Source organism: Typopeltis vanoorti, chromosome 3 (assembly GCF_054136105.1).
Source record: "Typopeltis vanoorti isolate ZY-2024b chromosome 3, IOZ_Tvanoo_1.0, whole genome shotgun sequence".
Classification (NCBI taxonomy): Eukaryota; Metazoa; Arthropoda; class Arachnida; order Uropygi; family Thelyphonidae; genus Typopeltis; species Typopeltis vanoorti.
The window spans coordinates 26,192,358-26,264,446 of record NC_143551.1 but is presented as its reverse complement, the minus strand read 5'-3'; the positions used below and the strand labels follow the sequence as shown (position 1 = coordinate 26,264,446).

The following is a 72,089-nucleotide window of genomic DNA, read 5'->3' as shown; positions in this document are numbered from 1 at the left end:
TAGAAGGAATGAAGGAAGAGGGAGTTGTATGAGTAGGCAGTTGGAGTGTGAAAGGGTGTTGCCTGAAAACCGCATGTGTTTCAATGAATTTGGGGGAGAGAGAGAGAGAGAGAGAGAGAGAGAGAGTAGTGGAGTTACTGGTGTTGGTTCTGATGAACATTTACAATGTAACTATTTATAGAAGATTTGTGCAATAAATCTAAAATCCCCCTGAAAGAGAAAGTGGAGTGAATTTATAAAATACTTTATATCATTTATCAGTCTTATTTTGCTATCTATGTACTGCATGAAGCAGTTTAGAGAGCGCTTGGGGGGGGGGGGGCTCCCCAGATATGTTGAGCGGTACTCCAACAAGAATGAATTTGTGATTTGTACAGGGTTAATAACTGTTCAGAAGTTAAGTAATGCATTGAGCGTAAAGACCTCCTAATGTTTTGGAGGCTCTGGAAGAAACTGTAGTAATGTGTTTGTTTCTGGAGAGTTTTGGAGCCAAGATAATCTCAAGGAAGGAAATCTCATCTTGCCTAGAGACTTCGGTGTTGTCAAGGGTAAGGCTGGGAGAATATGGATCTGTTTTTCGTGGGAAATAAGGCAGAACTGTGTTTTGTTAGCATCTAAATCAACAAGTAAACGAGCTCCGTAGCAGAATGATTTGGAGATCAGAATTTTGGTTTGCATTGGTTGTTATTCTGTGAATTGCGATGGTTTGTATGGTGCAAGGTTTGTATAGTGAGAAGGAGGAATGCAATGTGATGTCTTCAGCGAATCAGCGTACTGGATTGATAGTCAAATTGAACAGAACATTGATATATAGAAGAAATAATGTGGATAAAAGTATGGAACCTTGTAGGATCTCAAAATAAGTTGCAGAGTCACAAGACAGTGAAATGTCTATTATCATATGCAGTGTTTGTCCAGTGACCAAACTGGCAACCCAGTTGTAGAATTAACAGGACAGACTCAATGAGCAAGCATACTTAATAGGTCCCTACGCCAGATGTTGTCAGGAAATTGATTTGATCTGGAAACATTTATAGAGAGACAACGAATGCAGCCGCTTTGGATTTGCCAAATGTTGTCAGGGTAGTTATCCAGAGCTCGATGATATAGTTGAGCAGATTTTCCTATTGATCGGAATCGACGGAATAAAGTAGTGTGAATGAATTCAAGGACAAATGTGACTGCTGGCCCTTGTACTATGTGGCTTCCCTCGATGACTCCCTGACACTTTAAAGATTTCTTGAATAATAATAATAATAATAATAATAATAATAATAATAATAATAATAATAATAATAATAATAATAATAATTTTTTTAATGCTTTAACATTTTTTTTTATTTCTCAGATACATTACATACATTATATGAACACATTTATGCATAACAAATACTTTCTCGTACATAAAGTTTTTTTTAAAATAATAATAATAACAATAACTGTTTAGAACGTATATTATTATAATATTCATAAAGATGATTATTACAGAATATGCCTTTGCAATTTTACACTCTATATATACAATATCAATGGATATAATCACTCTATATTGCATACTTTTGGTACAGTTATTACATACATTACATACATTTGATGACATATGATACATTACTTACATTTGTTTACATATGATACTTACAACATACATTTGTTTACATATAATACATACATTACATATATTGGTTACCATGTGATACGTACATTACATGCATTTGGTTACATCTAGGATGAGAACTAATTTCTATACTTTCATCCTCGAAGCTTATATGTAGGCTTTTCCGAGGATGACACCAGTTGGTTACTATTTATTGTTTTTTTTTTGCTGTTTTGGAAGCTACGATACCTATAATTGAGAAATTCGCGCGTACGCACACACACACACACACACACACACACACACACACACACACACACACACACACACACACACACACACACACACACACACACACACACACACACACACACACACACACAATAACTTTGAATGTATTAATGCGTCGCTGAACTCGAAGCCTGAACGAATGTATTGTGTTTCGTTATGTTTGTATGGTATTTTGGGTGTTTCTTGTTCATAGTACTGTATGTCTTTAGAGCTATTTTCAGACAATTGTAGTTTGTAAGGTTTCTGTATTCAAAAGATAATTTGTTTATCATGTCTGGGGTGTAGAAGTTTCGCGTGGCCTTTCCGTAGTGATTATTGTATTTATATGTGATATAATTAGTTGTCTGAGGTCTTGTTATACGGTATGTATTTCTGACTGTCCTGTAGTTGGCATCGAAATAATGTCTTAGCAAGATGTATAGTGACATAAATGTTTTGCTGTGAGTATTTTTTGTTCTGACATTGCAATGTATATAAGGTCGTTATTTTCTCTTTGTTCCCAAAAGATCAGTTTTATGATTTTGTACTGTAATGACATTAATCTATTTAATTTGTAGGGCGCACAGAAAGCATGCGTTGTTATAGCGTATCATAGTATGGCATAGTGCTTTGTATATTAGTGTTTTTAGGCGTATTGGAACTATGTCTTTTAACCTCTAGAGTTTGCCACTTATTGTTCGGATTTTGTTGTGTAGATGGTTTATGTGGCTACTCCAGTTCATATCTGCATCGAAGTAAATTCCGAGGTATCGTATTGTTTCAACCTGAGTGATTGTAGTGATTTTGCTGTTCTGTGTGTTTTTTATGTTGGAAAGTGGATGTTGCATGGTTATATATTTGTTATCAACTGGACGAGTCAGTAGATTTCTGAATATCATTAATTTTGTCTTTTCTAAGTTTAGCGTGTCTAGGTATTGTACAGTGTTGTTCTGGTTTTCGTTTGCAATATTTATGTTTATGTTGCCAATTATCATTAGGTATTCGGTTGAGCATATTTCTTGGCTTGAAAGCCAGCAATTGAGTTCGTGCAAGAATTTTATCATGTTTAGGTTTGGTGGCCTGTAAATAGCATTTAGTATTATGGGATGCTGTTTATTAGTGGTATTAGTGATTTCGAGGCAAAGGGTTTCAGCATGCTCAAACTAATAGGCTGTCTCTTTTGCTATTAATTTTTGTTTCATAAATATTAATATTCCACCTCCTCTTTATGTTTGGCAGCATGATCCATGTTGTTGGAAGCCTGGAATTTGCAAAGCAAATTCCAGGCGTGATTAGGAATGGATACTTCTGTTAGAATCATTCAATCAATAATATCAATGTAATTCCTTAGATAAGCCTGTAACAATAACCAATGCCTTCGGACGCTTCTGATATTAATATGCAAGATTGAGAGACCTCTTGCTTGTACTGTGTGTTGTTTCCATGCATCAAACGATTCGAAAGTACAATTACTGATGTTACATCTATCTGGTGGTTCGCATGTATTTTGGTTGTGTTGAGATCTTTTTATTGAACTAAGTTGGAGTCTTTTGTTTCACTCTGGCAACCTATCCATATCTTCCAAGCTTTTTATTTGTATAGGCTTTGAAGTCTGTGACTCAAGAATATTTTGCCAGCTTTGATCCATAAAAATTGCTACTTTTTTCTGTTTTTTCGTTTCTTTCTTGGTTCAAAAGATTCTGATTGAAAGGTGTTAACTAATCAGATAGAAAGATTGGCGTATTGTCATGCGATGCATTTAAATCCTTGACTACTAGTTTTTTCAGTCTGCTAGCTTTTATGAGATTGTCTCTTGTAGCCTTGCTTCTCAGACGGATTATTACGAGGCTTAGCAAGCCTTGTTTTTTGTTCTTGCTGGGAATTCCGATTTATGGTCTGAATATCATTATGCTTTAGGGGGATATCAATTGCATGGCCTAACTTTAAAACTACGTCTCTGAGATTTTCCGTATATTCTGTTTCTGGAAGACCGTTTATGACAAGGTCTTCTTTATGTTGTTGTTGGTTTAAAACTTCGTATTGTAGTTTCAGGGAATTAAATTCTTGACAGAGTTCCGATGTGTCTTTTATCAATTTGTGCTGCCTGTCAGTTAATTGGTTAATGCTGGTTTTAATTTATTTTACCGTTTGTAAGATTTTTCGACTTTTGAATTATTAAATTTAACAAACTCTTCATATTCGCTAATTTTTTATGTTATTTGTTTATTCTGTTTTTTTCAAATAGTTCTTGGACAAGATCTACCAAGCTGGCTTTTATATTTTCTAAACCTTTTTCTTGTAATGAATTAACGGAACTCAAATTATAAAACTCACCGGTGTTTTGTTGTCTGTTCAGTTCATTGTCCGATTCTGCTTCCAGCGTAATCAGTTGCATCGTGGATGGCGGCGTTTCTTTGTTCTCTCTGCAGTATAGGCATTTCCATTCCTCTCGCTTGGCAGTGGATTTGCGTTGCGATGTTGTTTTTGAGAATGCGGATCATGTAAAGTGAAGACTTCAGTCGGACGATAAGTCCTTCAGGCATTTGTTGCACTTCTTGGCTCACCTTTCTTTTGGACAATTGGAAAGATGGCGAAAGTATTTTACCTTGGGTATAATAAATGTTAAAGATACTAAGCTATTTTAAACTTGGTTTTACTCCATTTCACAAGTAAGCAAACAGAAAAATAAGTCAAGTTTCCGTCTACAGGTAATGCATGTCTAGCTGACCCTGCAGGTAGTCCAGACCAAGGTAACTCATGGTAAAAGTAGAATAAACTCTGATCACTAATCTTAATATTTACCCATAATGCAAAGCACATCGCCTGGAGGAGATGTATGATGCTTTCTATTAAAGGCAAGGGGCCACTACCCAGACCGGTTTCGACCTTTATTGAGGTGGGTGAGAGTAAAGAATAAACCCATCATCGGCCTATTGAAAAATAAAGGGGTCAGAGTGTCCCCTGAAGAGGAGTAAAAGAGGGGTAAGGAAGTGACAGAGAGGTCAAGGTGGGATGCTGGGGGGAAGAGAAGAGGAAGCGGAATAGGATGGGAAGGGCGGGTGGGGAGGTAAGGGTAGGGAAACAGAAGGAAAATAGGCCTCAACTCATTATTCGCATCTTGCTAGCTTAAAGCTATCAAATGGTATCTCTTCACCCTCCTCGAAGATCTGCCTCAAGAAATCAAAAGGACCACGAAGGTAGCCAGTGCCCAGGTGACCCGCCCCTTCAGGGTAGGCCGCCTCGATTAGGCCTGCGCTGCCTGGGTTTTTCCTCCGAACTACCTCCGTGGGAGACCAGGAAACAAAACAGACCTCAGGGGGGACGCAGAGACCAAGAAAATGACTCGGAGTGGAGCTGCTGCTGCTGATGGAGATCTTAAAGCAGCAGTAGGCAGAACTTGAATGGTGTTGTTTCTGACATTACACAGGATTGGAGGTGAACACCACTTTTTGTTAAATCTGGTGTCACCCATAGCCTCTCTCTCGAGATGTAATAACCTCCTTAAGGAACCATAGAACATATAGAGGACGATCCGAGAGAGAGATCCAACAGAATGGGAGGATTAGCATAGTTGGAAAAAATTTTTCTAACCTTCCAGATGTGATATTTAAATTCATTGATGATAAATATTAGTAACTTCTGCCTGTTGTTGGCTGGTGGAGCGAACTGCAGAAAGATCACTTGCTCCTGCAGTAGGAGGAGGATGCGGAGCACGTCGCTTAGCTTCCTCCACATGAAGATGGAAATGGGAAACGAAACACGCAGAAAGCGTGCTCTACGGTGTCCGGGCTCCGGCAGAAGCTACATAATGGGTTCCAGTTGTCGTTGAACCACCACTTATTCACATTGACTGGAAGGTGTCCATAAGCTATTCTCCAGGCCAGGTCCTTTCTCGACGGTAACCTCGATGTTTAGAGAGGTGGCCGAAGAGGATGTCGTTGTTGTTAATTCCTAGATCCGGAACGCCAGTACGAAGGATGTTAATGAGATGATCGTACCACATCTTGCTGTTTCGGATCTCCGCAGTGTTGACACCCGACGAGCGGAGTTGTTGTACTAACTGGCATTGTCTGTTGTAATCCTCTGTGGTGGGGGGGGGGGGGGGTGGGGGGGGGGGGGGGTGGGGGGGGGGGGGGGTGGGGGGGGGGGGGGGTGGGGGGGGGGGGGGGTGGGGGGGGGGGGGGGTGGGGGGGGGGGGGGGTGGGGGGGGGGGGGGGTGGGGGGGGGGGGGGGTGGGGGGGGGGGGGGGTGGGGGGGGGGGGGGGTGGGGGGGGGGGGGGGTGGGGGGGGGGGGGGGTGGGGGGGGGGGGGGGTGGGGGGGGGGGGGGGTGGGGGGGGGGGGGGGTGGGGGGGGGGGGGGGTGGGGGGGGGGGGGGGTGGGGGGGGGGGGGGGTGGGGGGGGGGGGGGGTGGGGGGGGGGGGGGGTGGGGGGGGGGGGGGGTGGGGGGGGGGGGGGGTGGGGGGGGGGGGGGGTGGGGGGGGGGGGGGGTGGGGGGGGGGGGGGGTGGGGGGGGGGGGGGGTGGGGGGGGGGGGGGGTGGGGGGGGGGGGGGGTGGGGGGGGGGGGGGGTGGGGGGGGGGGGGGGTATTGAAAAGACGAACTATATGGATTTTGATTAGAGCAACTAGTCAGTCTACATGATCGAATGCCGGACAATTTAATTATTTCTTGCAGTCAGGCTCATTGGAAAGCTGAATGATATGATTACTTCCCCACTTTTCTCTTCATGAAAGATAAAGATAAGGTCCAGACCCAAGTAACTATTGTCCAATAACATGCCTACCAACTATGCCTAAGTGTTCACTGCAATCATAACAAATTCCATATACCAATACTGATAATCAGATTTATCCGATTGAAAAAAAGGAATTTTTCAAAAATCTGGAAGAATAAAAGACCAGATCCTTATTAATAAAACGATTCGTAGAAATTCAAAATCAAAGGCGAAAAACTAACTTAAATATGGCATGGATAGACCAAAGGAAAGGATTCGGTTCTCTCCCACACTCCATTGTCCTACAATCACTACAAATATTTGGAACTAACAAAATCATAAGTTCTTCTATGAATTCGCTGAAACAACTTTAATAGTCTATTCATTGTTTAGGTTATATTTGCTCATTCAAACATTTTTTTTTATTAATCTTTGTACTGGTTATGGGCAGTTCTACCCTTACATGATATCCAGACATCTCGTCCAGACTTGATATAGGCCTAATGATATAGGCCTTTACAAGTGTTTTAACCTAAGCCTGTTCTACGTATCATTGTAATCATTCTCTGGTGGCAACGCCATGCCACCTGTGTGCCCTGTAGCTCCCTCAAGGAAAGAACTTTTATATCCTTCTGCCTAAGCCCAAGCTATTTTAAGTCCTTATAACTATCTGCGCTCCATACTCCATGTAAAGAGATCGTGCCGCTGGTAAACCTCGGAGTAATCCCATGCTCCTCCCGTATCTTACTAACTAGAACTTGGTTATTATAATAGTTTACTTTATTATTATGGCTATAGGCTAGTGGGAGCCCTGTTCCCACCACCTGGGGCATCAACTATCCAAACGTCACTATCTCTTTGAATCAGTAATTCAAAGTAATTCTTTGAATCAGTATAAAACTACATTATAGAACTTGCGCAAACCCGCGCAGGTTCTATAATGTAGTTCCACCGCAGTCTCCAAAACTTTGTTCTTAAAGCGGTTGTTCGGAATTGAGACCACGGCCTCATGCCTCCGCACGCGGACCACATGGGTACAGGAAGCAACACTGGGCTATATGATACAATGTCTAACTGTAGTGGCTGCCAGCCCTACAGTTTGAGTCGTCACTACCCTATTGAGCTGTGCGGACTAGTGGGCATGACATTGACCCTCGTCCTGATAAGCTCAATATACTCGAACCCAGGGAGAGGTCTGGTGCCATCCCTTACCCAATCATGCTGTGGGCAGCTCCAGATATGACTTTTTAAAAGTAGCACCATCTACATAACGGTGCAGCAGAGATGTCCACCTCTTGTGTTGTGCGGGTGCTGACCCAATCAAGATACCTTGATAATTTGACCAACCTTTAGCCCACCTAAAGTATTCTTGTAGTAATGGGCTATAGAAAGCCTCTCTGCATATAGGGGAAGAAGATAGTTCTAACTTCGCGATTCTGGACAGTCACAGGCGTGGGACCAGCCATCTAAGTGATGGAACCCCGAGTCCACTGTTCACCCTCACTTGGAAATATGCAGTAGTGGTGTCAAGCGGCATTCGAGCCATGATCTCACTGCTTAACTGATAGCCCTGTCAATTTGGGACAATACCGAGATATATGTCCTACCAAACACCAACTTGTGGTAAAAGCGAGGTAGAAGATATTGCGAAAGGAGAAACAGTCTTTGCTGGGGCTTGCGAGGAGCTTTCTTTAAACAATCGATCCCAGCTTGTAGGATAGAAGAGCTTCCCTTTGGGGTGAACATGATACCGAGGTATCTCCACTCTCCCAGGATGGCCAAAGCATGCAACGGCCTCCCTTGCAGAGAAATCTCTATAGTCTTGACATTAAGCTTCTTTTCACGACCAGGGGGAACAAGAGCTAAAGAACAGGACTTTTCTACATTAATGAAAGTCCTCAAATATATAGAAAAAGCAATTGCCCGTCAAGGAGTTCCTGAAATCCTATCTTACTAGGGGCAACGAAAATCAGATTCGAAAAGGCCATAGTATTAAAGGAAGAATCGCCTATAGAGTAGCTAGTAAGAGAGTGAAGAAACTCATCTATGACGCAGTTAAAGAAAAGAGGAGGTAGAGGATCACCCTGGCGAACACTCAGGACTGCAGGAATAGAAGAAACAGAACGCGTAACATTACACGCTCCCTGCGTGTAATGTTACGGCTTCTGTTTAATGTTTACTTTATACGATAGTGTTACTCCATTTTCTCTGTACTAGCCACATTGAGTTTTTTCTATTACCCTTATAAGCACAGAAGGATTTGGACAGTCCCGTCGGCGAAACTTGTTCATAAATCATTGTCAATTAAAAATGAATATATTACAATTTAATTATAACTTTAATAGTCAATAATGAACGATTCCGGGATATTAGCATTAAAAGTGCAATTTCCAAGGGGATTCCTTTTCATCATTGCTCTTCAATATTTCTTTGATACCTTTGTCTATGACTTTGAGAAAAACGAAATTTGGATATGAAATTCCAAAATATAATTTTGGAATTATATGGAGTTGAAGTTATATGGAAAATCGGCCCAGCAAATAGACTCTTTACTGAACGCAGTTAATATTTTCATTCAGGAAATCAAAGTGGAATTTAGCTTAGATAAATGCTCGTTATTTATTAAACGAGGAAAATTTAATGACACTATCAATTTTAAATTTTAATTTTGATCATGAGAAATATATAAAAGAAGGTTCAGCTGAATAATACTATAAATACTTAGGAAATTTAGAAGCCAGTGATATTATCCACTTTGAAGTTAAACAACAAGATGCAGCAGAATACACCAAAAGAGTTAGAAATATTCTGAAAAGGAAACTTAATCGAATTTTGACAATTAGAGCGAAGAATTCTTGGGTGATACCATGATCCAATACGCAGCTGACATAATAAATTGGACCCGAAAACTAGAAAGCTAATAACTATGCATCATGCATGACATCCATGACGTGATGTTCACAGATTGTACTTAATAAGGAGAATAGGTGGATGGCGACTGCTGCAAGTGAGACAGAGTGCGGAAAAGAATAAATTAGCATAAAAAGTTACATCGACAATAGCTCTGGACAAATGCTTCAAGAAATTACACAAGAAGGCCTTCTAAAAGCAAGGAAACAAATCCAATTGCAAAAAGGTACAACAAAATAACTGATATGTGCGCATGGAAAATAAACCCTTGCATGGCCTATTTCTTCGAAATACTGAGGACAAAATTGACGAGAGTAAGACGTGGCAATGGGTAAAATGGATATATTTAAAAAAACAGAAGGATTTATTCTAGCAGCTGAATAATAGGCATTACACATTAATGCAATCAAAGCAAACATTTTGAACATTTCCAAGCTCTGATGACTGGTGGTAGCATAAAAGGGATACAGTACTGGAAAACAAAACAGCAAAAATTCTCTTGGACTTTAGAATACAAATTTATCCGCATTTGGAACACAATATATCAGCCAGCACAATTATCGAACATCGACTCGTTTAGATTATTGATATCGCAATACACAGTGACAGTAATATTAGCAACAAAGAAATGAAAAAAATGATTAAATATCAATATCTGGAAATCAACGTTTGCCGCCTGTGGCTTAAACACACCAAAGTGATCACAATAGTTATCTGTGTGCTTGGTACAACTTCAAAGAAGTTATCCAACTATTTACAGTAATTGTACATCAAATAAGTGACCCCATACGACATACAAAATATAGCACTACTCAGAACAGTCCACATTTTGACTTCTGCAAATGGATTGCCAGATATCTGACAGTACTTGAGAATGTGGTTAATTTTCCTTATTTTCTTACTATTCAACCAATGTTGGCTTTTCACAAGATCCTTTTCTCTCACATTCCTTCTGGAAATTAACTATCTACTAATGTTGTTCTCCAACCCTATGCATACATTATTTGACATAAGTGCACTTCACTCCTTTTCTTGCTTAACTTCATATTACAGAAACCATTAAAACTTACCGAACATCGACCTTGAATAGCTTTAATTTTGAAAAACTTGTCGATTCAGAAAATATTATGAATTTCAATAATAAATATCCCTAACTCGGTCTTATTTCTCACCAAATGAGAGCTACTGTTTTCCACCATTACCTTCGGCCACTTCAAATCTCATGAAAATATGATATTACTTGGAGTATATTGGAATTACCATTCCACCAAGCTACTCTTGCTTTTCAGCATCCAAGGAAGTCGCATTCTTCTTTTTCTCAAGGAGTTTCTTTATCTCCGAATAGCTATTATTTCTATAAAAATCACAAATCCGACTAACTTTTGAATAACTGTTGAATATGTCCCTGATATTTGAGGAATTTCCAATAACATCCCCCTTAAAATGCTTGACTCAGTACCGAAGAGAGCAATTAGGTTCATTAATAGCCAATCTTTCTTGCCTCTCACAGTTTCAATCCACCCACGTTTATACAGGCGTTTGGTTTCTGTTGCACATATTGATAAATATTTCCATGGTAATTGGTCATATGAAATACCATTAATAATTTTATCATTCGCTTGTACAAAATCCAAGTTCTGTAAAGCTAAACGTGTGTGATTCTATTCTATATTTTCAATTCTATTTATTGTTATTATTATTATTACGTAACACCTCCCGGAAGTACAAAGACTCATCGAGGTAGAGAACCTATTCTACAACTCTTTACCAACTACAACTAACCGCAACTACATTAACGCCATCTACCGCTTACTACCACCACTGTTATTTCCACAATCACAAACATCCATGCTCATGGGGGGGATTCGAACCAGCAGCCTTTTGGGTGGAGAGCAGATACGCTAACAACTCGGCCAACCAGGCCGGCATTTCATTCAAAAATGGTTCAAGCGACCCACTGAATTGATTTCGCGACCTGCATTTAGTTCAAAAAAAATCCGACTCGAGAACAGTTTTATCCTCTGAAGTGTTTCCCAACGAACAAAACACACAAATCAAACTAAACTCTCGTTTCCCAATTATTTTTAATGATCAACATTAAAATTAAAAAAAAAAAACATGGACATTATATAAATGCCCTGACTAAATTCCAAAGCAGCACAATCCCATTCACTGTTAACTTCAAATAACAGGCAATAAATGTTGCGCAAATATGAATTTATATAAAATACGCATTAAAAACTCTTTATCACCTTCTTCGTCGTCATCGTCAATTTCCTTATATACACCATCAAGAGGGTGCCCATTCTATAGAACCAGGTGATTAAGTTTACTTTATTGTTCATCACCTATCAACAGATTGCTTCCAAATTAAATTGTTACTTGTCAATATTCCAATATTGTCATATGTAAAATTTTGGTCAATTTTAGGCACTTAAATTAAACTGACTGAATTAATTCGCATAAAATGGATTTCTCTCTGGGTCTATGCAATCTTAGTAACAAACACCTGTGTGGCTAACTTTCTGCACCCATTCTGTTTATCTGACTATATCAACTTAGATTATCCTTGCTTGCACATTGTTAAATGCTAATAATGTCAAATTCCTTTCTAATGTCTACACTTTTAATGTGATTCTGCCACCTGTTCAGGTCTCTAATTCTTTTTCAGAACTCTCATATCGTAATCTCTAATCTTTGATCAGTTGTTTTATTTTTAACCCAGCTCTCAGATCGTAACTTAAAACTGGTTTGACTACTGTACTGCAACTTCAGTGTTTGGCTCATTTCTATCTGTTCCCATAAATTTATTCAACTGGCTCCCTACTATTCCTGTGTTGCTTATTCTTTACAGGCTGTTTTTGTATTCCGAAGGTTTCTCAACTATTTATCGTAAGGTGAAAATCTGATCCTGACGACATCTATTTGGCTTGAATGCAGCTTGTCCTTTTCCACGTTTCTCTTCCACACTTTTTTTTGCTCAGCCGCTTTTAACGAATGCTTGCATAAACCTTCGTTCGGGTACTTAGTTAAGAAACTGTTCTGTAATTCTTGCATTCAGCTTTATTTCCTTTTTTATAGATGGGAAATATGGGGGCTCTGCTCCAATCACCTGGAATTCGACCTTCTAACAAGGCCTTCTGCGGTATGCAGTATAGCTACAAAACTTTCATACCGCCATATTTATGAATTCAAGGTCGAATATCATCTACTATAGCTGCCTTTCCATATTTCCAACAGCTTATCTATCTCAAGTATAATGTACTCCTGTTGGCGTTCCTCTTGAAAATGTTGTACTATTCTACTGTTATTTTTTTACTATTCATGAAGGCATTCATCCTAAACTTTCAAGCATGCCCTATCGTCCTCTTTCCAACCTCTTGCTATTTTGTATGGCCTTCCCTGTATATTTTCTGTATAGTCTACAAATTCTCAATATGTTTTGTGTAATAGTTTTTTCTTAATAGTTAATACATATTAAATTCAAATTCAAGGTTCATATAGGAATAGAATTACATATATAATTACATGGATATTTGCAATGCTGAAACGAACCTTAACATTTAAAGAATTGGAAATCATTATCCTTCTTTACAAGGCGTTGATAACAACGCTTGGAGAGCTGTGAGAATGTCTGGTGTCCGTGTTTCCTTTGAGATTCTGATAAAGTGGAGAGAGAGATTTAGAGATAGAGAGAGTATTCAATTTATAATGCATTAATACAAAGTTGTGTACCAAAATGGTTTGGGATGCTGTTGCAGAATACAGAAGAATTAGTGGAAGGAATGAAGGAAGAGGGAGTTGTATGAGTAGGCAGTTGGAGTGTGAAAGGGTGTTGCCTGAAAACCGCATGTGTTTCAATGAATTTGGGGAGAGAGAGAGAGAGAGAGAGAAGGGGAGTTATTGATGTTGGTTCTGATGAACATTTACAATGTAACTATTTATAGACGATTTGTGCAATAAATCTAAAATCCCTCTGAGAGAGAAAGTGGAGCGAATTTATAAAATACTTTACATCATTTATCAGTCTATTTTGCTATCTATGTACTGCATGAAGCATTTTAGAGAGCGTTTGTGTGTGGGGGGGGAGAGACTCCCCAGATATGTGAGCGGTACTCCATCAAGAATGAATTTGTGATTTGTACAGGGTTAATAACTGTTCAGAAGTTAAGTAATGCATTGAGCGTAAAGACCTCCTAATGTTTTGGAGGCTCTGGAATAAACTGTAGTAATGTGTTTATTTCTGGAGAGTTTTGGAGCCAAGATAATCTCAAGGAAGGAAATCTCATCTTGCCTAGAGACTTCGGTGTTGTCAAGGGTAAGGCTGGGAGAATATGGATCTGTTTTTCGTGGGAAATAAGGCAGAACTGTGTTTTGTTAGCATCTAAATCAACAAGTAAACGAGCCCCGTAGCAGAATGATTTGGAGATCAGAAGTTTGGTTTGAATTGGTTGTTATTCTGTGAATTGCGGTGGTTTGTATGGTGCAAGGTTTGTATAGTGAGAAGGAGGAATGCAATGTGATGTCTTCAGCGAATCAGCGTACTGGATTGATAGTCAAATTGAACAGAACATTGATATATAGAAGAAATAACGCGGGTAAAAGTATGGAACCTTGTAGGATCTCAAAATAAGTTGCAGAGTCACAAGGCAGTGAAATGTCTATTATCATATGCAATGTTCGTCCAGTGACCAAACTGGCAACCCAGTTGTAGAATTAACAGGACAGACCCAATGAGCAAGCTTACTTAATAGGTCCCTATGCCAGATGTTGTCAGGAAATTGACGTTGATCTGGAAACATTTATAGAGAGACAACGAATGCAGCCGCTTTGGATTTGCCAAATGTTGCCAGGGTAGTTATCCAGAGCTCGATGATATAGTTGAGCAGATTTTCCTATTGATCGGAATGGACGGAATAAAGTAGTGTGAATGAATTCAAGGACAAATGTGACTGCTGGCACTTGTACTATGTGGCTTCCCTCGATGACTCCCTGACGCGTTTAAGATTTCTTGAATAATAATAATAATAATAATAATAATTTTTTTAATGTTTAAACATTTTTATTATTTCTCAGATAAATTATATACATTATATGAACACATTTATGCATAACAAATACTTTCTCGTACATAAAGTTTTTTTTTAAATAATAATAATAACAATAACTGTTTACAACGTATATTATTATAATATTCATAAAGATGATTATTACAGAATGTGCCTTTGCAATTTTACACTCTATATATACAATATCAATGGATATAATCACTCTATATTGCATACTTTTGTTACAGTTATTACATACATTACATACATTTGATGACATATGATACTTACAACATACATTTGTTTACATATAATACGTACATTACATATATTGGTTACCATGTGATACGTACATTACATGCATTTGGTTACATCTAGGATGAGAACTAATTTCTATACTTTCATCCTCGAAGCTTATATATAAGCTTTTCCGAGGATGACACCAGTTGGTTATTATTTATTCTTTTGTTTTTGCTGTTTTGGAAGCTACGATACCTATGATTGAGATATTCGCGCGTACACACACAAACACGCACGTACGCACACACACGCACGCACGCACGCACGCACGCACGCACACACACACACACACACACACACACACACACACACACACACACACACACACACACACACACACACACACACACACACACACACCATAACTTGGAATGTATTAATGCGTCGCTGAACTCGAAGCCTGAACGAATGTATTGTTTCGTTATGTTTGTATGGTATTTTGAGTGCGTGTTTCTTGTTCATAGTATGTCCTTAGAGCTATTTTCAGACTATTGTAGTTTGTAAGGTTTCTGTATTCAAAAGATAATTTGTTTATCATGTCTGGGGTGTAGAAGTTTCGCGTGGCCTTTCCGTAGTGATTATTGTATTTATATGTGATATAATTAGTTGTCTGAGGTCTTGTTATACGGTATGTATTTCTGATTGTCTTGTAGTTGGAATCGAAATAATGTTTTAGCAAGATGTATAGTGACATAAATGTTTTGCTGTGAGTATTTTTTGTTCTGACATTGCAATGTATATAAGGTCGTTATTTTCTCTTTGTTCCCAAAAGATCAGTTTTATGATTTTGTACTGTAATGACATTAATCTATTTAATTTGTAGGGCGCACAGACTGCATACGTTGTTATAGCGTATCATAGTATATTTTGGCATAGTGCTTTGTATATTAGTGTTTTTAGGCGTAGGGGAACTATGTCTTTTAACCGCTAGAGTTCGCCACTTATTTTTCGCATTTTGTTGTGTAGATGGTTTATGTGGCTACTCCAGTTCATATCTGCATCGAAGTAAATTCCAAGGTATCGTATTGTTTCAACCTGAGTGATTGTAGTGGTTTTGCAGGTTCTGTGTGTTTTTTATTTTGGAAAGTGGATGTTGCATGGTTATATATTTGTTATCAACTGGACGAGTCAGTATATTTCTGAATATCATTAAATTTGTCTTTTCTGAGTTTAGCGTGTCTAGTTATTGTTCAGTGTTGTTCTGGTTTTCGTTTGCAATGTTTATGTTGCCAATTATCATTAGGTATTCGGTTGAGCATATTTCTTGGCTTGAAATCCAGCAATTGAGTTCGTGCAAGAATTTTATCATGTTTAGGTTTGGTGGCCTGTAAATAGCATTTAGTATTATGGGATGCTGTGTATTGGTGGCATAAGTGATTTCGAGGCAAAGGGTTTCAGCATGCTCAAACTAAGAGGTCGTCACTTTTGCTATTAATTTTTGTTTGATAAATATTAATATTCCACCTCCTCTTTATGTTTGTCAGCATGATCCATGTTGTTGGAAGCCTGGAATTTGCAAAGCAGTCGCTTCGTGATTAGGTATGAATACTTCTGTTAGAATCAATCAATCAATAATATCAATGTAATTCCTCAGATAAGCCTGTAACAATAACCAATGTTTTCGGACGCTTCTGATATTAATATGCAAGATTGAGAGACCTCTCGCTTGTGCTGTGTGTTGTTTCCATGCATCAAACGATTCGAAAGTACAATTACTGGTGTATTGTGGTTTAATTACATCTATCTGGTGGTTCGCATTCATTTTGGTTGTTTTGAGATCTTTTTATTGAACTAAGTTGGAGTCTTTTGTGTCACTCTGGCAACCTATCCATATCTTCCAAGCTTTTTATTTTATAGACTTTGAAGTCTGTGACTCAAGAATATTTTGCCAGCTTTGATCCATAAAAATTGCTAGTTTTTTCTGTTTTTTCTTTTCTTTCTTGGTTCAAAAGATTCTGATTAAAAGGTGTTAAATAATCAGATAGAAAGATTGGCGTATTGTCTTGCGATGCATTTAAATCCTTGACTACTGGTTTTTTCAGTCTGCTAGCTTTTATGAGATTGTCTCTTGTAGCCTTGCTTCTCAGACGGATTATTAGGAGGCTTAGCAAGCCTTGTTTTTTGTTCTTGCTTGGAATTCCGATTTATGGTCTGAATATCATTATGCTTTAGGGGGATGCCAATTGCATGGCCTAACTTCAAAACTACATCTCTGAGATTTTCTGTGGATTCTGTTTCAGGAAGATCGTTTATGACAAGGTCTTCTTTATGTTGTTGTTGGTTTAAAACTTCGTATTGTAGTTTCAGGGAATTAAATTCTTGTCAGAGTTCCGATGTGTCTTTTATCAATTTGTGCTGCCTATCAGATAGTTGGGTAATGCTGGTTTTAATTTCTTTTACCATTTGTAAGATTATTCGACTTTTGAATTATTAAATTTAACAAACTCTTCATATTCGCTAATTTTTTATGTTATTTGTTTATTCTGTTTTTTCAAATAGTTCTTGGACAAGATCTACCAAGCTGGCTTTTATATTTTCTAAACCTTTTTCTTGTAATGAATTAACTGAACTCAAAGTATAAGACTCACCGGTGTTTTGTTGTCTGTTCAGTTCATCGTCCGATTCTGCCTCCGGCGTAATCAGTTGCATCATGGATGGCGACGTTTCTTAGTTCTCTCTGCAGTATAGGCATTTGCATTCCTCTCGCTTGGCAGTGGATTTGCGTTGCCATGTTGTTTTTGAGATTGCGGAACATGTAAAGTGAAGATTCCTAAGGCATTTCCTGCATGTTTTATGACTTCCGTCGGACGATAATTCCTTCAGGCATTTGTTGCACTTCTTGACTCACCTTTCTTCAGTTGGACAATTGTAAAGATGGCGAAAGTATTTTACCTTGGGTATAATAAATGTTAAAGATACCAAGCTATTTTAAACTTGGTTTTACTCCATTTCCCAAGTAAGCAAACAGACAAATAAGTCAAGTTTGCGCCTACAGGTAATGCATGTCTAGCTGACCCTGCAGATAGTGCAAGACCAAGGTAACTCATGGTAAAAGTAGAATAAACTCTGATCACTAATCTTAATATTTACCCATAATGCAAAGCACATCACCTTGAGGAGATGTATAATTCTTTCTATTAAAGGCAAGGGGCCACTACTCAGACCGGTTTCGACCTTTATTGAGGTGGGTGAGAGTAAAGAATAAACCCATCATCGGCCTATTGAAAAATAAAGGGGTCAGAGTGTCCCATGAAGAGGACTAAAAGAGGGGTAAGGAAGTGACAGAGAGGTCAAGCTGGGATGCTGCGGGGGAAGAGAAGAGGAAGCGGAATAGGATGGGAAGGGCGGGTGGGGAGGTAGGGGTAGGGAAACAGAAGGAAAATAGGCCTCAGCTCATTATTCGCATTAAAGCTATAAAATGATATCTCTTCACCCTCCTCGAAGATCTGCCTCAAGAAATCAAAAGGACCACGGAGGTAGCCAGTGCCCAGGTGACCCGCCCCTTCAGTGCAGCCCGCCTCGAGTGGGCCTGCGCTGCCTGGGTTTTTCCTCCAAACTACCTCCGTGGGAGACCAGGAAACAAAACAGACCTCAGGGGGGACGCAGAGGCCAAGGAAATGACTCGGAGTGGAGCTGCTGCTGCTGATGGAGATCTTAAAGCAGCAGCAGGCAGAACTTGAATGGTGTTGTTTCTGACATTACACAGGATTGGAGGTTAACACCACTTGTTGTTAAATCTGATGTCACCCATAGCCTCTCTCTCGAGATGTAAAAACCTCCTTAAGGAACCATAGAACATGTAGAGGACGATCCGAGAGATAGATCCAACAGACTGGGAGGATTAGCATAGTTGGAAAATTTTTTTCTAACCTTCCAGATGTGATATTTAAATTCATTGATGATGAATATTAGTAACTTCTGCCTGTTGTTGGCTGGTGGAGCGAACCGCAGAAAGATCACTTGCTCCTGCAGTAGGAGGGGGATGCGGAGCACGTCGCTTAGCCTCCTCCACATGAAGATGGAAATGGCACACGCGCAGAAAGCGTGCTCTACGGTGTCCGGGCTCCGGCAGAAGCTACATAATGGGTTCCAGTTGTTGTTGAACCACCATTATTCACATTGACTGGAAGGTGTCCATAGGCTATTCTCCAGGCCAGGTCCTTTCTCGACGGTAACCTCGATGTTTAGAGAGGTAGCCGAAGAGGATGTCCTTGTCGTTGATTCCTAGATCCGGAACGCCAGTACGAAGGATGTTAAGGAGATGATCGTACCACATCTTGCTGTTCCGGATCCCGGCAGTGTTGACACCTGACGAGCGGAGTTGCTGTACTAGCTGGCATTATCTGTTGTAATACTCTGGAACAATATCCGCCTTGGGACCGTGGTGGGCTGCGATTCCAAAAAGGGGGAAGCTTAAAGCCTAAGAAAAACCCAGAGGATAGCTGCAGGGATGGTTGGTCTTTAGTATCCTGCTAAGATGGAAGGCGGAATTGCTTAGGTATTTGATGTTAAGGACGGGGAAGCCAAAGCCCCCACCTTCTTCAGAAGTTGAAGGATCTTCATGTCAACTTCCTGGCGTAGACTGCCCCAGAAGAACTTCAAGGGTTAAATGTAAAGCCGGAGTTCTTGATCCTCGCTGATGTTTGTTATATTCACGACGTGCTGGTACATAGAGTACAATATGGTCTTGACGACAGTAGCCCAGGAAGAGAGCGACAGCTGTCCGTTTGCCCAGTCCTTGAGACGCTCGACTGTGGTGTTGATAAGTTGTTGAACGTCGAGCACGGGCTCTGCTGCAAATGGGACCCCCAGGATGGTGAGGGGGGGTCTCCTGTAGGGAGGAGACCATTGGAGATGTTGTTTAGGTCCCAGACTTCATACGTCTTGATCTTAATTTTGTCGGTGTCGGGTGTTAACCCCGACACTTTGCACCTCTCTAAGATGTTGAAGAAGTTCTGTATGGAGTCGTTGTCCCTGAGGGTGCCACCACGTCGTCCGCATATGCAATTACTTTGGAGTCATCCGTGGTGAGCGGTAGTGGAATCCCTCTCACAGCACGTGAGCTGTTGACTGCCCGTAGAAATGACTCAAGGGCTATTGCAAAGAGCAGCGGACTGAGAAGACCCCCTTGTTTGACCCCTTTCTGGATGTTAATGGGGTTCGAAAGGTGTCCGTTGACGAGGAGGCAGGAGGAGCTGTTCATGTAGCTTCCTCTGATGATGGAAAGCAGTCCACTGCTGACCCCGACTTTCTGCAGGATGTTAAACAGAAAGGAATGCCCGACGCTGTCGAACGCTCGGTTGAGATCGATGGTCAACAGTGCCATTGAGTACATCTTAAGGTTGACCAGACTTAGCAGTTCTCGGATGAGGATGAGATTAAACTCCATCGATCGGCAGGAACACCATACACTTGTGTGCTGTTGATGATATACTTCATCCCCAGCTTCAGCCTGTCATTGAGAACATGGGCGAGGATCTTGTAGTCCGTGTTCGACAGACTGATGGGCCTCCAGTTTTTGATGTTGGCTGGATCCCTGTTGGTTTTGGGGATGAATACTGTATGGCATTCCACGAATTCTCGAAGCACGTTCCCTGTGTTGAGAAAGTTGTTGAATAGTGCCACGAGAATAGGGAGGATGTAGTCCCAGGCTTCTCGATAGAGTTCTGTGCTTAGTCCGTCTGGCCCAGGCGCTTTCTTCGTATGGCACTGCTTGAAGGCTGATGTTATTTCGGCCGCTGTTATAAGTCGATCCAACCCTGCTTGGATGTGCACAGGGAAGGGGTCAATATTCCAACAGGAGTAATCCTGGGGGGGGGTACTGTTGACCTGGTAGAGGTGGTTGTAGTATGCCCAGAAGTCTTTCAGGATGTCGGGTGTTTTGGTGTAGGTACACCCGCCTTCAGCGATGGTGGTGATGGTTTGTTTCTGTCGAAAATTGACGTAGCGCCTGTTGTAGAACAGCAGCCGATTGCCTGTCTTCCGAGCGGAGGTGGAGTCGGATCTTGGTGTTCTTTTCTTCCACTTGCTTCTGTCTCTCCGCTTCAATGTCGAGATTAATGTCACATATAGCGTTGTGACATGGAAAGCTTTGGCGTTGGGTGGCCACGAACCAGCTTCTTTCCCTGTATAGATCACGAAGCCGAGATCTTCTTAGGAAGGCACGTTCTAGGCCCCATTTTATCATGTTTTCTTTGATGTTAGATTTTAGTTGTTCCCACGCCTCCCAGCCCCAGCCAGCGGTGCGCCAAGTGGAGCACAGTTGGTTAAGCTTAGCCGAGAACAAAGACGGGAAGTCTGGTGGTAACTTCCAGGGGCCCAGACCAACTTGTACTGCTTCTAGTGGATGATACGTGAGCACTACCTTTTTGTGGTCCGAGATGGTATAATCCCGACAGGCCAAGGGATCGGCACATGGCTCGACCGGATCTAGAGACAAGGGAGTGTGACAAGTAGAACCGGTCGAGCCGTGTGCCGATACCTTGGCCTGTCCACGTATAATCCCGACAGTAGGGGTTGTGAGCCCTCCAGATATTCGTCAGCTGGAGATTCCTGAGGTGAATTCCCAATTGCCTGTAGCCAGCAGTACCTGTGTTGGGATTGCCGACCTGCCGATGGTAACGATGTTGGGCACTGGCTGTCGCATGTCCATGGTAAAGGTGACTTCGCCGAAGTACAAGGCGGTGTCCTCCTTAGAGGCGCTCTTCTTTATATTGCTCACTTTCCCCCATTTACTGAAAGCTTGTACGAGCACGTCTTCTCCGGCTTCTAAATATTCCATAGGGAACCGGTCGATCTTGATTTGACGTACATGCGACCGCAACATGGTAGGGGTCACCTGCTTCGCTTGGACGGGGAAACCCTTGAGAAATTGATCTCTCGAAGCTAAGTTCTTTACCACAATAAGAAATCGTCCTCCTCCATACGGGGTGAAGGAGTAGATGTTAAAAACTCCTATTAGCTCCTTAAGAGCTGTAGTTAAGGCTCTAGGATCCTTCATTTCTGGAATCTCCACTCCTAATATCCGGATCCTGGGGGGGACCGGGATTACTCTGCTCATGATTGGTCTCTGCGTTCTAAAAAAAAGAGAAAAATTAAGAGTCCTAAGACTCTGAAAGAAAATCCCGTAGTGCGTATAAACGCACTACCAGCAAGTTAGTAGAGTTAGTACTAAAAATGCAAAAGGTTAGTACAACAAACTAAACAACAAATATAAATAACAAAATATTAGTAACAAATCAAACAAGGAATAAATACTATCCTGATACACTGCAAACAGGGGTGAAAGTAAAGGGGAAACTCATCATTGGCCTACGAAAATTGTGGGGTCAGAGTGCCCCAGTAGGAAAGAGAAAGAAGGGAAGGGAAGTGACAGTGAGGAAATGAGGGGAGGGATGGGAGAGAGGAAAAGGAGAGGAGAGGGAATAGGATGGGAAGGGCGGGTTGGGAGGTGAGGAGTAGGATAAGGAAATGTAGGCCTCAGCTCATATTACACATCTTGCTAGCTCCACGCTATCAGATGACAACTTTTCACCCCCTCTGACTTCCTGGCTCACAAGATCGAAAAGACCACGGAGGTAGCCGGTGCCTATGTGATCTGCTCCATCGGGGCAGCCCGCCTCGAGAAGGCCTGCGCTGACTGGGTTTTTCGACCGAAATACCCCCGTGGGAGACCAGGGAACAACACAGACCTCAGAGGGGACGCTGAGACCAAGGAAATGACTCGGAGTGGAGCTGCTGCTGCAGATGGAGATCTTAAAGCAGCAGCAGGCAGAACTTGATGGTGTTGTGTCTGACATTACACAGGATTGGAGGTAAACACACCACTTCATCTTAAATCTGGTGTCACCCAGAGCCTCCCTTTCGAGATGAAAACCTCCTTAAGGAACCGTGGAACATGAAAAGTACGAGCCCAGAGAGATCTAACATATTGGGAGGATTAGTCGGATTAGAAAATTTCTTTCTTACCTTCCAGATGTGGTATTTGAACTCATTAATTATAAATACCACTAACTTCTGCTTGTTGTTGGCTGGGGGGAGCGAACTGCAGGAAGATGACTTGCTCCTGCAGTAGGAGGGGGATGCGGAGATCGACGCATCCCCCTCCTCCGATTAGATCAGAAAAAGCAAAGGATATCCTGGGGTGAAAGTAAAGGCGAACTCATCATTGGCCTAAGAAAAAGGCGGGGTCAGAGTGCCCCAGTAGAAAAGAGAAAGAAGGGATGGGAAATGACAATAAGGTTGAGGTGGGGAAATAAGGGGGATGGGAAAGAGGAAAAGGAGAGGAGAGGGAATAGGATGGGAAGGGCGGGTGGGGGGGTAAGAAAAGGAAGTGTAGGCCTCAGCTCATATCTCACATCTTGCTAGCTCCGCGCTATCAGATGGTAACTTTTCACCCCAGTTCTCCTGGCTCACAAGATCGAAAAGACCACGGAGGTAGCAAGTGCCCAGGTGACCCGCCCCATCAGGGCAGCCCGCCTCGAGTAGGCCTGCGCTGCCTGGGTTTTTCCTCCGAACTACCCCTGTGGGAAACCAGGGAACTAAACAGACCTCAGGGGGACGCAGAGACCAAGGAAATGACTCAGAGTGGAGCTGCTGCTGCAGATGGAGGCCTTAAAGCAGCAGCAGGCAGAACTTGATGGTGTTGTGTCTGACATTACACAGGATTGGAGGTGAACACCACTTGATCGTGAATGTGGTGTCACCCAGAGCCTCTCTTTCGAGATGTAAAAATCTCCTTAAGGAACCATCCTTAAATCTGTCCTCAATCTGTTGGATCTCTCTGGAATCATCCTTTAAGGACGATTCTAGAGAGATCCAACAGATAGGTAGGATTAATACGGTTAGAAAATTTCTTTCTTACCTTCGAGATATGTTATTTGAGCTCAATAATTATAAATACCACTAACTTCTGCTTGTTGTTGGCTGGGGGAGCGAACTGCAGAAGCAGGAATCATCCGTAGTGAGAGGAAGGGGAATTCCTTTAACCGTATGAGAGTTATTTACAGCCCGTAGGAACGGTTCAAGGGCTAGAGCAAAGTCAAACAAAGGAACACCCTTGTTTGACCCCTTTCTGGATGGTAATGGGGTCAGATAGACCCCATTACCATCCAGAAAGGGGAGAGTTATTTACAGCCCGTAGAAACGGTTCAAGGGCTAGAGCAAAGTCAAACAAGGGAACACCCTTGTTTGACCCCTTTCTGGATGGTAATGGGGTCAAATAGGTGTACGTTGATGAGGAGGAGGGTTGAGCTGTTGTTGTAGCCTCCGCTGATGATGTTGAGGAGTCCACTGCTGACCCAGACTTCCTCTAGGATGTTGAAGAGAAAGGAATGCCGGACGCTGTCGAACGCTCGGCTGAGATCAGTAGTCAACAATGCCATAGAGTAGTTCTTGATGTTAACCAGACGTAGCACTTCTCTGATGAGGATGAGATTGAACTCCATCGATCGACCAGGAACACCATACACTTGTGTACTTTGGATGATGTACCTCATCCCGAGTTTCAGTCTGTTGTTGAGAACACGGGCGAGGATCTTGTAATCCGTGTTCGACAGACTGATGGGACACCAGTTTTTGATGATGGAAGGGTCCCTGTTGGTCTTCGGGATGAAGACGGTATGGCATTTCAGAAATTCCCGTGGCATGTTTCCGGTGGTAAGGAAGATGTTGAAGATTGCCACGATAATGGCAGGATGTGGTCCCAGGCCTCTCGGTAGGGTTCCGTGCTTAAGCCGTCTGGCCCAGGCTCTTTCTTGGTACGGCACTGTTTGAAGGCTGATGTTATTTCGTCCGCTGTAAAAGGTGCTTCCAACCCTGCTTGGATGTGCGCAGGAAAGGAGTCAATGTTCCAACAGGAGAAATCCTGGGGGGGGGGCCGTGTTGTCTTGATAGAGTTGACTGTAGTACCCCCAGAAGGCGTTCATAATGTTAGGTGTTGTGATGTGATCACACCCGCCTTCTTTGATGGTAGTAATGGTTAGCTCCTGCCGGAGGTTGACGTAACGCCTGTTGTAAAAAGCGGCCGATTGCCTGTCTTCCGAGCGGAGGTGGAGACGGATCTTAATGTTCTTTTCTTCCACCTGCTTCTGTCTCTCCGATTCAATGTCGATATTAATGTCAAGAATGGCGTTGTGACATGGAAAGTCTTGGCGTTGGCTGACCACGAACCAGCTCCTCTCCTTGTAAAGGTCACGGAGCCGAGCTCTCCGAGGAAGGCACGGTCCTTGCCTCATTTTATCATGTTGTCTTTGATGTTAAGTTTTAGTCGTGCCCAGGCGTCCCAGTCCCAGCCAGCGGTGCACCAGGTGGAACACAGTTGGTTAAGCTTGGCTGAGAACAGGGTCGGGAAGTCTGGTGGTAACTTCCAGGGGGACGTACCAACATCCACAGCTTCTAATGGATGATAACTGAGCACGACTAATTTGTGGTTCGAGATGGTGGAATTAATTAGAACGTGCCTTATATCTTCGGCTCTGGAGACAAGGGATGGTGACAAGTAGAAGCGATCGATCCGTGTGCCGATGCCTTGGCCTGTCCAAGTATAATCCAGACAGTAGGGGTTGTGAGCCCTCCAGATATCTGTCAACTGGAGATTCCTAAGGTGAATTTCCAAATCCTGGTAGCCAGCAGTACCTGTATTGGGATTTCCCCCTACTTTATCGTAGGCCGGATTCGCCACACAATTAAAGTCCCCCATCAAGATGACATGATTGGCGCCTTACAAGTATGTGTGAAGCGACTGGAAGAATGCTGGTCTTAATGTTGTATGTGCCCTGGGCGTAGATGGGAAGTACCGGGGCTGTATCTGGTGATACAGCCACGGTACTTCCAGTCGACGGCAAGGATCTCCCTTCCGTATCCCTCTGGATGTTATGGAAGGCTCCGAGGAGGGGGGGCTAGCATAAGTACCCCAACCCCGGCGGTGGTATTTGTGCCGAAACTCCAGAATGAATGGACGGGGTACTTATGGCTCAGTTCCTGCATATCTCTGAAATGAAAGAAATCGGTTTCTTGCAGGAACAAGAGCCGGATGTTGGGTGCTAGTATGATGTGCCACACCTCTTGCTGTTTAGGTGATGAACGGAGCTTTCTGGTGTTGAGGGAGGCAACAGAGAAGGGGGGGGTGGCATTATGATGTTTTTATGGCCGGCCTAGATCTTTGATACGAAGCTGTTTTACATATTTGTCTAAGTTATCAATCTGTAGGGGGGGGGGGAGGTAGAATATCCAGCTCCCTGCAGACCGGCTTCTAGTTTAACACACGAGCTCGAGAATACCTCAAACTCGTGGCGAATGTTCTTAATCTTGAAACTTACGATCTTATTGTCCTTAATTTCGTAATCATATAGATTGAACTGGGAAATGGTAAATTTTTTGATTTTGGAATTGACACTTTCTTTATGTCTGGAAGGGGTTTTACACCTCCTTTCGGACTCAGATGTTGTTGAGTCCGTATTTCTATTGGAGTGGCTTCGGTGGTGTTTCTTTTCTGCTTTTGGGGAAGCCACCTCCTTCCTTTTTTTGGGAGGTTCTTTAGGAGGTGGAAGGTCTTGTATCCCCCTCCTGTGACTTTTGTTCTGCAGGAAGAGGAATGCTGGCTTCTGTAGGGGAGGTCTGGGAAGCGTGAACAGAAGAAGCTTCCGCTGATGTTGTTGAGGGGGGGGGGGATATAGCTGTTGTTGCACTATTCATGGCTTCCTCTGCGCTCCCCTCGGCTGTATGTTGTTCTTGTTCCGATGGTGGTGGTGGAACGATGGAAGTTTCCGAGGGGAGGGGGACTGCTTCCTCAGCGGATGTTGTTGCTGGGGGGGAAACAGTCTCTTCTGCTGGTGTTGTAGCAGGACGCTTCTTAATCTTCCCCAAAACAGTTTGTGTAAAGGTCGTCTCCCCGATGGTGTTTGTGAGTACCGGAAATTCACCGGCGTGTTTTGCAGGCTGCGGTTTAATAGGTTCAATTGGCGCCCCTGTCCGCTCTGCAAATGTTCTTAGAGGACATGATGTTATTTTATTCTCACTGCTAGAGCATTTACGGCAGGGGTGTGGGCACTGATGTGAGATGTGCCCGACGCCAACGCAGTTGAAAAACTTGGCTCGGGGGCAGTCACTCCCCAGATGTTCCACCGAGCCACATCGCAGACACTGCCTCTGTACCCCGGGAGAGTTTACCATCACGCGCGACGTGCCGATGTTGACTAAATTTGGGACGGGCTGCCGCATGTCCATCGTGAAGGTAACTTCTCCCGAGTATCAAGCGGGGTCTTCCTTGGAGACGCTCTTCTTGATGTTGCTCACTTTCCCCCAATTGCTGAATGTCTGGGTGAGCATGTCGTCTCCGGACTCTAGGTATTCCATAGGGAAGCGGTCGATTCTGATCTGACGAACCTGTGATCCCACCATGGTTGGGGTCACGTGCTTCCCTTGGACGGGGGAACGCTCTAGAAGTTTATCTCTCGTGGACGCATTTTTCACGATGAACAAGAATCGTCCTCCTCCATAGGTGGTGAAGGAGAATATGTTATTGACTCCTACAAGCTCCTTAAGTACAATTGTGAGTATTCTAGGATCCTCCAAAACTGGAATCTCCACTCCTAATGTCCGAGTGCTGGGGGGGGGACGGAGATTGCTCTGCTCATATTGATCTCTGCGTCTGAAACAAAAAGGAAAAAAAAAATTAAGAGTCTTGCGACTCGAAATAATCCCGTAGTGTGGAGACCGCACTACCAGCAAGTTAGTACAGTTAGTATAAAAAAGCAACAAGTTAGTATAACAATATTAATACAAAACAACAACAAAAGAAACACTAATAAAACAAGCAAAGGATATCCTGGACACGTGCGACTTTCCGAAAAACAACGTCTTGTCAGTGGGAGCTAGGCGATTAATATCAAGATTTTAGTAATACAGAGCTTATAAGTATTTTACCAGAACAAGTTACCATAAGGTGTTTTAAACTTATTAAATAAAAATCTCAGGTGGATATATAAATGAAGAAAGTATTTTTCCTTGGGTGTAATAAATGTTAAAGATACCAAGCTATTTTAAACCTGGTTTTACTCCATTTCCCAAGTAGGCAAACAGTCAAATAAGTCAAGTTCGCCTGCACGTAATGCAAGTTTAGCTGACCCTGCAGGTAGTGCAAAATCAAGGTAACTCATGGTAAAACTAGAATAAGCTCTGAAAGCTAATCTTAATATTTACCCATAATGCAAAGCACATCTCCTGGAGGAGATGTATGATGCTTTGTATTAAAGGCAAGGGGCCACTACCCAGACCGGTTTCGACCTTTATTGAGGTCTCATCAGTGGGAGCCAGGCTAGAAATATCAAGATTTTAGTAATACAGAGCTTATAAGTATTTTATCAGAACAAGTTACCATACGACATCGTGTGTTTGTATCTTGGTGTTCTTGTAGTGATGGGGTTGTCATAGTGTGTGTGTGGGCGCGCGCTCGTGCGTGCGCTCATGTGGGGGAACAGGAATTGCTCTAATTTTCATTCTCTGTATAGCGCCTGTTTTAGCTCTCTGTATGTTCCTAAGTTTCTGTTGTAGAATGGCAGTTTGTTTATCATCTCACGTATGTAGAAGTTTCGGGTGGCTTTGCCGTGATGATTGTTGTACTTATACGTTATGATTTGTTATTTGATCTGTGGCTTGTTATTTGATATGTTGTTCTGGTTACACTATAGGTTGGTCTGTAGTAATGTTTTAGCATGACTGTGTAGTGGCATAAGAGTTTCATCTTAAATATTTTGTGTTTTGTCCGTGCTTCCTGCATAAGAGTGGGTTGTTCCCAGAATATCAGTTTTATCATTTTATCTTGCAACCATTGTAGCCTGTTAAGTCTGTAGTCTGCGGAGAATAAGATATGCAATCACATATGATTTGATTGCATATCTTAAAATGTTTTCACATAATGCTTTATAGATTAGTATTTTTATGTGGGTTTGGGCAATGTCTTTTAATCTGTATAGTTTGCTTGCTATTATCCTAAGCTTGTCATGTATGTAGTTTTAATGGCTACTCCAACTTGATCAGAATCGAAGTGAAGTCCGAGATAGCGTGTTGTTTTCACCTGTGTTATGGTTGAGATTTTAGGTTCTGCACTTTGTGTATAGGAGGATGAATGTTGGATAGTGAGATATTTAGTTTCTATGGGCAGGGTTTGGGGTTTTTTGAATACAATTAGCTTTGTTTTTCCAGGGTTCATATATATGCCGTTTTCGGTTAACCAGTTAGTGATTTGATTGGTGTCATGTTACATATTTTTGTAAGCGATATTTGCATTGTTGTGAATGGATACTATGGCCGTGGTATCTGCATACTGGAAGATTTTACTATTTAGGGGAAGGTGGCTTATGTCGTGTATGTATATGTTAAATAGAATGGGAGATAGGACAACTCCTTGCGGTACTCCACAGGTTACATGTACTTCTTTGCTGTATGCTGATCCTATACATGTGGTGGGGTGTGCTTTCTGTTTTTCATGTATGCTTTAAACAACTGGAGTAGGCGACCTCCATTTCCGATATGTGTTAGTTTCATTAACAAGGTTTTGTGTGTTAGTGTGTCAAATGCTTTTGTTAGGTCAATGAATACCACTAATATTATTCTGTTTTTATCCAAAGCAGCGTTTATTAGATCTGTGAAATCTTCTAGGAGTGTTGCTGTTCGTTTATTTTTTTTTAAAGCCACATTGTGTTTTGGGTATTATTTGAAAATTTTCAACGTACGTAGAGATCTTCTGATGCACGATGGCTCCATGATTTCGTTGATTACAGAGAACTTGGCGATGGGACTGTAATTACTTAGTAAGAGTAATAATAATAATAATTTTTTTTTTTATGTTTAAGATTTTTTTAATTTTTTTTCATTGTTCTTTCAAATATTTACATATTTACAATGATCATCTATTCAGTATATTATTTTACAAGGTTCAGCACTTTGTGTTACATATAATGAGATTTAAATAGTAATGATGATAACAGTTTTTTTTTATATAACAATCATTATAATAATTTAAAATTATATTGTTCAGATTACATAAGTTGTATAATATTACATGTTGCGGTTTACTATTTTTTTTTTATTTCAAGTTTGAAAAGGTGTGATTATACAATCTGAATATTATGTGTCCTTATAATAATTTTTTTTTTTTTTACATTGCATACATTTGTTACAGTTATTATATACATTACATACATTTGTTACAATTATTATATACATTACATTCATTTGTTTACATATGATACATTACTTACATTTGTTTACATGTGATATTTACATTACGTACATTGGTTTACATATAATATATACATTTGTTTTCTTGTGATACGTACATTACATGCATTTCGTTACATATGATACATCTTGGATGAGAACTAATTTTTTTTTCCTTTCATCCTCGAAGCTTAAATGTAAGCTTATCTGAGGATTAATAATAATAATAATAATAATAATAATAATAATAATAATAATAATAATAATAGTAATAATAATAATAATAATAGTAATGCTATCTTTTCAAGGAAAGGTAAAAGCATGCATTCGAAATAAAACGTGCTCAAAAAGAAGTAACAATTATATCATGGTTACTTCATTTATTTTTCTTCAAAATAAGTTAATTTGGTAAATTATGGTTTTATATATTTTTTTTATTTTTAACACAAGATGAGCTCTACTTAGAGAGGACTGTTACAACTGTTAACTTTTTTTTTACTTCAAGAAACATACAGATTGTTCTAGTTCATTACTTTCATTACAAAAATCGGATCGTAATTCATCATCGTGTTTCTACTTCCATTTAATACAGTCATTTTCTTTCCCTTCATTATTTCTAACGACTTTTTCTCTAAGCCTGCCACACTTTGAGAAACACTGGCATAGAAAATAACATTAACTACCGGAGCCACAGTCATTACGATGTTTTATCCTGAACAGGAATATTAAGAAAATTGCTATAAAAGCTGTTTTCTCACCTGTTCACTTATTTCCACAAGAAAACTAAATAAGCATTTTTGTTTATTTATAGATATAAACTGTTGAATCCTCCGGATAAAAACTGGGGAGGAATCAAAAATGAGAGTTTCGTTGGTTTTAGCAGAATGTTCTTCTCTCAGGTATGTATTCATTTAAATTAAATACCAAAATTATATATAAATAATATATACGATAATCATTAGTATTCTGTCATTCTTTATTTAAGCTCTTGTTTTATATTAAATGAAAAATGGAAGATTAGGAAATATGACATTTTATTTATTTTATTTTATTTTTCAGGAAGCAGATATAAATGGTATTAGCTATGAATTTACCTACGACAGAACTTATGCAGCCGACATGCTTTTTCCTTTATACATTACGTCTCTTTCCTTTATGACGAGAAGTCCAAGAGAAATATTATCGTCATATGCAATTATTCAACCGTTTTCGTTTACGGTAGGTAGTTTTAGGATACCGATTTCTGATATGATTTAAAATTATATCATAAATATGATATGATTCTTATCTGATAGAATTTTTCTTTCTCTCTCTCTCTCGCCCACACACACAAATATTGTACAAGCTTTAATACTTATATTTAAATATGGTTTTCAAATGTTATGAAAATGCTGATTATTCATTATATCTATTGAAGTAACTTATAATTACATGTAATTTGACATCGTTTAAATATCTTCACGTCTATCGATTAATGGGAACTTAATACACCTACTAAATGGTTATATAAAGGTTCTGAACATTAACATGAAATGTGAGCATTTGGGGGATATTGCTATACCTTTTACAACACAACTGTAAGTCTATTAAACTTAGAAAGATTCGATGTTCAACCTCAGTTTAATTTTTGCTCTTCTCTATAGTAATGTTATCAGATTACCAATTTTATCAGTATGGTCATATATGTTCATCTATTTAAATGACTTAATTTGTCTCCTTGGTCGTTTTTTTCAGGTATGGATTTTCCTAATTGCATCACTTTTAGTAGGCAGTTTGTCAACGTATTTCTTTCTAAGTAGTTCATCTCATATTACTAATTGTGGAAAAGTTAACTTCACTGACGTTTTTTGGGTACTGTTTGGAACACTTACTACTAAAGGTAAGTAATATTTCTAAACAAAGTCCATACGTCAATAACCAAAATATACGCTCTATCATTTACAGGTACTTTAAAGACTCGTGTCCTACATATTTTATATAATATGATTTTCATTAAAGGATTTATGAAAAAAGGGTAAGACACCTAAAATGATTTACTAAATATAAGGAATAAGATATAAATAGTTAATGGAACCTTTATAACACAAATTTAAATATTTTCAATTTTGCTTTGTAGACTTTGTTTCATTAAATATACTTTATATTGGATATCTTGCTTTCTTGTAGTTGATAGACTTACAACCTTTCGAACTAGTTTAAATGACCGGTTAAAACGACTTCTTCCATGGAGTGATGTTTTATGTTTAAACAGGCAATATTGAATTCAATAAGGAATTTCAATGGATGCTTTGGATCAATAAGTTCTGACATGAATGGTAATAATTTCACATTCTCCTAGTAAAATTTTCATGTTACGTTTTATATCATTTCATGTTTCAATACATCTGAGAATGCGTTCATCTGTAATCTCTTTCCTCTTTCTTTTCTAATGCTATGAATTTCATTCTTTGTCTCTCTCACTCATATAATGAGGTTAACAGTTCTAAATTTTCGATTTTCTTTCTCCAAAGGTTGATTTTCCTAAGATACAATTTTCTTAACAGCTGAGGCATGTTCTTCTGATATTTTAATGTTCACAGTCTCTCAAACCGGTTTCACTGATCATGCCACCAGCAATACCGAAGTCGTTGAAATCACCAACCTCACATTAATTTTTCGCGTCTACTAAAATAACACTTAACCCCGATAAGACTATAAGTATTGATTTTTGTCATCAGTAAATCTTATAAATAAAATCCTAGAAATTTTCTTTCTTTGGAAATTTCAAATATCAATCAAGAATTGACTCCATTGAATGCAATTGCCTCACTCGAACTTAAACCCGAGTGTCACCTTGCACTATAAGAGTTTTATTTGTCAATCTACATTCTCCAAAAATATTTTACGGGTTGTAGAGAAGAATCGTTCATATCTCAGATATTTATAATATGAAATAACGATAAACGTTATTTCAATCTTCCATTTTTCTCTATACCAAAGTTAAAAACGTTATAAGGAGATTATAAAAACATCCAGAAAAGTCCTGTGTAACTCAGTGGAAGGGGGTTTGCACGCCTATCTACATTAAACCACCCGAAGATAGACCTAAGTTAAAGTCTACTCTCCGACTAGAAGCCATTTTTCAAAAACATTTTCAACGGGTTCCAGAGTTAGACGATCTCCGTTAAATCCGTTGCCTAAACTATAGCAATATTTATTGGATAAAGTTCTTTACAACCATTTTTAATGATATCATTAAGCAAAATTTTAAATAAAAGTGTTTCAAAGTTCAATAATACCTGCTTCTCACATCAAAAACATTCTCCTAAAAATAGCATCTGGCAAGACCAAATCATGTATACTGCTAGCAGCAAAATTAGTGAAACGATTTTAATGAACCATAGTGAGTTCATCACCTCATGAACATTCTCACTGAGATTTTATAATCAGAAAAAAAGGCTTTAAAACTGGTATCGTATTTTATATAAGATAGATCACTTCGCATAAACTTCGTTGTAGGTAAGAATAGAGCATGTAATAATCTAGAGAAAATATTAGGTGTTAGTCCTAGCAAAGCGAAATATTTTTTGAATTAATAATTTATTTCTTTTTCTTTATTTTTTTCAGGTTTCAGCTCTTTCTATCCTTCAAGAGCATTCCACATTTTTGCGTCCTTCTGGTTAATTTTTGCTTTTGTAATAGCTGCATCTTATAGCAGTTGTCTGCTGTCTTATTTGACAATCTTGGAAAAGGAAAAACTTATAGAAACAACCACAGATCTATCACGAGCACTGGAAAACAACGAAATAAGGTGCGGAACAATTAAAGCAACATCTATAATGTCTACAATAACGGTAAGTCACTTTCATGCGCACACGCGCATCACACACACACATACACACTCAATATACTATACTGGATGTGTGTGACACCCTTAATGGAGTAAAAGATAAAGTATTGACCCTTAAAAATATAAAACTAGTTGGAGGAAGCGATTCTTTTTAAGGGAAACATTGTTTTTAGTTTAATATAGAGTACCACTTTTGTTTAACAAATTTCAAATAAAAACTTTGTGCAGTAATTAATGTATGACAAAAACAGTTAAAATGTTCACTCGTCATGTCTTTGAATACCAAAGTTATGACCAAGTACAATTCTGAAATGTTCGAATGCAGTTAAATTAGTTCAAGTTTCTTTTCAGTATTTACTTCCATATTCAGATTTGCTATAGTTCTAGTGATTCATTTTGATACCAATCCATCAAGTAGGATTCTATCGATTGTACATTTATTTATCTACGGATTCGATTGTATCTTTACGTCAGTGCTAATGCGTATGCAAATATGGGAGGGGGTATTTTGGAAAGCAGCTCGAGTTTATCGTCCACAGAAATATTAACGAAACGAAACGACACATCAAAGCTCGCTAAACGATCGCGATGCTACAATCGAAGGTTCTGTATACTGATTTATATTCAGATTTTTATTATTTCTATTTAACTTTTTTAATGTAAGGCGATGTCTTGCCGATATGCTTCTTAAATTCAAATGGCAAATGCTTATAGTAGAGTAATTTAGGGCATTAACGATGTGGAGTAGAGGTGCCCTTGCTTTACGGCCATTAAATAGCCAATGTATTTGGTGTGTGAGGTTCATTTTTTTATTTGAACAAAATTTCCGTTGGCAAGTTTATAACATTCTCTGACAAACTTTTATTTTTATTATTATTATTATTTTATTTATTTTTTTTACGATGTTCACCTATCCAATAAAAATTCTTGTATTTAGTCATTGATTCACTTGTATTAAGCGTCAGGAATCGTTTCCTTTGTCTTTTCAATACCACTATGTTATTATCACGTTTTAGATTTCTCGAGGTTGCCTTTTCTCCCATGGATGCGATGCTTTTAAAGAAAGGAAGGGAGAGAGAGAGAGAGAGAGAGAGAGAGAGAGAGAGAGAGAGAGAGAGAGAGAGAGGGAAAGAGAGAGAGTTTTCTTTTGACAAGTTTGAAATTTCTAGCAGAAATAACGTCGGCTTCGTCTGGCAGTAGTATTTTATGAAATATTTTATGTTTGAAATCCGAATTAATATGTACAGCAATTTTGTTATTACGCAATTGAAGCGTATGCTTATATGTTTTGTCTCATTATTCTAAAGTGCATAATCTGACAAAAATACGAATTACTATGTCTGTTGGAAATTGCTTGAGAGTGGAAATAAAAGAAGTTTAAGAGGCTTCTTGTAGAACTATAAGTAAAATAATTCACCTTCCAATACTGTGTGTATGTGTGTGTATGTGTGTGCGTGCGTGCGTGCGTGCGCGCGCACGTGCGCCCCCGCACACATATTACATACATACTGTATGTTTGGGGGACGATAAGAAGCACTTTTTTACCTAGAGGAATCGAATTCCGAAGGTAGGTGATACTGTGCTATTCATCGATTCCCATGTTTTCGATGAAATTCAAACATGTCATGCCTCGTGGCATATGTGGGAATCCTCGATTTACGTACTGAAACTTTATCGGCGTCAGTAATAGTTAGTGAGCAAGCGTATGCGGTTTTGAACGGACGAGTCGATTATTAAGTCTTTTAAAAAATGCTGCGTAGTTATGGTAATAATAAATGAATATATATTTATATAATAATATATTTATTTTTTTAAATTGTCTCATAAATTCGGGGTGCGTCTTATAGTCCGGGGAATCTTGTCGTCCGAAAAATACGGTATATATATATATATATATATATATATATATATATATATATATACCGTATTTTTCGGACGACAAGGTATATATATATAAAGGACGGCAAAATGCTCTCTTCCGTAAGGAATCAGAATTTTGATCTCACGATTAAAAAATCAAAAAAGTCTTTCCGTTTAACCGTTTAAAATGCACCAGGTTTTTTCTTAAGGATTAATACATCCATCCATTTATCATGCATTCTGTAGTGGCTTAAGGAAATTTATTGCAGAAAATTGCCATTCCTCTGACGCATCTCTCTAAGAGCGTATAGTATTTTATCTATAGATCTGTGAGTTCGAAGGAACGGTTTGCCTCGTTGAAGGATGAAAAATCCGAGTTTCGGAAGAAAAAAGCACATAAATATCTACCAAAGCATATATATTCATTATATTCAGAAATATACAAGTGATTAAATAATTTAGGCCATAAAATAGGGTAGGATGTTTGTGATTGTCGTCGATAGATGGCGTTGCTTAATTTATGGATTGAGTGGTAGAGACAACGCTGTAGAGCAGAGCAGAGGGGCCCTCCCTCGATCAGTCTTTGGACTCCCTGGAGATGTCAAATAATAATAATAATAATAATAATAATAATAATAATAATAATAATAATCTCACTGTATCTTTTCTTTTGATTCCCCATGCAGAAAACCAGTTTCTCACCCCTAGATCGCACTCTCCCTATAGCTTCCTCAGATAATTCCCCCTACCTTCCCCCCTTTCTATGTAAAACTTCTTCATCCACTTTAATTTGGCAACAACCCTAAGGGGGATATTATCAATTTATGTTTCATTGAATGCTAACCGTCTCTAAATTGCATTTCTCAGTCTCATCTTCCTACTCAACATTCCAGATACGAGAAAACACCTTAGTCAACCCTCTCTGAATCCTTTACAATATCCCTCCATTCTTTTCTAAACCATATAACCAAATTTGCTTACAGTAATCCATATGTAGCCTGGACTATGTAATGGAATCAATACATTCCTACTTCCACATGTGAGTTTCCTCTAGTTTACTTATCACACCCTGAATGTTTAGGTCCCTGTCCACAAGAGCTAACAGAGATCTCTTATTATCTTCTTCCTCCAAATTTGTTTCCACCACTTGGACCCTCTACATACCATTTCTGCTTCCCAAATCTTAAAACCTTACACTTCATAACATTACACTGGTAGTTATAGAATCATCATTTATAATAAATTAAGACAACAAAATAGAGAATGTTCAGTCGAATAGTTACAGTAAGAATTAAGTAACGTATTTATTTAATCTTTTCAGGAGCTCTTTAATCTGTGATGTGGTATCTGTAATGCGTTTCATAATATAAACTGTTTATTTAGTCAAGTTCCAGATGAATGAAATAAATCTAGATTTCCGCTTTAAATTATTATTAGATCTGTCATCGGTGATAATAACACTGAATAACGGTTTTGGATGTGTTTGTGGTACTTCTGTGAACGTGATTGAGAGTGATGTGTATCCAGGACAGATGGCAAACCCGCCAATGGAATAATATATGAGAAAACTACTAAATCCACATTCAGTACAAACGAAAGGCGTAAGTTTTCTTTAAAGTCACAATATCCCAGCGCCCTACATTCATAATTCTCTCCAAATTTACATCATCTGAAAACGACATTACCTTTCAGATCTCTCTCGATATCATTAATATACATACTAAACATGCAAATTAAATGCAATTATCAGGCGTTGATGTGTCGTCATTGTGCTTATTTCGCAACTCTACTCTTTCACTAACAGCAACGTCCTCTGCAGTTGCTCTTATGGTTCTTTGTTTCATCATAATTCATACGGTAGCGAGCAGCTTTCAGTGAATTTGCCTATTCATGGAAAGTCCTCTTCATTACTTTCACATTTAGAATCTTTAGCATCATTTAGCTTTACCTCTGAAACCATTCTTAAAGGAATGCAAAATATCATATGTTAAATATCGCTTAAGAGAGAATAAAATAATATAAAGAATTCAATTAAAAGTATAGTTAAATTTCATAGTTTAGCGTTGAAAAGTGAATTAAAAGACATAATTAGAGAATGTAGCATTTGTTCTTCACTGTTGCTAACAAATCAAATATAATAATGAATATTAGGTAAATTGTTAAATTTACTATATCGCTCTTTAAAAATAAAAATAAACAAATAAATAACCTCTCCTATTTTACTGAATAAACACTAGGATTCTCTCTGGGGGGGTGGGATCCGTTATCCGTCACCAAGGGAACGCGCTCTCTAGGGAGAGCGCGTTCCCTTGGTGGCGTATAACGGAGCCCGCTATCTGTGTGTGTGTGTCGTGGGGTGGGGTGGGGTGAGGTGGCCTGAATATACTGAATAAGGACTCGTGGACCAACAGGGCCATAAGGGGCAATATTAGTATGGGTGGCGGTTCTGACCAGATCAAGATCAAGATAAGATAAGGAATTGTGACATGATTGTTTGATGACGTCATTGTGTGTAACGTCATGAGTTTGGAATGTTTGGAATTTCCCTGTGGGCATATGTATCACTGGCTTCTGTTGTTGTGTTTTGGTTCGCGTATGGGATTATGGGTGATGGTAGGTAGAGATAAGGATTCGTGTTGTGAGTGGTGGCGCACTAGTGAAAAGATGAAGATCAAGATAAGGAATCGTGACGTGGATGTGTGTTGTTTTCAGATGTAGATAAGTGACGTCATTTGTTATTTGTAAACAAATGTCGTCATTTGTAATTTGTAAATAAGTGACGTTGTTGTTTTGAATGGAAAGGATGACATTAGTGGATAAGAAATTGTGTGGTGATTGGTGGGACACTTTAAACAAGATCAAGATCAAGATAAGATAAGGAATCGTGACGAGAATGTTTGTTGTTAGTTGTAAATAAGTGACGTTGTTGTTTGGAATGGGAAGGATGATTTTAGTGGTTAAGTAATCGTGTCGTGATTGGTGGGACACTTCTGACAAGATCAAGATCAAGATCAGATAAGGAATCGTGACGCGAATGTTTGTTGTTAGTTGTAAATAAGTGACATTATTGTTTTGAATAAGAAGGATGATTTTAGTGGTTAAGTAATCGTGTCCTGATTGGTGGAACACTTCTGACAAGATCAAGATCAAGATAACATTAGGATTCGTGATGTGAATGTTTGTTGTTATTGAGTTTGGAATGATAATTTAATTTAACTATATTCTATGTCACACAAACATACAGTTTTTTTTTCTTCTATAGATGGTTGTACTAATTTTCCAATACATTTTGGGTATTTCTTTCCTGTTAAAGTATGGGAATTCTTAGAGAAGGTAGTGATGGCTCTCGTGTTTCGAGCTTTTCTGAATAATTAATTATATACTTAAAGTACCTGTCCTTAAACACACACACATACACATTAGACATAAAAAATCGCTAATGTGTCCATGTTGATACTCTAATATATACCCTATGATTATTCTCATGGAAAAAAAAAAACTATTCAGTATTAGAATTACGCTTACCAAACAAGATGCGATCAGTTATGTTTAAGTTAAAAAAGTACTTACAGCTTTCCAGATGACTCTTCTAAATACGAATATTCCAAAATAGTTAAATTTTATATCCACAACACAACACAAACACAAACACCACAAAGAATGAAATTTCTGTAAATACTGTAACCTGAACTAGTTACTTTATCCTTTAGATTACGGACCGTAGATGGTGAGGTTTCGTCATTGCAATATCCCCCAGCAAGCGCTTTTCTTCAAAGGGGATGACATGAGTCACATCCGTAAATTGCGGTATTGTTCAAAAGGAAGCATTTCCTCAAGTTTCGATATTTCTCAAATACTTACATGTGACTAAGAGATTAGTATCCACATGTTTGAATGAAAATTATTCATTCTTCGTTACCGTCGGCATTCATTGGTGTAGTAAATTAAAGCTTACATTTAATGTTAATTTAGATTGCTATTAGAGTATGGAATTCAGACAAGTGAAATTATTATTTTTTTTTTTCAAATTGATTGGTTATTTTCTGTATTTTACTTTTAAAAGTCATATTCTAACAGAATAACTGAGTAGAATTAATAAATATATAAAGTATATGTGAATTTATTTTCCAACACTGAATATTTCTCATTAAGTCTTTTCTTAAAGTTGCCCAAGCTTGTTGGGAAAGTCTATGCGCCGTTTTGTTTAGGGTAAGTGTTATTTCCGGTTTCGAATTCCAATTGCTGTTAGAGTATGGAATTCTGACAAGGGAAATTATTTTTTTTTTTTTCAAATTGATTTGCTATTTTCTGTATTTTACTTTTACAGGTCATATTCTAACAGAATAACTGAGCAGAATTAATAAATATATAAAGTATATGTGAATTTATTTTCCAAAACTGTATATTTCTCAGTAAGTCTTATCTGGTCATCTTTTGTTGTACGTAGGTGAGAAATCGTGTGTTTTGTTTCGAACTCTTGGTTTCCGTTGGGAAAATAATGAATTGCTGTTAGAGTATGGAATTCTGACAAGTGAAATTATTTTTTTTTTTTCAAATTGATTCGTTATTTTCTGTATTTTACTTTTACAGGTCATAGGTGAGAAATCGTATGTTTTGTTTCGATCTCTTGGTTTCCGTTGGGAAAATAAGGAATTGCTGTTAGAGTATATAAAGTAACTATAGTTGGGAAATTACCAATATAACTATTAATTTTACCATCGATTCCTTGTACTCTTAACCTATTTCTGCAAGTAGAATTTATTTGTGAATTATTTTCACACATTGTTAATTTTCAGTAACCTTGTTTGTAAATAACAAACAAATAAGACTTTTAATTCAATGAATCAAAAAAAAAATTCTCTGGTTACTTTGTGGCATGAAATTTCACAAGGGAAAAAAAAAATATCTTCCTTCTTAAATTTGTATAACACATCTATGATACCCAACTTGTTCATTTAATTTACACATTTTATTGAACGAAATATTATTTACAAATTGTATTTACTGAATCTAACAATACAGAAAATAGATAAATTGAAAAATACATCAAAGGTTCTTCCATGGTTGTGGAATTGCCATCGTATGGTTTTGACAATGTAGTATGGGTGACGCTAGTGACAAGATCAAGATCAAGATAAGATAAGGAATCGTGACGTGTTTGGTTGATGACGTCATTGTGTGCATGGCTTCATGGGTGTCGGATGTTAGGAATTTCCCTGTGGGCATATGTGTCACTAGCTTCCGTTGTTGTGTTTTGGTTCGCGTATGGGATTATGGGTGATGGTAGAGATAAGGATTCGTGTTGTGATTGGTGGTGCACTAGTGACCAGATGAAGATCAAGATAAGATAAGGAATCGTGTCATGGGTGTGTGTTGTTTTCAGAAGTAGATAAGTGACGTCATTTGTTATTTGTAAATAAATGTCATCATTTGTTATTTGTAAATAAGTGGCATTGTTGTTTTGAATGGAAAATGGAGATATATTAGAGATATGGAATCGTGTCGTGATTGGTGGGACACTAGTGACAAGATGAAGATCAAGATAAGATAAGGAATCGTGACGTGGATGTTTGTTATTATAGAGTTTGGAATGTTTGGAATTTCGCTGGGGCCCTCGTCTGTCAGGGACATCACGTGGTTTGTTTGTTAGTTGTAAATAAGTGACATTATTGTTTTGAATGGAAAGGATGATATTAGTGGATAAGAAATCGTGTCGTGATTGGTGGGACACTTCTGACAAGATCAAGATCAAGATAAGATAAGGAATCGTGACGCAAATGTTTGTTGTTAGTTGTAAATAAGTGACGTTATTGTTTTGAATGGGAAGGATGATTTTAGTGGTTAAGTAATCGTGTCCTGATTGGTGGGACACTTCTGACAAGATCAAGATCAAGATAACATTAGGATTCGTGATGTGAATGTTTGTTGTTATTGAGTTTGGAATGATAATTTAATTTAACTATATTCTATGTCACACAAACATACAGTTTTTTTTTTTCTTCTATAGATGGTTGTACTAATTTTCCAATACATTTTGGGTATTTCTTTCTTGTTAAAGGGTGGGAATTCTTAGAGAAAGTAGTGATGGCTCTCGTGTTTCGAGCTTTTCTGAATAATTAATTATATACTTAAAGTACCTGTCCTTAAACACACACACATACACATTAGACATAAAAAATCGCTAATGTGTCCATCTTGATACTCTAATATATACCCTATGATTATTCTTATGGAAAAAAAAACTATTCAGTATTAGAATTACGCTTACCAAACAACATGCAATCAGTTATGTTTAAGTTAAAAAAGTACTTACAGCTTTCCAGATGACTCTTCTAAATACGAATATTCCAAAATAGTTCAATTTTATATCCACAACACAACACAAACACAAAAACCACAAAGAATGAAATTTCTGTAAATACTGAAACCTGAACTAGTTACTTCGTCCTTTAGATTACGGACCGTAGATGGTGAGGTTTCGTCATTGCAATATCCCCCAGTGAGTGCTTTTCTTCAAAGGGGATGACATGAGTCACATCCGTAAATTGGGGTATTGTTCAAAAGGTAGCATTTCCTCAAGTTTGGATATTTCTCAAATACTTACATATGACAAAGGGATTAGTATCCACATGTTTGTATGAAAATTATTCATTCTTCGTTACTGTCAGCATTCATTGGTGTAGTAAATTAATGCTTACATTTAATGTTAATTTAGATTGCTGTAAGAGTATATAATTCAGACAAGTGAAATTATTATTATTTTTTTTCAAATTCATTGGTTATTTTCTGTATTTTACTTTAAAAAGTCATATTCTAACAGAATAACTGAGTAGAATTAATAAATATATAAAGTATATGTGAATTTATTTTCCAACACTGAATATTTCTCATTAAGTCTTTTCTTAAATTTGCCCAACCATGGTGGGAAAATCTATGTGCCGTTTTGTTCAGGGTAAGTGTTATTTTGGGTTTCGAATTCCGATTGCTGTTAGAGTATTGAATTCTGACAAGTGAAATTATTATTTATTTTTTCAAATTGATACGTTATTTTCTGTATTTTACTTTTACAGGTCATATTCTAACAGAATAACTGAGTAGAATTAATAAATATATAAAGTATATGTGAATTTATTTTCCAACACTGTATATTTATCAGTAAGTCTTATCCGGTCGCCTTTTGTTGTACGTAGGTGAGAAATCGTGTGTTTTGTTTCGAACTCTTGGTTTCCGTTGGGAAATTACCAATATAACTATTAATTTTACCTTCGATTCCTTGTGCTCTTAACCTATTTCTGTAAGTAGAATTTATTTGTGAATTATTTTCCCACACTGTTAATTTTCAGTAACCTTGTTTGTAGATAACGAACAAATAAGACTTTTATTTCAATGAATCAAAAAAAAAAAATTCTCTGGTTATTTTGTGGCATGAAATTTCACAAGGGAAAAAAAAAATCTTCCTTCTTAAATTTGTATAACACATCTACGACACCCAATTTGTTCATTTAATTTACACATTTTATTGAACGAAATATTATTTACAAATTGTAAATAATATTTCGTTCAATAAAATGTGATGTGTATTTACTGATGTTCAATTTGTTCAATTCGTTCAATAAAATGTGTATTTACTGAATCTAACAATACAGAAAATAAATAAATAAATTGAAAAATACATCAAAGGTTCTTCCATCGTTGTGGAATTGCCATCGTATGGTTTTGACAATGTGACTCTCATCTGAAAGTTAATTTTCATTTGGTGTTTGTTTGTTGGGAATTTATTACTGTAGTAGTAAAATTAAGGGTTACATATTTATATTTTCGAATCCAATACGTATACTTCAGAGAATTATTAAAAGCACAGAATCTTTCATTATGTTTCCAAAAGCATTTAAAAGTACACATTATGTTATAACGTTTTGGGCATCCAATTTCATTTAAATCAAGAACAGGCCTCCCTATTAACTTCGTCAATGTTTTTGATTTTTCTCTTCCTTTGGCAAGTAATATATGATATTTGCATGTTGATTCTATCATCCAATCTCTTAGTTTGTCCAAAGCTAGTGAACCAATTTCCCACTTCAGCTGATGGTTATATTTCATTAACCAAGAATTCTGTTTTTTAACTCTTTCAGGTAATTCTTTCCAACTACAAGGTGATTTTGTCACTGCATATCTTACACTAAATCCATCAGAAATACAAATTTCTTTAGGAAATAAATTTGAACTCTTATTCAACAAAAATTGTACATCAATTATCCCAATGATAACTGAAAATTCATATTTTTCCCCCACTGTCGATTTTTCATAATCGTTTTCCTTCATTCTTCTTCTTTGATTACTTCATATGGCACCACAAATAAATAGTTATTTATTATTATTTCACTGATTATTAGCTCTGATTATATACTTTATGGTAACTTTCGTTTTTACAAAATTCTAAACAATTAGAACTTTTCACAAAGAAACTTTCAAAGAATTTGTGGCTCACCCATTATTTTTGCATTACCAAACACAAATCACAAAACAGCAGCTGCACTGGATGAACGATTACCTTAAGTCCAAACTCACTCTACTCTCTGGTATTTTCTTATAGTACTGTTTACACTTACCATCTCCTACCCTGACCGTTCCTTCAAAAATGAACCTTTGCACAGATGACTCAACGACATGTTTTCACATGCTGTTGGATATACTGTTGGTCTGTTTTTATCTTACTTTGTGTAGGGAAAGGTAAAATTTGTATATGTGTTATCTGTAGAGTACAAAAATTTTCTCTATGCCAAACTTTAAAGATGTGTTAAACTCACGTTTTGTTGGTTTAATTAGGTGCTTCTCTCTTTCTCTCTCTCTCACTCTCTGTAAAAATAACCAAATTCTAACACCTCGGATTTTCGATTATGTGAACGATTTGTTTTCAGATAACTCAACTAATGTCAATAGGTAGCATTTGACAATTTCTAAAATAATCAATACATGGATTTTCGTTTTCAACAGTTTTTTTTTTCCTGTTCTGGCATTAATTTCACAGTTGTGATTTTTTTAAATAGTTAAACAGAATTGCATTAAGATATAAAGTTGTGGATATAAATATCAAGATCTAATCAGAATAACTGAGTAAAAATTCATTGTGGAAAAACACAACAACAAAAACACACATCTCTGTTCATTTAAGTTTACAAATGCACATTTTATTTTGCTGAAATACTATTTACAAGTATATTCACTGAGAAAAATTCGAAACATGTAATTACCTAAAATATTTCACAATATTTCGTTTAGACTCTAAACATTTTCCAAAGAGTTCAATGAATAAAATTTTTGTTACTCACTGTTTCTTGGTTACATTACATCAAAATAGCTGGTCATGCAAAAGAATTTTTAAATCAGATACCATGGTAACCACACATCCATACGTTTGATACTGTGTCAGTCTGGAAATGACACCATGCCTCACTAAACATTCTGTGTATTCTTTTGTCAGCAAATATACACAAACAGTTTTTGTAAAATGTTTGTAAATGTCCCAAAATAAAGAATCTTTATCGAATTGGATAAAATCTTGAAAGTCTAATTTTACCATTGATGAATTTAAATGTTGGGCGATAATTTTTCCCATTATACGAACAGATGGTAATTCAGTTTCCAAAAATAGTAAATGATTATCAATGTCGTACATTTTTGTTGAAAATCTCTCAGCTTCTTCAGAACTAATAGAAAAATACCTTACTTCCAACAGCTCCTGTATCATCAAGTATTAGTTCCCCATCTTGGCATTTCAGAATATAACACTCACCGAGGTCCATTTCATAGTCAACTCTTCTTTGCAAGTAGCCGAGAATATCAGACCACTTCCTGCATAATTTTTCCCAAGTGGTCCAGGATAAATACATCACAATGTACGTGTCTTCTAAAATAATAATCGGTTTCCATCCTTTTAGAGCTAGGTGAAGAGTTTTGTCTCGTGCTATTTTCCTGAAGAAAGAAAATTTCAATGACTTTTGTGGCTCACCCATTATTTTACTTTACTTTACTTTCCTGGATACCAATCACCACAACACAATACGATAACTTCACAGGATGAACGAATTGTCGTAACTGCAAAGACACTTGACTCGTTTATTTTTCCTTATAGTACTGTTGTTTTTGAAAAAAATAAAAAACGCGTTTATTTTGTTTTTTTCCAAAAAAGTTTTCATAAAAAACGCGTTTTTTCCTAAAAAGTTAACAGTATCAATTGGAGGTGACATCACTAAAAGATATCCGCTAACGATAAGCTCACTCATCTCCACTAGGCTGAGCATGCATCTTCTGGAGGAGAGGGGATGGTGAGAGAGTAGAGTGATGGGGTTAGGTGGGGGAGCATTGCAGGGAAGACATCTGTCATGCTCTGTGATATCACAGTATGAGAGACATATGTTCCCCAGAAATATCCAAACACATATGTATTTGGAATAAATGGAGAACATATTCTATACAGGAGTGGTAAAAAATTGATTGACTTTGTAGTTTATAATAACCTAAAAATAATGAATTCCTTCTATAAACATAAAGACATACATAAATATACTTGGGCAGCAAGAGGATGGAAATCAATATTATATTATTTTATATTAAATAAAAAGACATCAAAATTTTCACTAGATGTTAGAGTTCACAGAGGATAAGAAATAAGCAGTGACCACTTCTTTGTTAAAATAAAATTAAGATCACCACTTAAATGGCTACAAGTAACAAAAACAGAAAGAAAATTTGAAATATTTGTTCATAAAACTAGACTATTGAATTACACAAATGTACAATGGCTATATGAACAAAGAATTAACCAATATCTATATAAAATAAAACAAAATGAAGGATTAGAAATATAATGGCTTAATATAAAAACGATACTAAATGCAGCAGCAAATGGAAGCTTTGGAAAGACCAAAAAATTCAATATAATGAAAAAAACTGAAGATCTGGGATGATGCAATCAAAGAAATAATCAAAAAGAAAAAAGATGCTATCACAAATGGGTAAGCAGTAAAAGATTACAAGATGAAATAGAATATAAAAGAATAAGAACCATAGCTAAAAGAGAAGTCAGAAAAAGACATCTGGAATCACGGAACAAATTTATTTCTAATTTAGAACATGATTTATATAAAATAAGACCGAATGTGTATAAGATTTTGAAACTCTTAAATGAAGATACCAAAGAAAACATAAAATTGAACACCGAATTGTAATTAGAAGAATTTCTAAATTACTACACAGAATTGTGGAAAGACAAATATTTTAAAAAAGGCAACTGGCAAACAATTAACGAAAATGAAAAAAGAAATGACTAAAGAAGAATTAGAAATCAGCCTGAAAGAAACAAGAAACGGAAGATCACCTGGAGAAGATAAGATAGGTTCAGAACTATATAAATACGCAGGAACTAGATTCAAAGAAAGACTAATTAGTTTTAAATAAATTTATACAATTGGTATCTCCCCCCCCCAATAGAAAGGAAAAAAGCAATTTGATTCCTATCTTTAAAAAAGGTAAAAGAGATAACCCTAAAAACTATATAGGTATACTAAATTGCTGTTAAAAAATATATAGCAAAAGTTTAAGTAGCAAACTAATGAAATATTCCGAAAACTTCAGTACAGAATGGATTTAGAAAAGGACGATAATGTTTTGCATAAAATTAATAATAGAGAAAAGAAGTGAATACAATTTAAAAACATATATTGTATTTATTGACTTTGAAAAAGCATTTGACAAAGTAAAAAGAAACGTATTATTTAACATATTAAAAGAAAGACATACCAAATAATATCCTAAAAGCTATCAAAAGTATATATGAAAATAATCAAATACAAATAAGATTAAATTACGAGCTATCATATACAAGAGAGATAAACCAAGGGGTCAGAGCGGGATGTCCCATCTCAGCAACTCTTTTTAATATCTACTTAAATGAAATATTAATAAAATGGAATAAATATTTACATCAAGGAAATATACTTTCTCCTATAGTGAACTTAAACACTCCCCTTTTTGCCGACGACCAAATTATAATTACAAATTCTGAAGATAACTTACAGAAAGCTATTTTAGATCTCAATGAGATATCCAAATATTATGGTATGATAATATAAATAGAAAAATAAAAAACTATGGCCTTTAAAGGACAAGATCCAGCAAGAACTAAAATAGTAATAGATAACAAGATCTTAGAACAGGTGAATTCATTTAACTACCTAGGATATATGATCACATATGAAAATGAAAAAGATATAAACGTAAAAATTGCGATATATTTAAAAATAACAGGTGTAATTAACTCTATATTTAAATCAAACCTAGTTCAAAAACAAACCAGACTTAAAGTATACAATACATTAGCCCTACCAGTCGTAACGTATGGAAGAGAATTCTGGACAATAAAACAAAAGGACAAACAAAGATTAATGATAGCAGAAATGAAGTTTATGAGAAAAACGGCGAAGTGTACCCTATTTGATCACAAAAGAAACGAAGAAATTATGAAAGAATTAAGCCAAGAATCAGTAAAAGAAAAATTTTAAATATATAAACCTAAATGGATGGAACACGTTCAAAGAATAAAAAGAGAGAGATTACCAAAACAAGCCTTAAAGTACAAGCCATTAGGTAAACGAAAACCAGGACGTCCTCTCAAACGATTCAACGATGGCTTCTAAGTCCGCAACAGGCCTTGCTAGGCCTAAATCCTTGATACGCATGATGATGATGATGAAACATTAGGAATCGCAAATTGAAGATATGCACATCTTTAAAAATCCGCAATCCACTTAATCGAAACAAAAAGCTATGTTTTCAATAAAAACTGTCTGCATCAGTTACTTGGAACATTGATTCAATTGGAAGCACCTTCTTATCTATATCCCACCTAGAATATAAGAATTTGCGCCTTTCATTTGTATTGATTTGGTATTTAGTAGTTTTCTCATATATTATTCCCATTAGAGGGTTTGTCATCTGTCCTGGATATAATTCTCAATCACGTTCACAGAGTGAAAGTAAAAGAAGTACCACAAACACTTTCAAAAGCGCTATTCAGTGTAATGATTACTGATGACAGATCTAATAATAATTTAGAACAGAAATTTAGATTTATTGCATTCATCCATGAACTTTCCTCAATAAACAGTATATACCATGAAGTACATTATAGATACTACATCAGAGATTAAAAAGCTCCAAAAAATATTAAATAAATACGTTACTTAGCTCTTATTGTAACTACTCAATTCAAAATTCTCTATTATGTGTTGTCTTAATTGAATATAAATCATGATTCTTTCTCTTCTTACCACCAAATATTTTAATCATGATTCATATCAAGATGTCTGTTTATGCCTGATTGTGTACTATCTTTTATTGATTTTTTTTTTTTTAGAGTTCAACCAAAGGTGCTCTGAAAGGTGTCCGGAAACAAGTCGAACGTGATCCTTCACTTCTTTGTGAAACAACTCCTCAAAAATGCATCATAAAAACCATGCAAGAGAATTACTGCTTTATTTGGATGGGAGTGTATTTAGAAATTGCTGCTTACGAGAATGGACGTGATAATTTCTTCTTGTCTAAAGACGGATTTTATATTAGTTCTCTTGGTCATTCGCTCCCCAAAGCACATCCCTGTACTGAGGTATTTTCGATAATGTAAGTGAATATAAATTATATTTGACAGCTGAGAGTTAGTAATTTAAATATAGATTAAAGATTTCTTTTAACTTTTTATTTTCTGTTAACCCAAATGACAAAAAAAAGACAGGAAAACGTAACAGGAAAACGTAAACGTAACAACAGTATGGCAACCGATATGGGTGACGTGTAGCCTTCCTCTTTGTTTTTGACTCACTGCAGGTGTCAAATGATACTACTACTACTATTACTACTGCTAATAATAACAATATTTGAGTCCGCGAGGTTAGCTGAGTGGCTTTGCGCCTGGCAGGAGTGTCCTCGGTTCGATTCTCCTCGCTGACGTGAGGAGCTTAAGGATCTTTCTCAGCATTAGCCAAGTTAACTGGTCTTGGGCGTGGACAGTAGGGTTTTTCTCCCCAGTTTATCTGGATTTTTTCATCCATCAAATGAGGCAAACTGGCCTTGAATGATTAATAACCGCTCGACACCGCAAGGTAATAGAGGGTAAAAGGAAAATAAGATGAGATGAGAATAATAATTGACTATATATAAAGCTTGGTGATTCAGCGGCAAGCCTTGAAGAAAACCCTGATTGATTCAGCCAGAGAGGCATGAGGTGAGGTTATCTGCAAGGATAGAAAAATCAGAACTCCATGGTGGACACAGGACGTTAAAGAGACTGTGAAAGAAAAGAAGAAAGCATATCAAAAGTTCCTGGCAAATAATTAAGCTTTTGCTGTTAGATAATACAGACACAAATATAAAAAAGCTAAACACAGTGTAAAACTAGCTAAACAAAAGTCATGGGAAGACTTTAGTAAGAACATAGAAAATAAATATCAAGAAGGTGGCAAGATATTCTGGAGGTTGTTGAAGAAGCTCAGAAATGGAGGAAAGAGTGTTGTGAAAGAGTGAAAAAGGCATTAGAGATGATAAAGGTGACATGAAAACTGGAGAAAAAGATATCCTTGAAGTATAGAGTAATTACCGTATTTACCGGCGTATAAGATGCACTTTTTTTCTTTGAAAATTGGTCTGAAAAACAGGGTTAGTCTTATACGCCGATACTCAATTTTTTATTACTTTTATTTCTGGAAATTTTCTCTGTTCTGAGTTACGCGATATCTTTATTGCTTTCTTGCGGTGTGTGAGAGCAATCCAATTAGAGCAGTGTTTCTCAAACTTCAGACATCCGCGTTCTTATGATTGGTGCGGAATTAAAAAATGATCGTGCTACTAAATGTCAAAGACAAGCCAACAGTTGAGTTGAAATGCTAATTCTCTTCCACCGAATTCCTTATGTAATATCTGAAACACGTTCACTATATATTTCTTCGTTTTAACACGTTTACTCGAACAAAACCATATGTTGCACCGGCATACAGCATTTTCTGTGGGAGAAGGGGACATGCGATTAAATAGTTAGTGCCGTTTTTATCCCAGTTGTCTCTAATTGCACTGTTTGTTGAGAAACATATTACACATAAAAACATGTCTGGTCGCGACCTACTAAATTAATTAAACGTCACTCTAATTGGTCACGACCCGCAGATTAAATAACCTGTACACTTGTATAGTTACAGTTATGGCTCAATATAGGGAATGAGGGAATCCATATTTCAGAATGTGATTGTGATGTGTGTGTGTGTGTGTGTGTGTGTGTGTGTGTGTGTGTGTGTGTGTGTGTGTGTGTGTGTGTGTGTGTGTGTGTGTGTGTGTGTGTGTGTGTGTGTGTGTGTGTGTGTGTGTGTGTGTGTGTTATTTTGAAATTTAATTTAAAAATTAATCATTATATCACGAAATTCCCTGAATTAAACGAATGAAAAATTACTTAAATCTATTTTCATTTTCTTTCAGGATAATGAGACTTCATCAGTCAGGAATAATAATCAAAGAATGGAACAGTATTCACTTTAAATTGGAGTTAAATGGAAATCTAAAAAGAGAAGCTGAACAACAGGATGGCGAAATGTCCTCTGCTTTGAACATGGGTCACCTTCGTATGGCGTTAATTTTGTTAATATCAGGATATTTGATTTCATTCCTTGGTCTCCTATTGGAAGTCCTTTATTTCAAATGTAAAATAACTCTAAAGAAGAAAATTCAAAAGAACAGCGAATAACTCAGTCTACCAAGACAAGAATGTGTACTTCATTTTATTATTTAGTTAAATCTAATTTGAAAACCCTATAAATAGTCTGATTGGATATTTACTAACATTTTGTGCAGAATATCACATTTTATCTCTACAGTATCTCATGGAAAAGAGTTATCCTTTAGTACTGAATTATTTATTTTAACAATGATCTAGAATCTTTACCATATCCCATAAATATACTTATAATATGAAATATACTTTCATATTAAGGTATTCATCACAGAATCTATCGGAAGATGAAAAACGACCACATAATTCCCTAAATAGATCAGCGATGTTTGTTTCTCATTGTCTGCAGCTGCCACAAGAAACATTAACTCCGTTAAGTCCTTATAAAGTTCCTTCTCGCCTTACACGAAGGAATTTGAATGTCTTAGAAATTAATGCCTTCGTCGATACTATTTGAGCTATTATTGAAACTTGCAGCGTCCGTTAGTTATGAAAGAGAATATTGTCTGTGTTGTGTATTTTATATGAATCTCACCCAAAATCTTGCAAAATAAACTACATTAATATCGTGGGCAGTAGAGGGAACACATAAACACCTTACACATCTTGCAACAAGGACAGTGGTCTCACATAACTCGATACGACTTCTAGTAATATTTACGCAGCAGTTGAATTTTACTCAGGCCTCTGAGCTGAAGAGTCTATACGGTTTTCACTAGGCTTTGCCATTATTAATCAGATCGTACTACATCATCAATGAAATGCATGTGAATTTCGAAATGCCTGTCGGGTGATTAACTCCCTAATTAACTTTGTCTTTCTGGTAAATCCTTTAGGTTCTACTAACATCTTCTTGCAAAGCTCAAACTCCTGCGAATTGCCTGTCAGATGAGAACTCACTTGACTGCATAACGTGTTCTTTTGGTATCTGTGCAAGCACATTCTTAGAAATTGTTATATGCGATATAGCATTCTAGATTCAATTTGGTAGACAACAAATATAAAATACTATTTGAGAATCAACTTTATGGTATAGAATATTCCAAAATGTAACATTATATTAATCAAGTAAAACACCAAATAGCATTATTTGCTTTCGAAAATGTTGCACTACATAAATTCGCTTATTTCACCACCTAGGTGAAGTAAATATAAATAAACATATCCTCCTTAACAGTTATTTTACTGTACGTTGTTAGGTATCATTCTTAATTTTTTACTGTAGTAAAACTTATATTTAGATTTGCTTGAGTCTGAGCAGTAGTAACTGTGGAGAAAGTTGTTATTCACTGTATAAGGTAATAAATGCCAGGATAAGTTATGTATAGTTTCCCTTTTTTCATATTTAATTATTATTCCCTGTATAATTCACCTACCAAATCTAAGTTGATCTCATTTTAATGTATCGCAATTTGTTGAAAATCATGTTGTACTACTTACTACTGTAACACTTCTGTTTGGAAACAAAATAAATAAGTAAATGCCAGGATTCTCTAATTGCACTAAATAATATAGTCATTCTGGTTGATATCAAGTATCGTGTAACTATACGTTGTATTTTCAGCTATAATAAAGCTGTTTTCCTTGCTGTTGTGCAATATGTGTCAATTGGAGGTGTCGAAGTTTGCTATTCAGGTCAATTTTATTTCAACACCAATATACCAATATACAGGCATTTTATATTATTGATTAGTTAAAATATACCAACAATTGTTATTTCGTGTGTGTGTGTGTGTGTGAGAGAGAGAGAGAGAGAGAGAGAGAGAGAGAGCGTGCGTGCGTGATATAGCTGAGAATGTTTCGTGATCTTGCTTTATTAATATTCATCACTATCCCTGGTTTATGTTCTGGACATGATCAAATGCAACGCTATTTATTATTTTTATTATTATTATTATTATTATTATCATTATTATTACGGACAACTCCAAGGAGTCCTTAGACTCATCGAGGGAGGCCCTAACATCATGTCAAGAACAACTATTCAACATTCACACAGTATCTATTATACTTCACCTTAAACTCATTTACAGTCATGGCACTCACAACAACCTCTCGCAGCTTATTCCATTCATTTACCATTCTCCAAGTAAAAAACTTAGTTCTAGCACCCCTGCTAACCACACTCTTACCAAGCTTCCATGGATGACCCCTAGTCTTCCCACTACCAGTCCTATTCTCAAAAATATCTCCTGAATTAATCTTATTGAAGCCCTTCAGTAATTTTAATGTCTCAATCATATCACCCCATTTTCGTCTATCAACCAATTACTGTAATACACAAATCTTCAACCTGTTCTCATAAGGATCATTCCATAGTCCTGCTATTATTTTGGTCACTCGTCTCTGGATCCTTTCCACCTCCTCCCCATCAAGAAGAAACCCTGGCGCCCATATCTCGACACAGTAGTCTAGATGGGGTCTTATCAAGGCTCGATACAGAGGAACAATAATCTGTTTGTCTCTGCCCGTTAAAGTGTTTATCAGCAATCAAGTGATTTGATGAGGTGATGTTGCTACTTTTGTGAAGTGTCCGATAAACTTCAACTCCCTATCCACCAACTTTGTAATGAGAAGTAAAAAGGAGCAAAACTATATTGCTAATATCGTTTTGCTCCTTTTTACTTCTACTCACAAAGGAAAGTAAAGAATCTCTTAAATCTATAAATCGATTTCGAATATACATCTTTAACGTGATCTGTACAAGAAATTCACCGCAAAGCTAATTCTCTGTCTATTAGATCACCAAGTAGTTCTTCATATCAATCTGAAAGCTCTAGCAATTTTCATTCATAGAGCATCTGCAAGAATGTTTTTGTGTACTTTTGTTTGGAAATATATGGGAATGACTTCCCGTCGTCCGCGGAAGAAACATTTAAGGGATGATTTTTTTTTTTAATTTCTGGAAACTTTATATTTTCTCTATAATAAAAATAGATCATTGATAGCGTTATAAAAATAAAAATTAAAAAACCAATAAAACGTTTATTTAATGCATTTAATGCTTTATTACCCTTCTGGGTTTTTTAATTAAGTCTAATTAAACAAATCCGAGCTGTTATAAGGAATGACAGGTATATAATAATTCCAACATGTTGCAATAAAATTTATTATACCAATTTACATTACTCATTTATTTCATTTGAAATTACTCATAGCAAACCGATGCCTTTTTTTTTTTTTTTTTTTCTTGACGAAGTTCGCGCCCATAAGTTGTTCTGGACCCGTAGTTTAATAGATGTGTGGGAGATGATTTATTTAGTAATCTCTACAGTTCGTTTGTTATGACTCTTAGTTCTGTTTATAAAAATGCTGTCTCCTTTCCAGTTTTTGATGATATTCATTGGTTGTGCACTTGAAGAAGTCTCGTCTTAAACGAAACTAGTCGCTCAAATAAAGTTTTTATCTTAATAATTATTCATCTTTTTTTGACTGACTGAAACCGAGAAAATAGATAACAAGTTAATTTAATGGAACACACAACATGTTTCATCAAAACGAGTTCTTCAAGTGTTGTAATACTTACTGCAAATTAAACAAACCATAAAAACACTGTGCCATTATAATAACAGACTTGTAAACTGAAGTTAAGTTTGAATTGTTGTTATAGTCCGTTCTCTAGTTCTGTTGTTGTGCAAATGCGAGCATATGAGTTCACGCGTACGCCAGTATCTAATGCCAGAACCATGCGAACTTAGTTCTGCCATTAGACTATAGCTTAGGTTGACTATAAATGAGGTTGCTGTTGATGTGAGAAGATTCTAGGACAATTTCTTTGGATTCAACTATGCGCCGTTCCATTTCATTGAGAGAAATATTAACGTTTGTTGTTGCGTTCCAATCTACTCCGTGTTGGCGGCCTTCATCGTTTGTGTTTACTGAAAATAAGACGTGACATGAGAGTGTGCTTGCTATGATTCTATTGTATAAAATGTCTCTCTGATGTTCCTCTAGCCGTAGGAGGATTGACTTTTCAGTCTGGCCATAATATGGCCCCCCACAATCACATATTATTTTATATACCCCGGGATGCTGAAGATGGTTATGAGCTTGTTTTGGGTGTCTTAGAACTGACCTTAGTTTTGGAAGAGTTCAAAAACATGTTTTTATATTATATATTTCAAAATCTTCCTAGTTTCCGGGAGAGCGAGCTGATGTACGGTATTAAAAACTACAGAACGGACAATAACGACAATTCAAACTTAACTTCAGTTTAAAAGTCTGTTATTATAATGGCACAGTGTTTTATGGGTTATTATTTTTTTAATTTGCTTTAAGTGTTACGTTACCACACACCTGAAGAAGTCGTTTTGACGAACGATGTTGTCTTCTCCATTAAATTAAGTTATCTATTTTCTCGATTTCAGACAGTCACAAAAAGATGAACATATCTAATCACCGAGTCAATGTAACTAATGATCATTTAATTTTCGGTTGTAACATCAGCTAATATATGTGCGTTTCGTTTATTCGAACAATAACTTTGAACTATTGTTTCTTTTAATTAGTCCTAAATTATGCAGGATACTACTTACTGATGATGAACAAACTTCGAAAGGTTTACCTTCCTCTCAAAGTTTTCAACTTCCACCTTCCATATTTTAGGCTTTTATTATTATAAACGAATTTTATAATATAAAGAAATCTTGTCAGAAACAACATTTTTATCCTTGCAAATACATATTGTTTCCATTTAAGGTACATGCTTAATACTTAATTATATTTTAACTTACTGCAAGATTTACTGCTAGGTAGATTCTTCTCCTTCTTTTTCTTCCTCCTCCTCTTCTTCTTCTTGTTTTTTTTTCTTATTATTATTATATTCAATTATCAATGTTCACAGTCAAAACAGCAAAAAGGTACATGCAATAGAATAATGAAATCTTTGACTGACAAAAGAATTGAATTCAGACGTATCCAAATGCCTAGGAATCGACTAGAAATCGTCGTAAAATGTGCGATGTCCCTAAAATTGCAGTTTTCTTATCTTGAAATGATATTATATCTGGGAGGTTCAAATTTTCCGGATATTTCATAAATGTTCTTGGATTTGCTCATAGCGCTCCTCTGACAATTGTAATCGTTGATGGTTTATTCCTTCAAAGTCGATGAATTTCAATCTCCACTCCCTATACTTGTTCACTTTTTCTTCTAGTCTTCTATCTCCTGAAATTATCACATCAGTAAGCAGTTCATGTTGCTGTTGTTGTTGTTGTTGTTCGACAAGAGTGAAGCCTGGGAAAGTATGTTCAAAATGTCTGTCTGCTTGTTATATATCCATAACGATTCAACTGTGTGTTCCAAGGGATAATGCAAGTTCCGAAACCATATTTCCTGCATAAGGTCCAGTGTACAGCTTTTGCTAATCATGACTTAGTTTACAGTATGTATGACAATCTTGCTGCAAGAACTAATTAGATGGTTCGCTGTCTACCTCTACACAGACGGCATTTTCTATGGTCACAGATCTTTCGGTCTTTTCCTTTATTGCATTCGTTTGCACTGCAACAAGGACTAGAGCACTTGAGCAGCAAGCATTAAACATTATGTGTCTTTCTTGATGTTGCCCTGCTGAGGCCATTGCCAAGATAAGCGACTTTCAATTTTCCCTTCAATATTTTTTAAATACTGATCACGAAGTACTTTATTTTTCCAACCTTCCGATTTTTTGCAATTTCTTTTTTCTTCCTCAGCTTTCTTGAATCTACTAATTCACTACATTTTATTTTTAAGCTTCAATTAACATATTTTCCGTGCTTTCCTTCATGTAGTCATTCAACTCTGGCTTTTCTTCTTCTACTTTGCTCCACTTGCAAAAGACCACGTCCTCCAATTTTTCTGGCTATATATAACTGATACACATCACTGTTGGGTGCAAGGCTTCATTCACTGTTATTAATTTTCGTGTTTTACAATCAAATGCATTCAAATCAGCTTGTATCCAGTCAGTTTCCCCGCTCTGTATCTGATTATATCGATGGCCCAAGTATTACTTGCTGTTAGTGTTTTCCATTCAGCTTGGACTAGAACTTCTGTAAGTCTTTTCAGATATTCACACTCCGTTTTCGTTTTGACTTATGAACCTAAAACCGAGATTTATTATTATTATTATTATTATCATCATTATTATTATTATTATTATTGGAGTATTCTCTATCGAAGACCTTAAGATTTTAGAGACGTATTTACCATCGCCTTAGATAAAAAAAAATTGCAGTGATAGTCTTTATCGACTTGACTAAAGCATTTGACACACTCATACATGTAACCATATTAGAAAAGCTATGACATGTTAGAATAGGTAGACTTTTGCACATTCGGTTTGGAAACTGCCTTCAAACATAAAAGCAAATCACACCCATCGGATCAGTCCGAGTTAGAGAGCTACCAGCAACTTGTGGAGTGCCACAAGGAGTTGTGGCACTACTCTATTCAACATCTGCATATGCACAATAATAAACAGCTTCTTATGAAAACCAAGATCTTCCAATTTGCAGAAGACACACAAATAATACCCGAAAAACAAACGTGCAACATTGACATAAATCTGCTCACTGAGGGCTCACGAAACTTCTATATATCAAAAACTCTGATACGACAAAATTAATTGTATTAAATTCACCAGTTGATAATATACATAATCATCCAACAAGCACTCTCAAACGTACATAAAGATACAATACAGTGCCTTGATATATACCTTGATGCAGATATGAACTAGAATAGCCACATAAGTCATCTGGAAACCAAACAAATGGCAATAAGTACAAACTCTATAGGTTAAAAGTCATAGCTCCTACACGGATACAAATATTAATATACAAAGCACTATGCCAAAATATATTAAGATACGCTATAATAACGTAAGCATTTTGTGTACACCACAAAATAAATAGATTAATATCATTACAGTACAAATTGATAATGCTCATCTTTTGTGGTACAACGAGATAATACTGACTTTATATTTTGACATAATGCTCTATATATAAATGTACGTATGTGTGTAGGAGGTACTTATTTAAATCCATACAACTTGCTTGCTATTATCCAGAATTTAACTTCTAGGTGTTTGATGTAGCTATTCTAGTTCATGTCTGCATCAAGAGAAATTCTAATGTGTCGTTTGTTTCGACCTTTATACGTAAATAAAACATAAATATGTTTTATTTATGTATTTGACAAGTATATAGGAGGTAAAATATGGAACTTTTATGCACTTAGTGTCAGCTGGCTGCCTGGGTGGTTATCTGAATATCATTGATTTTATATTATCGGTGTTTAGGTGGATTGCGTTTATGGTGAGCCATCTGGTGACCCGATTGATGTCCCATTACATGTTGATCAATATGGTTACATGACGTATCTTTCGTGTATTGTAATATATTATCTTTGAAAGGTAACTGATTAATGTCATACAGAAGACGTATATAGATATAAAAAAAAGAAGTAGAAAATAGAACACACACACAAACACACACACACACACACACACACAGAGAGAGAGAGAGAGAGAGAGAGAGAGAGAGAGAGAGAGAGAAAGAAGATTTCTTAGGAAAGTTGCATGGCAGGATAATGGCATGCCTGCGATTTGTTTTCTGTCGTGTAGGTAATTCCTATGTTCGCAGGCTTATGTATTTCACTACTTCTTAATTTTACGAGACCAGTTTCATGCTTGAGTTCATCAGATCATTTAAAAGGTCGATAAAGTTGCCAATGACTGTTTTGTTTTTATCTAAGACAGTGTTAATTAGCTACGCTCTTTTGTTCGCCTATTCTTCTGGAATTTATGTGGTGTGTTTCAAATGGTATGAAATATTTCCCTACATGTAGCAAATATGTTAAGAGCAACCCGTTACATTATTTGATTGATAATCAATAATTATGAACTACTAATTAAAGGGCATGCATTTGTATACACACACACTTATACACTTGGATACCTTGTATATATCATATACGAATATCAAAGGTTTGAATAAAAGGAATAATATTTGAATAATAAAGTTTACGATCTAGTATCATTAATATATACAGTATTTTCGAGAATTAATTTTCTCCTCTCTTTCAAGTTCCTTCATTATTTTGAAGTATCTTTGATTAGTAATGGCGAGCAAGTTATAAGCGGAGGCGTAGATGGGAACTTAAATGACGATTTTAGCAGAATCCTTAAACTTCAGGTAAAGTATGCCTTCTAAAACAGCCGAACTTAAATTATATCCAACTAAAATTTTTATTATTATGTAGGAACAGCATTAAAGTAAAAAATTCTATATTAGAGTTAAGTATGAAAATAACTCACATCAATGAGGATAATGATGTAATAGAAGTAGCTCTAAACTCGTCTAGAAGTTTAGCACTTTAGTATAGACATTTTATTCCACTATCATACAGAACACAGAAACAAATCTTCACTGTTTATAACAGGTTTAGTAGAACTCATAGATTAAAGGTGTTTATTTTATTTTATTTTATTTATTGCATGCTAAAATTAATAATTTACTTCTCCTCTACTAAAATCTCCAGCTGTTAAATTTGACTTGTAATCATTTCATTAGAGAGATTTACTTGATATAAGTTTCTAGTACAGGACATAGAAATATGGTAGCCTTATTAGGTAGCTAAACTATTTTCTTTTATCAAAAACAGAAAGCATCCATAAAATCTAGCATCTTAGTGGTAGGAAAAATACGACCTGTTCATTATGTGTCATTACCTCATCTCCTACCAGTCGTGTGAATTTCCTTATCATATACTCTATTAGAATCACGTTATTACAATTAAATTACATATACAATGCCACTATCTTGACCAATCGTTATACAATCTGCTCACCAATCTCAGTAATCACTTCTCTCCACTGCTGTCATTCTCAACCGTCACACAAATTGACGAAGTAAAAGTTGACAACATTACGCTAGCAGGAGAATGAAATTCACATTGCAAAAAATCATCAGGTTCTACTGCTTCTGACTCAGAACCAAAAGATGAAATAATGACTGTCATAAGCCTCGTAAAATGGCTCACAACACATTCACAAATAAGTCAATCAATAGCGTCCGTGAACACCAAGCATCAAAGTCCCAGGATTCTCTCCCGCACAGACTACGGTTACCAATCAGCAGGAAGAAGATCGAAATCTAAGATAACAAGGTTAAAAGACAATCGAAAAAATTGTATAGCTAAGTATATCATTGATTCTAAAAAAAGATGCTATTTTGTAAACCAGTGTTGCAAATAGCCACTCGAAAACCATAATGAAAGCTGCACAATAAAATTGCATGGCACATACGATCTCAGATTGCATAATTACACACTCTTTGACTCCCTTCAATCCAAGGTGTGGCGGCTATGATACGCTAGCTATATTACACCATGTAAAAGCACTTTCAATCTAGAATAGTCCTCAATTTGAACTTCTTTGCAGAAAATCTCTTCTTCACTTATGTAAATTCAGTTTTTGTCTCTGTCGCTATTTTAATGCCTCCTCCAACCATCCTGAATGGTTTGTCCTCCTCTCTTTAAATATTGGTTTCTGCAGTTCAAAATTTGAAAAGCTGCGATTTTAGTCCAAACAAAGCCAACTTAATATGTCTTCCTCTAGAGATAATGGAAGTAGTTATTCTGAGATATTTGCTCTCACCAATGGCCTCACAGAAATTGTTCACATTCCATAACAATATACCAGATAGCGACAAAAACTCGTCAAACATTATGGATTTCCTCCTAACCAGTTACCCTTTCAAGTGCAGTATGGCAAAAAAAACAGTAACAAAATGAAAAAAATTTCGATATCCGACTGCCATGCTAAAGAATGCTAATATAGATTCTTCAACTGCCTATCAGCAGGGGATCTAATTACGTATCTTACCCACATGTGGACAAACAATATGGAAAAGCTCTGCAAATCTCAATTGTTTGCGTCTGATACTCGAAACATTTTGACTGGATCTGGTACACAGGAATGTTAAGTAAGCTCCGCTCATTTGGTATGTCCTTTGACTTCTACAAATTGATTATTAGCATATGACGGTGTGCAAACTACATGTAAATGTGGTTGATTCCTTATTTTCTTACTGTGCAACTGTTGTTGTGGTTCCATAAGATTGTGTTCTCTCACTTTCCTTCTGAAAATGAACTATCTACTACTCTTGATAGCCAACGCAATGCATACGTTAGTTGATACCAGTACATTTCATTCCTTTTTTTTGTTCATTTGACAACTTCATGTCAGAAAAATCATTGAAACGTATGGAACACCTACCTTGAATACCTTTAATGGTGAAAAAAGAATGGATTCCGATAATATTATGAATTTCAATGATAAACATAAAAAGGTATTTCTTATTTCTTGCTAAAAAGAACAATTATTTTATTGTTTTACATTATTACGATCGGCGATATCAAATCTCCCGAAAATATGGTATTTCTTATCTTGGAAGTACCAGGCCACCAAGCAACTCTTGCCATAAACGCATTACCACCATTGCCTTTTCAGCATCCAAAGAAGTCACATTCTTCTCTCTGCTCAAGGCGTTTCTTTATCTCCGATTAGCTATTCCTTCAATAAAAACCACGCAACTATTGAATATAGTCCTGATATTTGTGGTACTACCCTATGAGCTCCCTTAAAATGCTTGACTCGTCACCGAAGAGAGTAATTAGGTTCAATGATGCCAGTTCTCATGTCTCTCCTACAATTTCATTCAACCCGCTTTTAACCAGGTATTTAGTTTCTGTTGGATACATTGATAAATATTTTCATGGTAATTGTTCATATGAAAGAGGTACAATAGTTTTGTCATTCGAATGTACAAAACGAAGTTCTTTAAAGTTAAAAGCTTAATATCTTATCTAATATTTTTCATTCTATTTCATTAAAAAATGCAAGGCGCGACTACTGAATTTATTTTGTACCTACAGTTAGTACGGAAAACCGTGCGCTTGAACAATTTTACATTAATGTGTTTCCCAAGGAATAAAAGACACAAAACAAACTAAAATCTCACTTAGTTTGATTGTATCAATATTAAAATGATCTAATCCAATTCATTGTTAACTCCAAATAACAAGCAATAACTATTGAACAAATATCAATTCCTATAAAACACGCCTAAAAGCCCTACTCATAATCGTCATCGTCGATTAACTGATATCCACCCTCAAAAGGGGAGGGGGATTCAGGCTAGAACTTGATGAATAAGTTTACGTTATTATTCCTCGTCCCTCAACAATTTTCCTCCAAATGGATCTATTACTTGTCAACATTCTCATATTGTCGTATCTAAACTTTGGTTAAGGCACTTCTGAATGAATCAATTCACCTAAACTAGATCTCCCTTTGAGTCTTTACTCTGCAATCTTGGCAACAATTACCTGTGGTTAATATTTCCTCACTAATATTTTTACCTAACCATATCTACCTAGATTAGCCTGCTTACATCTTCTAGAATGCAAATAATGTCAAGTTCCTTTTTAATGTCTTCAATTTTAGTATGATGTCGAGTGTTCAGTCCTCTAATTTGTCTAACAACTGTCATATCTGTGATCTCTAATCTTTGATCAGTTGCTTTATTTCTAGCCCGCCTCTCATATTCGTGACTTAAAACTGGTTTGAATATTGTCTTGTGTACTGCTACTTTAGTTTTCGGCTAATTTCTATCTGTTTCAACACATCTGTTCAATTGGCTGCCTCTCATACCTGTTTGCGTATTTTTCACAGGTCCTTTTTATATACCGAAGATTTCTCAAATCTTGAAAATCGGATAATGACAACCAGTCTGCTCTTTTCTAAGTTTCTCTTCCACACGTTTTCTCAGCCATTTTCAAGAATCTTTGATAAATCTTCCTTGGAATACTTTGTAAAGATATTTTTCTGTACTTCCGACCTCCAGTTTTATTCCCTTTTTTAAAGATGGGAACTATGAGAGCTCAGCTCCGATCATCTGGAATTCGACCTACTGGCCATGCCAACTGTGTCATGCAGTATAGACTTTGCAAAAGTTTTATACCCTCAAATGTGAACGCTTCCGATCGAATATCATCTAATCCAGCTATCCTTCCACATTTTTAACAGCTTTTATATCTCAACTATTGGTATATTGGTCTCAACTATTAGCCTTCCTCTTGAAAGATTTTTACTATTGTTCTATGATTGCTTGTTATGTGTAATAGTTTTTAATGTTAGTAAACGTAAAGCCATGCACTTTGTTATGATGAAGTATTATACTCGTTTATCATATTATACCGGTGGTTCTTAGCTAGAATAATCTGATGAGGGACTTGTGGTAGATATTAAATTTGAAATTCAAGGATCATATAGCAAAGAATGGAAATATAACTACATGGATAACTGCAATGTTTAAACGAACCTTAATATATAAAAGTAAGGAAGTTATTTTGCCTCTCTACAAGGCCTTGATAAGACGACACTTGCGCTGTTGTGTGAATACTGATCTCTTGCTTTTCGTAGTGATTCTGATACAGTGGAGTGAGTGCAAAGGAGAGTGTAAGAACTGTATCATTGTGCAATGCTGAATAATAATGCAGATTGAGAATTTGTAGACCGTATAGATCATATACAGGAAATGTTATACAGGATTGCAAGAAATTGAACTTTTCATTTTATTTTATGGAGAGTGGGAAGAGGATGATAGCGAATCCTTGGAAGTTGAGAATGAATGCCGTCAAGGAGTAGGTGAAATCTAGATTTTTCTCTCTTATAGTGGTACATCATTGGCAATCTGTCGAATGGTTTGCCATTGACATTGGCCTGAAATTGATTAGACAACCAGAGATTGTCTAGTCAATTTATAGTGCCTTGCGTTAGTACCTTCTATGGGATGATAGTTTGGAAAGGAGGAACTTGTTCATGCTATATTTGAAGGCATGTTTAGTGCATTTCTTGTAGAGAGGATATTGCAGGGTACAGCATTAGTAGGAGAAATGAAAGAAGAGGAATATGGATTTGTTCTATGAGTATGGAGTGGATCGAAAGGGTATTGTATTGCAACCACACGTGTTTCAATGAATTTGTTAGCGAGAGAGAGAGAGAGAGAGAGAGAGAGAAAGAGGTGTGAATTCATGAGATCAGTCGTTTATTACTCTTCTTGCTGTCTATAAGCCATCAATAATAATACGAAGGCCTCTAATCTGTCATCAGGAAATTAATTTTTTTGACAGTTTCTGAAATATGCAGGGTATTGAGGATAAACATTTTTATGTATCCATATTGAACATTTCTGGTCGTATGCCATCTCTTCTAGTTGCATTTGCCCAATTGAGGTTTTCGAAGACTATTTCTAGCTCAGGGTTTCTTATTTTCTATCAATTTCATTTTTCTTCAATATCTTATAGCTTTTCTATTTTCTGAATGTACGATTTTTGCGATATTTATATTCAGTATTATTAGTATTCTTCTCATGATATGTCTTTAGCCACTTTTATAGTTGGCTTCGCTTCCTTATACAGTTTTCTCTCTATATTCTCTCATAGCACCGCTAACTTATTTATTAGAAACTTGCGATACCCTTTATTCTGGTATCGTATTTTCCTCTCTCCAATCACTGTCAGTATCGATTAAGTATTTATTGTTTAGCATAAGTTCGACTAGTTTCCCCATCTTGGCCTCTGTGACATATTTATGTCGACATTACATTAGTCTGATTCTTCTGCAGTCCAAATCGGGCTAGGACGAAAAAACTCTTTACGAGGACTTTTTCGATGAGTTTGTCGATGTCATATTCAGGTGAAAGAATATTTCCTCTTGGAAAGTTGGGTTTCATCGCCAGAAAAAGAATAATTAGAAAAGCAAAATAACTTCACAGACATGATACACTGGTCTCATAACCTTAGCTCTTAGGCCCTATTCCCGAACAACAATAACAGAAAAATACCAGGGACTTCAGTTTATCCCCACATTACTTTCCATTTACTTCGCTGACGAAAACAGTGGATTGAATTTGAATCAACGTACGATTCCCGAAGGCAAGATATCTTACAGTATTGTATTTTCATTATTCGGCCAATACTGAATACATTTCGGTTGGTTTAAGTTCCAAATATCTAGCCACCAGTTACCCGTTCATTATCAGTACGGTATTACCAACAGTTTAGACGGCGAAAGTCAAGGATTGGACATCAGATCCAAAGCCCTGGTCATTTCTCGGCATTCTTACCAGACTATTGGCAGTCTTATCCCTCGAACTGTTATGCAAATCTGACCCTCAAGATCCAAGTTTCTACTTCACCTCATGTGAGATCAATATAAAGAAACAAAACTCTGTGTGTGTTACAATTACAAAACTTTAAATAAATAAAGAACTTAAAAACACTTTACCGCAACATTTTTTAAAAAAGAAAAAACTGGATATTTAATGTATGCATAAGCTTATATCTTCCTATATATGTAATATAAATCGAACGTATGAAAACAATCTAAAGAAAGCATTATTCATGTTGTCATTAAAATTACTGTAAAATGTTATTTAAATCAACTGTTACTGTAAATTACTATTATTTTTATTTAAATTTATTTATAACAATAACTCTAGATATTGATTTAAGTTAAGCCGCATTTAAATGTTTACAAAAAAAATTAAGAACGTAACTGAAAATTTGTGATTTTTTGAACGTCCTTCGTTCCTTCCTGGTGTGACACTCCTTTTGTCTTGTTGTCTATACAATGATATAGAGGGGCCCCTTCTAAGTGAATGCTCACGTTACCATCGACCCAACCTGCATTTATCTATCTGTCAGTGCCTTGATGAGTACTTGCGTATTCATGCCGAATGTATGCAATGTCTTCGCTTCAACGGTAGGTTGAACTTTGATTGGTATAGAGTATCCGACACAAACTGGAAAGCAAAATGATTCAAATTTAAGTCTCAGTGGCGCTGTATCCTTGCAGAGAATGAGCCTCAAACTAGGATCAGGGGAATCGACCTATAACAGGGTTGGATTTTTTTTCTTTCAACAATCCTAAAGGTCATTGAAATCATTAGAATAGATCTTTTTGTATCAACAAGCAGGATTAAGGATTTTCTCGGTGAGCCTTGAACAAACGAGTCCAATGTGTGCATAGTGATTTTATCAACAGTGAATAAATGATTATTGGTAAAGAAATATTTGCATTTTCATCACTTTTACCTTTATCTGCTTCTACTTAATTTAATTTTGATGTAATATTTTTTTACAAAGAAGAGAAGGGAATTTTACTTTAACAAACGAAATATCTGCCATAACAGATCGATTTTTTAAAATATTATTGAACTGAATTCCAGTTCATTAAAGAAATCTTCACGTTGTAATACACGCACACCTCTTGAGTAAACACATTGCATGTGAGGGTACATACACAATAATTTATGAACAACTCGGAATATTCATTATCTGCTTTAAAATGTTATAAAAATGACTGGTATTGCGACCATGACCGTAAAAATATGTTGACACTTCGCAGAGTACAAATGAAAAGAGAAACATGATAAACCTTAAAAAAAACATTTATATAAGTAGCTTTTAAAGAATATATGCATCTTCCAATACCGATAAAAGTAATGATTTCTTGCTTATTCGTCATTAGGACTGTCACTGGTAAAAGGCTAAAGATAGAGAAAGATTTACAAGGTATTTTTTCCACTTTGTAAGGGTGTCCTCTATCTAGGAAAGATATATGGTTCTACGTGATATTTATGTTGTGTTGCTGTTGGGAACTAGATATCAATGCAATCCATGTGAATTTCTGTGAATATTTCTGACACACCTTAAAAAATGATATTCAACCTGAATAGTTATCTACATTTAAGAGCAGGCGAGAATAAATCTTGAGAAATGTTAACAGAAATGTTAACAACTCTAACCTTTTGTACTATATAAACATTTCATGTATTGCTTCCTCATCGTCTAAAAACTTGCTTTTTATTTTTGTCTTTAAATCAACTGGAATCAGACTATATAGTATGTTGTTAATATCAATTCTACAATACGGAAGCGAAACGTGGACCATGAAAAGGAAAGATGAAAAACGAATGCAAACCACAGAAATGAAGTTTCTCAAAAAAACTGCTGCTTATACCAAGCTAGACCATTACACAAATGAAGAAATATTACAATCGCTGAAAATAAAACCAATCAATTATTACATAAGAAAGTATAAACAAAAATGGCTAGAACATTTAAATCGAATGGACAACAGAAGACTAACAAAAATATTATACAGATACAAAATAAGTAAAACAAAAAGAAGAATCTGAAGACCAAGAAACAGATGGCATGAGACCGGAAGAGGTCACTTGGCATAAAATTTACAAACCATCCTTATACCAACACGTTTACAAAACAAATCATTATGGAATTTCATTTTTTTTTAAAATAATCCTCTTTTATTCTTGTTGCAGAGTAAATACGTTTACACTCGGCCGAAGAGTTTGGCAATAAAAGAAATAATACTATTAATGACAAATTTTGTTATCATACCGGATATTTTAATCTACATAATAATAAAAATAAGCAAAAAATATTAGCAATATAAGTCATTGATATCCGTCACTTGCATATATTTCGAAGCTAAAGTTTGGCGAGAAAATGTTTAAAGTTGGCATTAAGGTGACATTAGTTAAAATAGTACCTCGTGTTTGTAAGATATGCTTAGTATTCATTTTCGCAATATTTAATTAAATAGTTAGTGGAATATTTTGTTCAATATTAATATTTTGCATGCCTAGAAAGGCATGCAAAGAGAGTGTCTCCAAATCAGCAATATAAAATTCTCTACACTTCCTGAGATTAGTCTCATTATTTTTTTTTTATTTATTCCCTTTCATTTAATTTTTAAATGATTGTCCTTCCATCCATTTCAACTCTTTATGCATGACAATACTTAGAAGCTACTTGAAAATATTAGGTTTGTCATGCCGAATATAGTCGACTACTCTATACGCATTCGTATTCGTATTGCTATCTTGTGGCATTAAATATAGCGCATGAATATACTCGTCTTCAACAGAAATTCGAACAATTAGAATTCTACTGAAAGAGCAAATAATCATATTTCGAAGCGGTAAGTAGCAATACTCTATTTTAACCACACTACTTGCCAAGATGTCTATAGAGGTCAAGGTTATCATGGATGCGAAGCGCATATTGAAATTGTAATACCATTGATATTACATTGAAATATATGATGGATAAGAAACGAATGTGGATGCGTATTTGATTCATAATGGCCGGTAAGGTGGTTTTAAAGAAATTAGATATGATTTTTTTAGATGTTAAAGAGGAAAAAATTCGGTTTAAATCACATCTTACCGAACACAAGATAAATTATACGAAATTTACAGGGATGATATCAGAATCTTCCTCTATTACCTTCTACACTATTTACAATCCCCTCTGCTTTAATGTGTTAAATCCACGAATAAATTAAATGTCTCTATCATATCACTCAGATTCCATCAACCGCAATGAAAACCAGTGCTTCTGACTAAACATGTATTAAATATAACAATAATGGTCCACGTGTGGTCTGAGCAATGCGTTATACAGTGGCACAACCACCTCCTTATCCCTACATGTTGGGGTATTTCTTATCATACTGGCACTATTATGATATCTGTATGAAATATTTAAGAGAAAATGCTTGAAGTGATATCAGAATCCTCATAAGTGAAAAATATTCAGCGATTCAATATAGTTCACCTGGTGAGCCGAAATGATGAAGCTCACTAAGTGAGATAAACAAATAATAATCCGTCAGGTGTACCTGATGATTATTGTAAAAAATCAAATAACTTTTTATATGCAATAACGAGAACATTGTCGGAACACAGTGTGAACTCTGTTGGATTCACAGTAGCGTATGACTTAAATGTATTAAATATAACATATTATTGACATCTAATATGTTATATCTAATATAACATATTAGAAAACAACGCGAAAATAGATTTCCAAATAAGGACGATTTTCGTTGTTTTATAATTTTTTGTAAGGTATGTATAATTTAAAATAATGTATAATTTTTTGTAAGGAAGAATCGCTGTGCGAGCAGTGGAATGATAATTCCATGACAAATGCTTGTCATAATTTTGTTAATGATCTGAATGGTCATAAACGTCGTACATGTCAGTAGGTAAGGTACATACGTGTACATAAAGAAAACACAATGGAATTCAAATCTGGAACTGTTTTAAATTTATAATGACGCATAATTTTAATCTGAAAGGGATATAAATGCTGACCACTTCAATATACCCCCCTTCATATTCTGCTTTTTGAAGCCAAATTTTTTTCATTTTTATTGTAATTCATTCTGAATTTTAGTTCGTTTTTCATTCTGAATTTTAGTTCATTTTGGTTTGATTTATTCCACAATTGCGCCATTAACTTATTCTGTTTCTCCATTGCATTTACAATGAAGCTACATTGTACTTGGACTTCATCTCGATGAATAAATTGGAGAGATTATGAAGATCGTTGTAACTTTAATCCATTTTTAACTTTATATCCTTTAATTTCAAACAATTTTAAGCTATCAAAATTGATAGATTTTCTCAGTAAAAAAGCGAATTCTGTACTATAAAATGAGATATCTCTCACAATGCATCAATTTATTATATAATTAATACTAATTGAAGTTGAATAAAAATAAAGTCTCCAAGCTATAATTTACGGCTGTTGGATAAACATAATTATGTCAATAGGAAGAAATTCGATAATTCCATGCAAGCACAAAAAACATTCTTATATTGACTTTGAGAAGAACATGATATTGAACTATATTATTAAACTTTTATCGATTTTGATTATTGATTAATCATTTATTCCAAAACAACATTGCGTGTTTCTATATTCAGATAGGACCTCCCTCTACATGTGAAGAGAACATTTCTACCATAATGAATATGTTATGCTGTTTTCACGTCCAAATGCAAATAAAAAAAACAGTTCATCATGAAATGACAGTAAGAAAATGGAGCAATCCATTATATGGTTCTAATTCTGTTCTATTTCGTATACCATTGTGTAAGTAATAACAAGTTGTTCCAGTGGAAAATTATAAGATATAAGATATAAGAATTTGCTGTTTTAAGGATACTTGTGGCACAAGACTGAACTATATGTACGTAAACACGAGAAAGATATTTAATTAACCAAATATTTCGATCTGGATTTAGCAGACTATCCTCAGTGGTATTACAGAACAGTTATAAAAAATACAAGCTAGAATAATAATCCTTTCTGCCCTAGCGATTACAATTGGAATCACTAACTTTCTTGGCTTTCATAGCCCATATTACGTGGCGAATGATTCCAATTCTGAAATGATTCATTGAAAATGAATCATTTCATTTTCAATGATTCATTGAAAATGAAATTTCCATGAATCATTGAAAAAAATACATTTTCATTTTCTGAAAAATGAAAATGTATTTTACAGAAAATTACTTGATATCCTTGCGTTTTTAGACCTAAAGACAAAATAAATAGAAAGAAAAATGTTTTTCACTTGTAAAAAAAAAATTCAGGTCAGAAAGGGTTAACAATAGATCGTTTAAAATAGAACAAGCCGCGTGATGTTATATCACTAATTATGAAACGAAATATTTTGAAGTAGAGACGTGATTGGGAGGAAAAATTAATGAGTATACTTGATTAGACTTTCCCAGATTTTTGATATAGATATACAGTCATTACGATTCAGGTTGGGACGATGGAGCAAGGCCTCCACGCTTTCCTTGAAGAAACGTTCAAACCTATAACGGGATCTATGTAAGAGGCGAGTTCTGGTCCAAAGAATGTTGTGGTCGGTTTCAATCACGTGTTGAACCAATCCAGACTTTTCAGGTTTGTTGTGAAGAATCGAGGATTGATGTTCTTGGATTGTGTTTTCAAGAGAACGTCCAGTCTGTCCAAAATAGGATAGATCACAGTTGCATGGAATTTGATAAACTGCAGGAAGAGATAAAGTTGAGCGTTTGTCTTGAGAAGAAAGAAAATGAGAAGACAATTTTTAATAGGTGAATAAGTAGCTGTTAAATCGTATTTCTTTAAAATTCTTGTGATAGGTTCAGAAATACCGGATATATAAGGAATTGGCACTCGACGTATTGAAACTTTGTTGTTTTGTGGAGGATCATAAGAATTGAGAAGTTGAGTACTTTTTTCAGAAAAGCATTGGGTTTCATGTGTTGTTGGATAGTAGAAAATTCTTTCTGTAGATAATCAAAAGTAGTACAATTAGTTTTTGCTCTTCTGATGAGGCATTCTATAATTCCTGTTTTTTGACATGGATGATGGGCTGATTCTTTAAGAATATAACGACCTGTGAACGTTGGTTTCCTGTAATAAAACAGAAATAGAAGAAAACATCCAGTTATCTTTTTTCGACGTTATCCTCATCCGGTCTCCTTCAAATATTCTTACATCTACAGTATACAGGTTAGTGTTAGTGTTAAAAATGAGATATCAGAATTGTGGAATACTGATTATGAAGATATATTCAAAATTTGTAGACTGCAGACACTAGCAAACAGGAGAAAGAGGAGTCTTAGAAACTTTTAAAACGATCATACAGG

At 36.4% G+C, this 72,089-nt stretch overlaps 1 protein-coding gene across 1 annotated transcript; it reads left to right on the top strand.

Annotated features, from left to right (window-relative positions):
* The first annotated feature begins 27,161 nt into the window (after positions 1 to 27,161).
* LOC150108004 (glutamate receptor ionotropic, delta-1-like) lies at positions 27,162 to 51,970 on the top strand. Its single transcript, XM_090415622.1, has 7 exons — positions 27,162 to 27,181; positions 30,867 to 30,954; positions 31,115 to 31,273; positions 31,790 to 31,934; positions 33,662 to 33,888; positions 49,159 to 49,421; positions 51,775 to 51,970. The coding sequence occupies exons 1-7, from the start codon at positions 27,162 to 27,164 to the stop codon at positions 51,968 to 51,970; spliced, it is 1,098 nt and encodes a 365-aa protein (XP_090271748.1).
* The last annotated feature ends 20,119 nt before the right edge of the window (positions 51,971 to 72,089 follow it).

Excerpts from the sequence above, each read along its gene's own strand:
- LOC150108004 (XM_090415622.1), top strand. The coding sequence starts at position 27,162 with ATGTCGTCTCCGGACTCTAG. Across the intron at positions 31,935-33,661 it reads TGGAACACTTACTACTAAAG|GTTTCAGCTCTTTCTATCCT; the intron begins GTAAGTAATATT and ends TATTTTTTTCAG. Across the intron at positions 49,422-51,774 it reads ACTGAGGTATTTTCGATAAT|GTATTCATCACAGAATCTAT; the intron begins GTAAGTGAATAT and ends TTTCATATTAAG.